Below are 72,089 nucleotides of genomic sequence, written 5' to 3'. Positions count from 1 at the left end.
GGTCCTCATCCACTGATCTCAGGAGACAAAACACCGCGTGGGCACGCCAAGATCGGTCTTCATCCACTGATCTCAGGAGACACAAACACCGCATGGGCACGCCAAGATCGGTCCTCATCCACTGATCTCAGGAGACAAAACACCGCGTGGGCACGCCAAGATCGGTCTTCATCCACTGATCACAATGAAGAAAAGTATTAATATTTCTACTACCCAACGAGAGAACGACAAAATAAAAGACACAAACAACTAAAAGTAATAAAACTAATATTCGGGTTGCCTCCCAAACGAGCGCCATTCTTTATTGTCTTTGGCTAGACATAGCCTATAATTTGCTCAAAACAAGGACATCGGGTCCTCCAAATGCATCGTCTCCACCCGTTCAACTGGAGCCCCTTCATAATACGGCTTAAGACGATGGCCATTCACCACAAATTTTTTCTCTGTCCTTAGACTCTGGATCTCCACTGCACCATAATCAAAGACATTAGTTACCACAAAGGGACCGATCCACCGAGAACGTAACTTACCCGGAAATAACTTCAATTTTGAGTGGTACAGTAGAACTTTTTGCCCACATTCGAACGTCTTCCTAGAGACCTGCTGGTCATGAAAAATCTTGTTTTTCTCCTTATAAATCACAGCATTCTCGTAGGCTTCATTGCGAATCTCCTCCAATTCCTGTAACTGTAGCTTCCTTTGAACTCCGCCCTCTTCGATATCCATGTTGCATTGCTTGACCGCCCAAAATGCTCTATGCTCGAACTCGACAAGGAGGTGACATGGCTTCCCAAATACCAAACGGTAAGGGGACATGCCGATTGGTGTCTTGTACGCCGTTCTATATGCCCACAAGGCATCTTCAAGTCTCACACTCCAGTCCTTCCTATCAGGTCGAACCATTTTCTCCAAAATTGACTTGATCTCCCGGTTCGATGCTTCCGCCTGACCGTTTGTCTGAGGATGGTAGGAAGTGGAGACCTTATGCAAGACACCATACCTCCTGAAAAGCGCAGCAATCGTCTTGTTGCAGAAATGGGTACCCCGATCACTTACAATTGCTCGCGGCATTCCAAAGCGAACAAAGATATTAGACTTGATGAATTCTGCAACTACTTTGGAATCATTAGTACGGGTGGCTTTTGCTTCCACCCATTTTGAGACATAATCCACGGCAAGCAATATATACAAAAAGCCAAAAGATGAAGGAAAATGGCCCATAAAGTCTATACCCCAAACATCAAAAATCTCAACAAAAATCATTGGGGTTTGGGTCATTTGATCCCTTCGAGAAATATTACCTACTCGTTGACACTTATCACATGACTTACAAAATAAGTAGGCATCCTTAAAGAGGGTCGGCCAATAAAATCCACTCTCTAGAACCTTACGAGCAGTCCTCTTTGGTCCAAAGTGACCTCCACATGCAAAAGAGTGACAATAAACTAAAATAGATTGGAATTCATGTTCACTTACACATCGACGAATGATTTGGTCAGCACCACGTTTCTAGAGGTAAGGGTCATCCCAGATGTAAGACTTTGCGTCACTCCTCAATTTGTCCCTTTTTGCCTTAGGCCATCCTGCAGGAAACTTGTCAGTAACTAGAAAATTAACCATATCCGCATACCAAGGCAAAGACAAATTAATAAAAAATAAATGCTCATCGGAAAAAGTTTCTCTCAATGGGATATTATCTTCTACGACTTGCACTCGACTTAAGTGATCTGCTACCAGATTTTCAGCCCTTTTCTTATCCCTGATCTCCAAGTCGAACTCTTGGAGCAGTAGTATCCACCTTATCAGTTGCGGTTTTGCCTCTTTTTTGGTCAACAGATACCGCAGGGCTGCATGATCAGAGAAAATAATAACTTTAGCACCAAGTAAACAGGACCGAAATTTCTCTAAAGCAAAAATTACAGCTAAAAGCTCCTTTTTGGTGGTCGAATAGTTCAACTGAGCTCCGTTCAAGGCTCAAGAGGCGTAGTATATAGCATGGGCTGCCTTCCCCACTCTTTGACCCAGCACCGCGCCCACGGCATAGTCGCTGGCATCGCACATGATCTCGAACGGTAGGTTCCAATCAGGGGGTTGGATAATAGGTGAGGAGGTCAGTAGCTCCTTTAACCTATCAAACGCCCCCTTACATGACTCATCGAATTCGAAGGGTACCTCTTTCTGCAAAAGTTGGAACAGGGGCGCTCCAATCTTGGAGAAGTCCTTTATGAATCTCCTGTAGAAACCTGCGTGACCCAAAAACGAACGCACTTCCCGCACACTCGCGGGGTAAGGTAAAGTAGATATAACATCTATTTTTGCCTTATCAACCTCAATACCCTTAGACGATACCACATGACCCAAAACTATCCCGTGCTCGACCATAAAATGGCATTTTTCCCAATTGAGCACGAGATTAGCTTCTAGGCACCTTATTAGAATTAATTTCAGGTTATCTAGGCAGTTATCAAAACTTTCCCCATACACACTGAAATCATCCATAAAAATCTCAATAATCTTCTCAACATATTCTGAAAAAATACTTACCATACAGCGCTGGAAGGTAGCAGGTGCATTGCATAGCCCAAATGACATCCTCCGGTATGCGAATGTTCCAAACGGGCACGTGAAGGTAGTCTTCTCCTGGTCCTCCGGTGAGATAGCAATCTGGAAATAACCTGAAAATTCATCCAAAAAACAATAATAAGCTCGACCTGCTAATCGCTCTACCATTTGATCAATGAAAGGAAGGGGAAAGTGATCATTTTTCGTGACGGCGTTCAATTTCCTATAATCTATGCACTGCCGCCACCCAGTGGGCTTCCGGACTGGTACGAGCTCACCCTCCTGATTTGACTCTACCGTCACTCCCGCTTTCTTTGGGACCACCTATACTGGACTTACCCAGGGGCTATTTGATATAGCAAAAATTATCCCCACATCCAGTAGTTTTAGGATCTCTTTCTTCACTACCTCCATCATGAGAGGATTCAATCTCCTTTGAGCCTGCCGAATAGGTCTAGCGCCCTCCTCGAGTCGAATCCGATGTGTACATACCGCGGGGCTAATTCCCTTGATATCGGCGATTGTCCATCCTATCGCCTGCTTATGTTCTCTCAAAACTCGAATCAATTTGTCTTCTTGGACTTTTGATAAAGTGGCGGAAATAATCACTGGGAGTGTCTCCCCCTCACCTAAGTACATATACTTTAGGTGTTTTGGCAGCGGTTTCAACTCTAAGGCAGGCGCCTGCACCACAGATGGAAGTAGCCTCTGGTGAGGTTCAGGTATAAAAACGGGTGCGAGGTCATACCTTATCTTTGTGGTTGGCAACGTCTGTAACGCTCCAATCACACATTTGAGCTCTTTACTCAACTCTATCTCAGCGGTCATTTCTGACTCGAAGTGCCTGGTCAAGGCAACTTCCAGCTCATCCCTGCCTCCAATTTCAAAAACTTCACGTACAGCAGAATCAATAGCATTTATAGAGAAAACAGAGCTAGCATGTGATTCTGAAGGATATTTCATAGAGTCGAAAATATTAAAATGAACAACCTCACCATCAAATTCCATAGATAGGGTGCCCTTATTAACATCTATTTTAGTTCGAGCTGTGCTCAAGAAGGGTCTACCTAACAGTAAAGGTGATGGGTCGTGAGAGTGTTCATCATCCATATTAAGCACGTAAAAATCAGCAGGGAAAACCAATTCATTAATTTTCACTAAAACATCCTCAATCAACCCGTCAGGGTATGCATTAGTTCGGTCAGTCAGTTGGATTATTATCCCAGTCTCTTTTAAGGGACCTAAATTCAATGAAGCATATATAGACTTGGGCATCACATTAATTGAGACTCCTAAATCCAACATAGCCTTTCCAATCAAGGAATTGCCTATTCTACAAGGAATAGTGAACATACCTGGGTCCCCGCATTTCGGAGGAAGCTTTCGTTGCAGAATTGCTGACACATTTTCTCCCACTACCACTCTCTCATCTCCCCTCAACCGCATTCGGTTGACACACAGGTCCCTTAAAAATTTTGCGTATCTGGGTACCTGCTTAATCGCATCTAGAAGGGGAATATTGATCTCCACTTTGCGAAAGATCTCTAGAACCTCTTTCTCCTTGTCCTGCTTCCTTGGTTTCTCCAATCTGCTTGGGAAGGGAGGTGGGTTAGATCTAACAGGCATGAGTGGGTCCGGGATTACCTTTGAATTTTTATTGTCACCGCCCTCCTCTTCCAGCTCTTTCTCAATTCGATCTTCGTCCTTGTCCATAGGAATCAACGGGTCAGGTCCTTGAACCTCCTTGCCACTTCTCAAGGTCATGGCGCTCACATTCTTCGGGTTTAATTCGGGTTGAGATGGCAATTTACCTTGGTTTTGGGAATCCAAACGGTGAATTGCTGTGGCCATCTGACTTATCTGATTCCTTATGTCCTGCATTTCGGAGTCCGTCCTTTGCTGATTTTGCGTAATAGTTGCCTCCGTCCTTTGCTGATTTTGCGTCATGGTTGCCATCATTTGTTTCATCATCTCCTCCAAAGATGGACCAGAGCTTGGGGGCGGAGGTGGTCGGGGTTGTACTGCTGCTGGTACCCCGGTTGCTTATTTGGCACGAAATTAGACTGCCTGTTCGGTGCGAAATTGGGCTACTTATTTCCTCCATAACTGAGGTTGGGGTGATCTCTCCACCCGGAGTTGTAAGTGCTTGAGTAAGGGTCATAGGGCCTTCTTGGCGCTGGCGCGTGGCCAGCCATGTTCACCTGTTCTGCAGTTTCTTCCTGAATCATTGGGCACATGTCTGCAGTGTGACCCATACCAGTGCAAACCCCGCACACCTTGGCCTGAGATGCATTCCCTACCACCAATTGCCTAACAACTGAGGTCAACTCATTTAGCTGCTGCTGGATAGAGGATGTCTCTATCTCATTCACCTTGCGTATTGGGACATCCTCTCTCGTACTGAATTGTTGTGAATTTTCTGCCATCCCTTCTATTAATTCCCGTGCTTCCTGAGGGGTTTTGTTCACTAGTGCCCCTCCACTTGCAGCATCAATTATGCTCCTATCTCTGAAGAGGAGCCCCTCATAAAAATACTGTATGAGTAACTGCTCACTTATCTGGTGTTGGGGGCACTTACTACACAACCTCTTGAATCGCTCCCAGTACTCATACAGCGACTCCCCTGGGTACTGCTTGATCCCGCAAATTTCTTTCCTTAAACTTGCAGCCTTGGATGCAGGAAAATATTTTTCCAGAAATTTTTTCTGCAACTGATCCCACGTGGTAATGCTGCCTGGTGGCAGGTAGTACAGCCAGTCCTTCGCAGAGTCTTTCAATGAGAAAGGGAATGCCCGCATTTTTATTTGCTCTTCTGTGATCCCCGGGGGTTTCATACTATTGCACACAACATCAAACTCCTGCAGATGTTTATACGGCTCCTCACCTGGTAAACCATGAAAAGAAGGTAAGAGTTGAATAAGGCCAGATTTTAATTCAAATGGAGTGCTGTTATCCAAATTTGGGACTGTGATGCACAAAGGCTGCTGATTTAAGTTAGGAGCAGCCAACTCCCTCAATGTTCGTGCGTTAGCCATGGCAATCTCCTCTTGCTCAGCGTCACTCAAAGTGTCACCAAACGAATCCGTCGGTTCACTTCCTGGCTCAGGTCTCTGAGATGCAGCACTGGAGTGCTCCTCTCTGAGCTGTCTGGTCTCTTTTCTTGTTCTACGCGCGGTCTTCTCTACCTCAGGGTCAAAAATCAAATCACCTGTACGAGAAGACCTAGGCATACACTAGAAAAATACCAGAAAATTTAGAACAAAAATTGAATTTAAAAAGAAACAAATGATAACGCCAGTTCCCCAGCAGCGGCGCCAAAAATTGACAGGTGCCGAACCTGTGCAATAATAATAATAAAATCCTAACTACCACTAAAAGCAGTCAATAATTAATCCTAGGTACTGGAGCAGGGACTCTAGGTGTGCAATGGGTTACTTGATTCACCCTGTTCCCGAAGAGTTTGCTTAACCCGATATACCAGAATTAATTAGTTGACGAAAATTACTGAATAGTAGACAGTGGCAAGTAGGGTCGTCTCCTCAGGAACTGGGGATATTTGTCTCTTTTTAAATGCCAATTGGTAAGGGGGGATTTCACCAGAATGAAACTAAAATCAATTGAATAATTCAACAGAAATAAATAAGTAATTAACTAGCACAAATATAGCAGGAGTTAAATCAAGAATGAATAAATTCTAGCCAAGGATACAACTACTCAGGCACAGTCCACTTATCCGATCATTGATGCAAGAGAGGTTCACTTAATTTATCAATAGACTAGTTATAGTTGCCGATGAACTCTGACAACCAATTTTTCCTTAAATTATTGATAACCAACGTACGACCATTGATCACCCCTAACCAGAAAATACTCCTAGGTATGACCGTAGGAATTAATTTTTCAATTGCATTAATAACTAGAAAAACCTAGCTCTAATCAATAACACGCTACGAGAGTTATTTAAATTAGATTGCACGTTCCCCTAATGTGTAAACACACCAGTCGCCACTAATATTAATCAATCAAACAATTATGGATTTAATTGACTAAACTGGCACGAGATTAATAAATCATATTGAACACTTGGCCCTTGACATCCAATTAATAAAATAATCCCATGAAAATTCAAGCAAACAAGGTGCAAATACTAATAAATTAAGAAACACGTGTAAACTAATTAGATCTCACAGATTTTCGAGACTGCGCCATTGAGTTAACCCTTGACTAGCTGGAAGGCCTAGCCACGCCGCATAATTAAATCACCACACGAATTAATAGATTGCAAAGACATTGCGTTTTACTCGAAAACAAGGAATAAGAAGTGTTTTTCCCGTTGGGGAATATTGTCGAACACCTGGCGTGTGTCAGAGGCCAGCCAGGAAAAAAAAGAAAGAAAACTAAAAAAAACTCCACTAAAAGCTAGGAGCCCAAAAACCGTAAGAAGGGATCCCCCATTTTTGCTCCTGTACGTCTCTACTTATATCAACAAAAGGAAGTTGACTAAGGCTATATGGTCTCTGGTCCCACCGCAATTGTGAAGCAAGCAAAAGATTTACAAGGAACAAACTTCTCCTCGTATGTTCAAAAGCCCAATTGAAGAAAAGCCTTTGCTTCTTCGTGGGCCCCCCAATTGGCACAAGTCTGCCGAATTCCTTCTTAGCTTTTAAGACTTTGTACGTTCCCTCCTTTTGGTAATTTCCTGCTTCACTCCTGAAATTGATTCCAAATATCAAATATGAGTAAATATCAGCAATTAACGCAATATTTGTCAGGGATAGAAGGGGAAATTAATAATAAAATTACTAACAAATGATACCCTATCACTCCACTTTCATTACAAAATCTAATTTCACTCTCTCTCCTCTCTTCACTCTCTGTTTGGCCGAAAATAGGAAGAAAAATCTAGCCAAAATCCTTACAAAATTACTTCAATCCACTTCCAAATTTCATCATCCATTAGAGGGCTTTGATCCTAGCTTGGAAGAGGGGGCTGTTCATCGATTTTCTTGGAGGAATTTCGGTCAAGATTTCTGCTCTAAAGCTGTCCAACTAAGTTCTTGAGGTAACTCACTTACCCACACTTCAATCTTGCAAAATTATAGCTCAAATGGAGCAAAGGTACCATGGGTTTGCAACCTATGGTAGAATTTGGGTTGATTGGTTGAGTAATTATGTTCTTGCAATTCCATGACATGCTCGAGGGTTTGAGGATGTTTATTGGTGGCTGATGTGATGAATTAACATGTTGTGGTTGCTGATATTGTGCTATGTTACATGCATATAGAATGATTGATGTAATGAAGTTGGAAGAAAGTTAGAAATTTGGAGAAGGTACTGTCTGAAATTTCTGATTTGCTGCCGACTTTCCTGTTTGCTGCTGCCCTGTAATTTCGAAAATTTTCTGGTGCTAATTGAGCTTCCAAATTGGTGTAGATATGTTGTGCTATGTGTATTGCGGTTGTCTACCAAAAATCAACCCAAATGGTTGGTTAAATTTTGAGTTACAAGTAAAGAAGCAAAACTGGAACAAGCTCCAGAATTTTCTGACCAGCAATATTTGTGTAGCTATAACGTTTTGCTCGTTGATCGAAATTGAGTGCCGTTTGCGGCATTTGAAATTAGACTCTTAGAGCTTTAAAATGGTACCAAAATCATTTTCTAGTTCGTCCCGAACGATTCGTGGCGAGTTTTGAAAGTTGGCTGCCTGTTTGTTACTGTTCATCCGAGACTATCCAAAAAATCCATTTTGTTGCTTGATTTTGAACCGCTTATGTCTGAATTTTGGAAATGATTTCTTCTGTATAAATATATCCTTGTGAACCTAGTTTCTAACACCACCAACCGTTTTCAATTTCACTGAGAATCGAGTGAGATACGGCCTAATTAGCGAAGTGCATTAAATCTGGAAAATTTCTGGAAAGGCCAACAGTCTAGGAATTTTAGCGAACTTCAACTTTTTATTTCTTGAGCTAGGAACATTGGAATCGAGTTTCATTTTTTTGTTTGAAACCTGGATTGGAAATTTACATGCATATCAAATTTCAAAGACTGGTTTTGATTCTATGATTTTGACAAAAATTCCAAAGTTATTGGAAAAACTTGGACTGTTTTGACCTATCTTCTATGAATAGTAAACTTTCTTGGAGAAATTGACTTGTTTCTGATTTGATTCTTGGAAAGTAACCTTCTACAAAGTTGTTATGCTTCGAATTAAGTTTTTGACGGTGTAAAATTTTCCATTTTTAGACTTTCCGAACTTCCAGACTGATATTTCCAAGAATGACTCGAAAAGTGAAATTTTCCAATTTGAACCTAAGTGTTCTTTTAAGGGCCTAGGTTACATTTTTACAACTCGTAGAGCATTTCAAACCTATTTTCATGGTGAACTTGAGTTCACCTATCACTTGAGACCTCATTTGAAAGTCGGTTCCTTATGGACTGAAATACTTTGGAAACTGGAATATTGGAGTCAAAATTGACTGTTTCTTTTCTTTACACGAATACTGTATGGCCTGGAATTTGATATACAATGCATTATTGCACACCTTCAGGATCTCAAGAGGACTTCGAGGGAACTCCCGGCGAAGCGTTTTAGAGCTAATTTCTCAAACTTTGATTTTTGATACTTGGTGAGTGTCAAGTGCATGTTTACCTGTACTTCACTTGAGATTTGTTGCCTACATGAACTCTACTTGAACTTGTTGTTACATGAACTATACTGGTTGAGGGAAGTGTGTACTTTACCGCACTTCATCTCCTTTACTTGGATCAATACATGACTTGCGACATGAATTACATGAAATTACTGGATTTTACATGTACATGATCTGAAGTCGAATGCAGAAAAAAATCTCATCGATTAAAACTTGATTTGTTTTGAAAACCTGACCTGTGGGGACGCCCAAACCCAATAGTTAAACCTCGTAATCTCGCCGCCAATTGTGAGGTCTTGGTCGGGAAAACTTGGTGAACCTTGGGAAGTGTTATAGCTTGATCCAAATAAGGGGTCTTGCTAGGTATACTTGTTAAATGATACCACCTACATGCTTGTTTGGTTATGGATCCAAGAGGGTGTCATGGTGGCTGGAGGTAGTAAGTGGAGTTCTACATGGATAACTGTGAAAGTTGACGGAGGGTCAACTACCTAAGCTTGGATCGTGCGTGGATTAGCTCCTGAGAGCTTCCGTATTCTTTTATTGTGATTAAATTCCCTAGTTGCTTAATGTTTCGCAGTTACTTGTTACTCGAGTTATTGCTTTATATTGTGTCTTTACTAGCATGCTTGCATGTTTTTCCCTTGGCCTCATTGAGCGTTAGCTTACCCCAATTTGTCTTCCTTAACAGGTTTGGAAGTGGAAGTTCTGAGGCGCCTTAGTTAGTGACCCCCAAAAATACTTTTTCCCCACAGGGCTCGAGGCCAAAGAAAGCGCTTGTATTGAATTATTAGTGCTTGAAGGGATATCTCATATATAATTTGAATTTGATTCACTTGATAAGTATTTGATGTAATTATTGGAGAACTGAGGACTTTTGTCTTATTCGGAGAATGATACCCTTACTTGAGATTTGTAATGTATCTTATCTCGTTCTAAGTTTGAAAATGTTATTTCGTTTATTCTTGAGGTTGTACTCTATGTTGTTGGATGTGAGTGGTGTATTTTATTTGAGGACTGTAGTGAGTCTCGGCGAGAGTTAGGCAGGCGGCCCGCCGAGCCCTTTGGTTCGCCTTAGGGGGAGGTGGGGTTGTCACACGATTACACCATTCAGAACACAATTCTTCAAGTTCTTCCTTCTCTCTAGAGTTGAAGAAACCTCTCCCTTCTCTCTACAAACTAGTTTTAGTTTTTAGTTTTTAGAATCAAACAAAGGAGCAAGCCTTGTGCAAGTTTCATATCTTGTAAGTTTTCTTACATTCTGTTATTCAATCAAATGGTCGGCTGATCCGTCTGATAGCCTGCCATTTTGTATTTTTTCTTTGAGCAAAGGGATGATCAATCTTTTTCCTTCAAGAATACAAAGGCTGGATGCATTTCTTCTTGAATATCTGGTTTTTCTGACTCCATTTGATGGGTCTTGGAATATCAATTTGAGATCTAGCTAGTTTTGATGGATTTGATTTTTCAGATATTCCTTGTATTTGAGACTGTCTCTTTAATTTGTTGAAGATCCATGTCTCCTCAGTTTGTCCCTTGTATTTGCTGTAAAACCATGTTTCCTCTATATAAGATTCCACCTTGAGGCTTGGGTACTCGATATTAAGTACTTTCAGCTTATCTGGCTGCAAATGTTTGTAGATTATGAAAGAATATATAAATACTTTAGGAATTTTTTCCAGATTATTATTTGTAGATTTTTCTTCTGAATTTTCCCTAGGAATAAGTTTGTTACTAGAAGGGGAATTAAGTTCAGGAGACAAATTAATAAATATTTGTGAAGAATTCTGAATTATATTTTTATTTGACTGGGTTTCAACTTGTTGATTTTCTTGTTTAGAAGAAATAATTTTTGTTTGTGGATCTCTAATAACCTTAGACTTGGTGAGACGTTGAGAAGAAAATTCAGTAGCTTCTTCTTTTTCTGTTTGAAGATTTTTGATAGTTATTGGTTTGACACTAGGTTGAGTTTTAGATAAGACATTTATTGTGGAATATCCTATGCCTAAAGAGTTTCCTATGTCTTTTCTTACATCAAGACTAGTGGTGTTATCAGAATTATTCATTGGTTGACTCAAAACTCGAATGTTAGATCCTTGATTTGATATATTTACTGGGTTTGATAGATCTACGGGAGAATCTGGTAGATCTATAATTTTGTTTTCCAAAACATTTTGCGGATCTGATAGGTTTATAGATCCTAGTATGGAATCATAATTTGAAAAAGGTTTTGGTGAATTTGCTGAGTTAATATGAATTGATTTTGATGGATCTATTGATTCTACTGGGAATTTGTGAGAGGATTCTGGTTCATGAATTGTTTGATGTCCTGGTTTATTCGGAAAATATTGAACAACATTTCAAACACCTAAATACCTTTCTTCATATTACCCAGAAAAATAGCCTGGTTGTCTCTCAAAAGAAAATTAGCCTTTTTCAAACCAAAATTAGGTTTCTTGGGCATCATATCCACCAAGGAACCATTACCCCCATAAATAGATCAATCCAGTTTGCTGATAAATTCCCTGACCAAATTCTTGACAAACAACAACTCCAGAGATTCTTGGGATGTTTAAATTATGTCTTAGACTTCATTCCGAATCTTAGCAATATAGCCAAACCTCTATATGATAGACTAAAAACCTCTCCGCCTTTATGGACGGATATCCTTACAGAAACAATACCTTTATAGGGGTTTGCCCCTATAAACAAGTACAAATATTTTAAATTATATATTAAGTTTTAGTTGAATTAGAGTTCGACCCCTCAAAAGAAATTTTCTAGTTCCACCTATGATATCACCTCATACAATACTCAAATTACTAAATAAGAAAACTATCTGAAACTTTTATGAGCTTGAGCCAGTGATCTAAATTTCATAAGTTTTCTCAAAAACCATCAACAATCAAAAGTTGATTTCTCTTTGCTTTATACAGGCATCATTTTATTATATAAAATTAAAACTTCTATTTTGGAACAACACTATAATAGTAGATTCCAAGTTTTTAAATCCAAACTATTAAGTGAATTGGATAAGTTTTCGGTTCATGAATCAAATTGGTTTAATTTAATTTAAAGATTTTTTTATTCTTTTAATCATTAACTTATATGACCATGAAATTTTAAAAAAATAAAGTAAATTTATGTTGAATCAGTTCAAAAGTCTAATTTTTTTTTATCGGCTTTATCTGATTTGACTAGTTAAATAACTTTTGCATTGAATAATGAATCGGACCAGTTTCATGATTTGATTGGATGAACACAACGGTCCAAACCGGTCTTCCAAACACTTGTGTACTCTTAACTACTGATCAGGCTACCGACCCTCAGTCGTATATATATGTCTCATAACCTAGACATGAATCTCGCAAACTGCAAAGATGCCGAAAAAACTAAAACATCTCAAAGTCCATCCATTTCTCCTCTCCTTCCCACAAATTCTTTGGGTGCTGATTCTACCATCGCAAATTGTCAGTGCACAGAAGAACACAACAATTCCCGTGAATGTGGGAGTGGTTCTAGACATGGACACATGGATTGGAAAGATGGGGTTGAGCTGCATCTCCATGGCTCTTTCAGACTTCTATTCCTCCCACAGTGACTACAAGACTAGGATTGTCCTCAACAACCGGGACTCGAAGAAAGATGTGGTTGGCGCTGCAGCTGCAGGTAATGCTTTCTGTTCTTTCAATCTCCGGCCCAGATTCCAATTTAGCAACATATCGTTGTACAATAAACTTCTCGCAAGCAAACTCGTTTCCAAAACCACTAACTATTTCGTAGATTAGCTCTTCCCCGTTGGCAAGTTTTACCTGGTCAACTATTGGACAAGCCTAATAAGCTGGTTATTGACTTATGGGAAAACTCCAAATGAGATAAAAGGGTCCACCATTTTTCACATCATATATTTAATCAATTTCCATTGCTCCCGATTTCACCAACAACTTTAAATTGAAAGCTAACGCACCTCCTCCATTCTAGGAAACATCATTTGATTATAACGCGCCTCCTCCGTTACAGTTTTCTAGTTTCATTTTTTATTTTTCACATGCAGCGATATAAAAAAGGAGTAAACATAAATCTCCAAATCCCTATTTTCTATCCTCTCAATTCTACGAAAGAAATAAACTCCACCCCTCCCATTTCTCATACACAAATCTGCAACCTCGAGGAACTAATCAGCGAAAAAATATGTCGGAAGAGAATTGCAATAATAAAAATCTCTAGAAACTTTTATCTTGTGAATGGGTTTGTAATTTGCACATAAGATATCTTTTCTCGTTGGAATTTTTTATACAATTTTTTTCAGAAGGTATTCCCAAAACACTCGGGCAAGTTGCCAAGTTACTGTGGCATAGGCTTGTGTATTGACTTTCTGGTGAAGTTGTAGTTCTAATACTCATTTCTTGTTTGAGTTAATGAGTTATTTGTTCTACATTTAGTTAATCATTCTGTTGAGTGTGGGTAAATATCCTTGACAAATTGCCAACATGACAGAATGTTATGCCCGTTACCTGTTCGATAAACTGCGTAAAAGAATAGTTTTAGTAAGCTAAAACGTCGAAAACGAATAATTCTGTCTTGATACCAATCCCACTTTTACGTTCCTTGTTGAAATAAAATTTGACACGTGTAAGTTTGTTATATTACGTATAAATTTTCAGCATATTACACATGCTAACTTGAACTTCATGTCATTGTTGGCCTTGACCATTAAAGGTTTGAAACTAATTTGTTTGACTTTTCTAATCAATGTAACCCTTAAATTACTTTTAGAAAACGTAAGCAGTTAGCTGACTATCGCATTTGATTTTAGGCCCGCCATTGACATCTTATCCTTTATATATATATATATATATATATATATATATATATTAGGCCTGCCATTGAGATCTTGCCTTATGCGGAAAATGATAAATGCTAAGATAACACATGGAATAATAAATTTGGGGCTGGGGTTTTGGTGGGGGGGGGGGGGGGGTGGGTAATATTCGAAATCTCCCGTGAGGCTTTTTTTAATAGCACTTAGCACCCCTGAGGTCTTTACCTCCTTTGATGATTGCAAAATGACTGTATTAACCCTCACTTCATACATAACATACATATAAAATAAATGGAGCTCAAAAAATTAAAGAAAAAGTCACTTTTTTCTATTCCCCTTTCTCCAACTTTCTATCTTGTCTATTTTTTTGGATGGCTATACGATTTTTTTTTAATTATCATAAAGTGAATTTTGTTTATCTTTTTTTTGAGTGATTGTATTAGAGTATGGTCTGATTTCTTTGGCTATTTTGATTTGATTTTTGTAACGATTTAGTACAAGTTAAAGGCTTGGGTCATGGGTTGAGAAGAGCTTGGGAAAAAAAAAGAGTTCATAAAAAATTGATTTTTCATCATATAAAGTTGAATCGGTGCTAATATATTTCTTTATAAGTATCTTTTTTGTTTTTAAATTTATATTTTTAAAAGTTATGGCTTTGTGATGTGGTGGTAGTATTTAAAATTGTTTTTTAGATTGTAGTTTTTAGTAAACAAAGTGGTTTTAAAAGTATTTTTGTTTAACAAAAGGAGCAAAAGGGTAGTTAGAGTTTTTAAAGATTTTGTCATATAAAAAGCAAAAGTAAGGGAGGTAAACGATATTTTTAAAACTTCAGGGGTACTAAGTGATATTAAGAGAAACCTTAGGGGAGGTTTCTAATATTATCCCCAAATTAGGAGTAAAAAGATTATTCCATTCAATGAGCAATTTACATCCAATATTTAAGCAGGTTTTTCCATTTTTTCCGATTCTTTGTAGAAATATTTTCATCCAAGGAATTAGTACATTGCATCAGCAAAATACTAACATGACATTTGGAAAACTGCAATTTGAGGACCAACTACCTTTTCATCCACACGGCTGGTTGACTATACAAAATAGTTTACTATTAGGAAAAATTGTTCGAAATGTCTCACATTTTTTCGAATAAATTTTTTGGTCATTTACTTTTGAAAATGTTATTTTTGCGTCCCTTACAAATTGAAGTTAATAAAATTTAGTCTCAATCTAAGTTTTTGACCACCTTTTAATCTAAAATCACCATGTGATTCCCCATGCAATCATTTTTTATTACAAAAAGTCAGAGCACATTTTTTTAATGGTAATTGAATATGGATTAGATTGATTCCACAATTTTAAGGGAAAAATAGATATGATTCAGGTTAGATTCTGCTATTTTAGGGAAAAATGAATATACAAATGGGATCTAATTTTTTTGGTCCTAAAAAAAAATAAGGATGTGTGGATCACGTAATAGATTCAGGCTAAAAGATGGTCGAAAACTTAGGTTGGGACCAAGTTTTATTGACTTGTTTTTGTTAGAGACGTAAAATTATTATTTTAAAAGTAAAGGATAAAAAAATTCATTTGACGAAATATGAGAGATATTTTAAATGATTTTCCATTAGTATTACTTAATGATTTGATTGAAATAAATTGGTCTAAGAAATATGTTTTGACTTTGCTAAAGACTCCAACAAACATATTTTACTTTCATCACAAGTATAATCTCTAATGAACTTTTTATATTTTCAATCATTTTTTTATTTCACATAAATCACATTCCAAAAAATACTATAATAATTATTCCAAATAATATTTCAAACAATCTAATATCCAAACATACTATTGACTTTACAATAGACAAGTTGCATGCAGGCATGTCTTTGACTTTTTCCCCTTTATTTCTTTCTTTCCGTTCTTCTAGGCAAGTTTTACTATAGTAGTAAGAGAAATTTCTAAAATTATTATGATTTTTAAAAAAATTCTACAAAGGGGGTATTTTGTGTACTGGTTTCTGTTTTTGGGGTGTTCACATTTATCAAATGCGAGCTCCTTGAGCTCGCATTTGATAAATGCGAACTGTCCTTAAATTTTGTAACAGCGAAAGTAAAAAAAAAAATAAAAAAAAATAGGTAACCTCGCATTTCATAAATGCGAGGTACATGACCTCGCATTTCACAAATGCGAGTTATATGTACCTCGCATTATTGTTCTGCGGAAAAGAAAAAAACCAACAAAGAAAAAAGGCAACAAAGCTCAGTCTGAAACCCAATTCAAAAAACCGCTGAAACCAACCTGTCCCATTCCTGCCAAGCTGTCTGGAATCCGTGCATCTCCCCCCTCCCTCCCAATTTGCCATAAGAGGTATGAATTTATCTCTTTTTTTTGTTTGTCAGTTTGTTTGTTGTTACAACATGATTTTTGTTTTGCTGAATTGAGCTGGCTGTTATGTTTTGGCAATTTATGAATCGTTGTTGTTCTTTCGGTTTGAGTCGCATTAGCTTGCCATGGTTAGTCTGACAATTAGTTTGGAAAAGGGAGAAAAAGTTTGGCAAATGGCACTTTCTGCAGTTAGTGCAGAGGAAGTAAGATCCGAGGTCGGATCGAAGTCAATCCAGACAAATCCGACCCCGGATCCATAAGATACGAGCTCGGATCCAAGTAAACCCGGCCGGATCCGAGGGATCGTCTGTGTTCCTGGTGAGACGGATCCGAGGCTTGTGGGATCCGAGGGCTTCAAGAACCGATCCGTGCTCGGATCCTTTGGCAATATGTCTGAAACCGAGGTCTCGGTTCCTCCGTTTCCAGATTTACTCTTCCCCCTTCTCACCGAAACCTTAATTTTCCATTTCATCCATAAAACTTCCAATTTTTCACAATAAAAGCCTTCGCTAAGCTCTTGTGAGCATTAAATAAAGTAATTAGACTTTTAAGGGGAGATTCTATCAAATTTTTGTTTTAAAAAAAGTAATGACAATGTGTAATATATATATATTGCAAAATATATATAATAAAAAGTAATTTTTTCAAAATATATATATCTATTAGGAATAATAAATTACAATTTTTTTCGTTTGATAAAGGGTTAAATGCAAAAAATCCCTATAAACTATTTACCCAGTTACAATTTATCCCCTAAACTATAATAATAGGCATTTTGCCCTCTTGAATGATATGTTTGGAAAAATATACCCCTTTTAATGTATCATATTTGTTAATTTTCTTTTTAAATTCTTCCTTTTTTTCTTTAAACAATTGTTTAAATAAGTAGACTAGATTAGTCAAAATTTGTTTATTTCTTAATTTCGTATTGCTTTATTTTATACAAAAAAATGTATGTGAGTAAAAGATTTTTTCCCAAATGTTGAATTCAATGTCATTTAAGAAATTTAACTTTTCAAATATATAATAACAAAATAGAGAAATTGATTAATCAATTATTAGTAGTATCAATAGGAAAAAAAAATAAACTACTATTGTTGTTCATTCTTATTTTGTATTTCACTACAAATAATAATTGTTAACCTTTCTTTCTTATGTGGTATATAATATGTTGCTTTTATTATAAGTAGTTGAGTAACTACGAATTCTTAATTAGTTTATAGGTACTTAAATGATTGAATTACTAGATTAATAAACTTTACAAAAATTGGTGACCTTCTACATTAATACACTTTACATAGTTTTGTACTACTAATTATAATTTATTTTTTCCAACATAGGGATTGTTTTCTTTGATATGTCTATAGAAAGACCTCTGCGAGTATCTCTTTATTGGGGAGGTAAAATACACTATGAAGATGGGTCAATTTGTTATTTGCCTCGTACTTCCAACCGTACATTCTCATTACGGCATAGAATTGGATATGATGAGTTGGTGGATAGAATTTATGAATACATGGGGGTCGATAGGGGGCTGTTCAAGTTGAATTTATTTCTCCGCCAACCTTGTGGCCGTACTTCTTATAATGTCTCTCCAGTGGTGGATGATGAAACTCTGGAGATAATGTATGATGTCTGGAACGAACTTGTCCCATACATCGCTGAACTTTATATGGAGAAGGAGGAAATAGTCCAAAATCCTCTCGTCAGTAGCACATTCATTCCACCAACTACCAATATTGGGCCGATGATGTCGCTTGTCCATGCATGCATGGATCCAACTAGGTATCGATCCTACTCTAGTACAGTGGTACCAGAGACAGCATCGGTATCACAACGACCACATGGGGATTGTGTTAGGGACGTGGTAGAGCCACGGTTCACGTCAGGCTTAAGGACGGATGTTGAATATGTTGAAGGCCTTGACTCGATTCAAAGTTTTAGAGACCACGTATCGCCGAATCATGTGCCTTCTTATGGCTTCGATTCGACTGCTGGTCCAAGTCATTGTAACACATTGATAGATGATGATTTGGAAAATGATGTAGAAGATGTGGAAGAATCTGAGTCGGTAGATGTGTCAGACAGTGACTCAGATGGCGAAAATGAAAGACGTGTAGTCCACCAGGATCTTGGGAACCAACAGCCCTTTGCTGCATTTGCCAACCTTTCGTATGTTCCACGAGGATTCGAATTCTTTTCTAACCTTGGAAATATAAATGATGACGACCAATTCACTGATGAAAGTGGGTTGGAACGTATTGTGACATTTAGTGAGGATAATAATCACATATGTCTACATATGAGATTTGAGAGCAAACAACAGCTGAGCAGGGCTATTAGAATGTGGTCTATCAATCATAATAGGGAGTTTAGGGTTGTTGAGAGCAAGAGTAATACTTGGGTTGCCAAATGTAAATCTGCATTTGAAAGGAGCACCACCACTGTGGCCAACGTATCGTATCCTCCATGCGACTGGTGTGTCCGAGCAGTGAAAAAAAAGACTCATGGACTGTGGCAAATAACCAAATGGGTCAACGACCATAATTGTGTTGGTGATTTGATGAGTAATAGCAATGCTAGTCTTACATCTTCGGTTATTGCTAGACACATAGTTCGTAGCATTGAAGATGATCCTGGGTTTAAAGTAAAGAATATAGTAAGCCATGTCAAGAAAGTTTTGAAGGTGGATGTGTCCTATAAAAAGGCTTGGTACGGCAGACGCAAAGCTATTGAACTTATATTTGGTTCTTGGGATGCCAATTTTGCTGAACTGCCGAAATATGTTGATGCACTTATGCAGTCAAATCAGGGATCTGTGATCAGGTGGTTGCACCATTCTGATAGTACGGATCGTCTGAAGACATTTAAGTATGTCTTCTGGGCTTTTGGACCGGCTATTGATGCATTTCACACGTGTCGACCGGTTATATGTGTTGATGGCACTCATCTGCGGGGCGAATATAAAGGCAAACTACTTGTTGCAGTTACGCAAGATGCCAACAACCACATTATTCCGCTAGCCTATGCCATTGTCGACGAAGAAACTATTTGTAGTTGGTCTTGGTTCATGGAACAACTAAGATACAATGTGGCCCGTGATCGGTATCCTATTTGTGTCATTTCGGATCGGCATAATGGTATCATCCATGCCATGACACATTATGACTATTGGCAAGAACCTTTGGCCTTTCATAGATTTTGTCTACGACACGTTAGGAGTAACCTAATGAGTCACTTCAAAGGCTTGCACCTTAGAAGGTTATGTTGGGCAATGGGAAAAGCCAGACAATTGCGCAAGTGGCGGGCATTCAAACGAGAATTGAGGAACATGTTTCCAGATGCATGGAGTTATCTGTCTAACATTGGAGCTGAGAAGTGGTGTCTAACACATGACGGTGAGAACCGTTGGGGTATTCTTACAACCAACATTTCCGAAAGTTATAATAATGTACTTAGAGGAGCTCGTCATTTGCCTATCCGGGCTTGTATTGATATGACATTTCATCGGACTGTTGAGTTGTTTAAAACAAGAAGAGAGGATGCTAGACATTGCCGTTATCCATTTCCTCCAAAGATATGGCGGCGGTTTAAGAATTCGGACCTGAAAGCGGGAACCCACAGGGTTGTTGAGTTCGATGGCTCATCGGGGGTGTACAAAATTGTGACTGGTAGACGTGTGGATGGTAAAGGGGGTAATACACAAACGGTAAAGTATTTTGATAAAACATGCTCTTGTGGTAAGTGGCAGTGCTACAGACTTCCCTGTTCGCACGTGATGGCCGTGTGCAGGCACCGAGGTGATAATCCTGGTGCACTTGTAGATCCCCAATTTACAAATAGGCGGTGGGCGGTGCAGTATTCAGGAAAGTTTAGCCCTTTGCCACATCCGGATACTTGGTTCCAACCAGATTGGGAGCTGCGGGCAGATAGTAGTAAATATGTTGCACGTCGTGAGTTCAAGGCTCAGGAGAAGATATCAAATTGACTAAGGAGTTCAAGGCTCGTGACCCATGGCAAGTGGGAGAAGCTTTGGCACGTCTTAAGGGTCAATACCGTGAGCGAGGAAGTTCGAAAAAGCTCACCGTATATGCCGATTCCTTCGAGCATAGGTACCACCTGATTTTCTATCTTTTTGCCTTCAATGTGGTACCAAAACGGAGTGGAAAACGGGAGCTCCGCAACAGTGACCTATACTTCCTCGATAAAATGATGCATGGTATAGGTAATCATATGACTGGAATTCCTCTGCCCAGCATCATTATCAGTTACATGAGGACCACAGCTCGCATGGGGGCCGGTCATACATGTTTCGGGTTCCCCCGGCTCCTCTCCCTCATTTTTGAGAAGCTCAAGGTTCCTCTTGGAACCGAACGAGCAGTGGTGACTCGGTCTGCTGAAGAGGTCAATGCCTCTATACTCAAGGCTTTAGGCATTCCTACGGATTTTGGAGCTGCTCTAGTTCGGGACACAAGAGAAGCTTCGACCTCCACTCAGCCTCCACCTCACACTGAACAACAAGAGCAAGCTCAAGAGACGGAGGCACAGCAGACCCTTCCTCCTCCCACTCCACGACCACCGCCTCCGCCGCGATCCAAGTTGCAAGAGATCCTCAATGCCATCTGCTGCATGGAGACACGTGTGATGGAGCGCATTGACCAGACCGAGCGGATGATGACTGAGCGACTAGACAGGCAGGATCGTCGCCTTCGAGCAATGGAGGATCATTTCCAGATTCACCGCTCACCTACTCCTACCCCTCATCAAGAGGAGGGGCCTAGTGGTACATCTCAGGGAGCTGAGGAGGCAGTAGACCCTCGTTCTGCGCAGTCATGAAGACCTTCCGAGGATTCCATCTTTTATTGCTTTATTTTTCTTTTATTGTGTTCGGTTCAACCTTTGTTGTTTTCTTATTGGAGTTTCTTGTTCTACCTATAAGATAATTAGTACCCTTGATGTTTGGATGGTCGTGAGGATTAAGGGGTTGAAACTGCATCACCACTTACCAAGTGGGAAGTTTTGTTTTCTTGTACCTTCCTCTACAATGAGGACATTGTAGATTTTAAGTGTGGGGGGGGGGATTACATACATTTTGTGGTTATTGTGTCTTGAAATGCATGAATTTGATTGTCTATGGCTTAAACTTTTATTTGGAAATATTGTCTTGAGGTTGTTGGCAGGGAGTTTTGTCCATTTTTATGGGGAACTCTGTCAAAATTTTCCTAAATATATTTTCCAATATTAATGGCCAAAATGTTCACATTTTAAGTGCTCAAACTGTTCCATTGGATAGAATGCTATATGTATTTTGGAAGGTTTAGTCCTTATTTTGTTTGGCAAGAATTATTATGCTTAGAAAGTATATTCGGTTAAATAAGAAAAATTATGCTTACAAATTTGCAAGGTTAATGATATTTCTCATTTTCACTTCATTTTATAAGTAAGTGATTGATATAGTCAAAACAAGGCCAAATTCTTCCTTTAATGATGTTAGAGGGAAAAGAAATCATTTCAAAAAAAAAAAGAGACAGAGAAAAAATATATATATTAATCTTCTACTCCAATGATTCACATACCGAGTAACCGGGGGTTGACATCTACAGACCCATACATTCGCGTAAAAAGGTATCGAAATTAAGAGTATGCTTAGCAATTTTAATAAGTGAAATGTTGAATAACCCAGAATCTTCACATAAAAGTGTCGATTTTCGCGTAAAAAGGCGTTTTCACTATTAAAATAAAATGGAATATGAATAAATCCCTCTCATTAGTTAAGTTTTGCTGCTATAAATGCATAAATGTATATAAATATTTAAACAATAAAAATTATAAATTACAAATAATATTAATTATACATTTATACATAATATTACTATATATTTATAAATTATAATTTATAAATTTTTATAATATTCATTTATAATTTATACATTTATAAATAAATTTATATTACGTATTATATATAATATAATACATTTATACATTTACAGTTTTTTTATCAATACATAAATACATTTATTTATGTACAAGTTTATAAATGTATTATAAATGTCATTTAAGAAATTTAACTTTTCCACTACATGATAGCAAATTAGAGAAATTGATTAATCAATTATTACTAGTATCAATAACAAAATAATAAAATACTATTCTTGTTCATTCTTATTTTTTATTTCACTATAAATAATAATTGCTAACTTTTCTTTTTTATGCGGTATATAATATGTTACTTTTAATATAAGTTGTTGAGTAACTACGAATTCTCAATTAGTTTATAGATACTTAAATTATTGAATTACTAGATTAATACACTTTGCAAAAATTGTTGACGTACTAGATTATTACACTTTACAACATCAGCTACATATATTTTTTAAGAACAAAGAGTTTATGGTAAATTATTAAGAATGAATTTAACAAATAAACAAATTTAAAAAGTAATTTAAAAATTATTACAATTTTTATGCAATTTTCTAGGAATTCGTATTTATCGGATGCAACATAAAGTCCAACCAAAAAGCTTGCTAGATTGGTGTTGATTTATTCCCCCAAATTATTATCAACTATTGATGTCAATATTATGGGATTTTTTTTTTCCTGTTGTGATGAATTTAGAGCCTTAAGCAGTAAAATTTGTAGAAATTTGCATTGCAAATTGTAAATCAAGAATTCATTTACAATTTTCAATGAATTCATAAAGCAAGACAGAATGGCATTACAACTGAAGCAAAAAGAATAATTTTTAGGCAAAATCTAGAATCCTGTTATTGGAAAGCAAACAACATAGGTACATAGTGCATACTTGATCACTAGCAATAATCATAACTGTAAAATTGCAGCTTGCAGCGCCCACCGGACAAGGAGGTTTTGTCGTTTAATGCGAGGTACATGACCTCGCATTTCACAAATGCGAGTTATATGTACCTCGCATTTGTGAAATGCGAGGTCATGTACCTCGCATTTCTGAAATGCGAGGTTACCTATTTTTTTTTTTTTTTTTTTTTTTACTTTTGCTGTTACACAATTTAAGGCAATTCGCATTTACCAAATGCGAGCTCAAGGAGCTCGCATTTGATAAATGCGATCACCCCAAAAACAGAAACCAGTACACAAAATACCCCCTTTGTAGAATTTTTTTAAAAATCATAATAATTTTAGAAATTTCTCATAGTAGTAAAGGGTACTTTAGAGGCTTCAAAACATATGCCTTGGGGTTACAACCGGGGATTCAGGGAATGAAAATGGTTTGTGGTTTTAAATTAGAGCTAAATACACGGTGAACTTTCTTAGGTTTTCTTTAAAGTATCAATTTCAGCATTATACAAAACTCTTCATATATACGACTATATAAGTTGGTTATAGACCAGACAAAAAAAGGCGTTTTAGTTACTTGACCAAATCCATAGACATCAACGACTTTTCACTCATTCAATTTGGGTGACAACGAGTTGAATGGAGTACAAAGGAAAAAATTAACAATTGGAAGATGTATTGTGCTGAAATTGATAGTTCGGGAGCACTTTGCAATCCAAAGAAAGTTCAAGGGGATAATTTGTAATTAATTCTTTGACTACAGTTTGTTCTAATCCATCTATCACATTGTAGAGCTAGGTATTCTACTTGTGATGTTAAGTTTCATTCCTACGAACAAGTAATCGTTCAGAATTTGTTTTGTTTTGTCTTTTATGAGGCCAGGTCCTGCTCTCATTTTTTTGCAGGAATAATAGTCTAACCAACAATTACATGTTGCCTTCAAGTTTTCAGTTCTGGAAATGAGGACCCATGATTAGCACTGTTCTTTATTATACACCAAACCAGGAGCCCAATATGATAATAGACTGAAATAATCTAGATCATCAAGTTGTTCATGCACAAATGGATCATTCTATTTTCAGTTTTGTTATGTTTAATTATCATCACAAATTTAGCAGTTACAGTAGCAAGCTGACACATCTGTTCAAAAGTGAACTAACTAATTAATTGATTGTTCTTGTGCAAAATACAGCTCTAGACCTACTAAAAAATACTGAAGTGCAAGCTATCATGGGGCCGGTGTCATCAACACAAGCAGAATTCATAAATGATCTTGGAGATAAAGCTCGTGTGCCCGTCATCTCATTTTCTACAACAAGCACATTTCTTTCACCACTTAGCAGTCCATACTTCATTCGTGCTACGCAAAATGACTCATCTCAAGTAAAAGCCATCAGTTCAATTGTCAAGGCCTTTGGATGGAGAGAAGTTGTGCCAATCTACGTTGATAATCAGCTTGGGCAAGGGATTTTACCATTCTTGACAGATGCCTTCGATGAGATTAAAGCACGCATCCCTTATCGCAGTGTCATTCCTTCTTTAGCCACGGATGAGCAAATTGTTGCAGAGCTTCACAAGCTAATGACCATCCAGACTAGAGTTTTCATTGTTCATCTGCTGCCCAGTCTTGGCTCTCGGCTTTTTGCTAAAGCAAAACAACTTGGAATGATGGGTGCAGGGTATGCTTGGATATGCACTGATGCCTTAACAGATGAGCTTAATTCAATTGATCCTTCTATCATTGACACCATGCAAGGAGTACTAGGTGTGAGGCCACATGTTCCTAATACTGCAGAGCTTCAAAGCTTCATTAAAAGATGGAAGTTGAAGTTTCAACAAAGCAATCCAGACATCGTCAATCCTCAATTGAATGTTTTTGGGCTATGGGCATATGATTCAGCGACAGCACTCGCAATGGCAATAGAGGAAGCAGGAGTTTCAAACATTGGCTTTGATCAAATGTCAGATATCTCAGGGAACTCTACAGACCTTGAAAGTTTTGGTGTCTCTAGAAATGGTCCTAAGCTTTTGCAGGCAATCTTAGGCACAGCATTTCAAGGCCTAAGTGGAGACTTCAATATAGTTGACGGACAACTTGAATCTCCAGTTTATGACATAGTAAACGTCATTGGTAATGGTGTAAAAGAAATTGGCGTCTGGACTGCAGATAAAGGAATTGTTAGGCAGATAAACCCTATAACTATAAAGAAACTGGGAACTATATTGTGGCCAGGTGACACTGCAACTCCTCCTAAGGGCTGGGCAATTCCAAAAAATGGGAAGAAGTTGAGGATCGGTGTACCAGTGAATGCTCGATTTAGTCAACTTGTAAAGGTTACAAGAAACTCCCAGACAAATACAACCATGGTCGAAGGATATTGCATTGATATATTTGATGCAGTAATGGCTTTGTTACCATATGCTATCCCTTACGAGTATGTTCCTTTTGCAACATCAGATGGTATGAGTGCTGGAAATTACGATGACTTGGCGTACCAAGTCTATTTAGGGGTAATGTCTCTCTCCCTCTTATACTAGTAATACATTTTTATTTCAGGCAACATAGAGATATCCATTTTGGTTGAACATAGACAACTACTTTTAAGAAGTTTTTTCTACAAACAAACCACATAGTCTTGTATGCTTACTCACTCTAGTTTACAGACATATTAAATATGGATGTCAATTTTCAATTTATGATGCTGCTGCTAAAGAAACAACAATGGTGAAAGACATCTATCAAAATTTACAACCTTTTGAAGTTTCGTCAACCTTTTCCACAAGAGCCACACACTGAACCATGCAAAGCATCATATAATAACATATCACGTTTGCTAATAGTTATAGCTTGTCTGCTAAGTTCATGAAAGGCCAGAGTCCTGAATTGTACTTCATGTTCCTCTACTAGAATTTTGATGCAGTCGCTGGAGACATAGCAATCACAGCAAACAGGTCGCTGTATGTTGACTTTTCTTTGGCATATACTGAGTCTGGGATAGCGATGATTGTTCCCACAGACAACCAAAGTAGAAATACATGGATATTTTTGAAGCCACTAACTTGGGATCTTTGGCTGACAAGTTTTTTAGCTTTTATCGCTATTGGTCTTCTTATTTGGGTTCTTGAACATAGAATAAATGATGAATTCAAGGGACCGCCTTTGCATCAAATTGGCATGATCCTCTGGTTCTCCTTCTCTACCTTGGTTTTTGCACATAGTAAGTTTTCATCCTTCTCCACATTTTTTTTTTCACATAGTAGCATGTAATATTCTACTATGAAGAGGATGTATCACTTTCCTTCTTCCCTGTATTTTGGTAGTTTTGGTTTGTAATAATATTCATGCCCTATTGTCTTTACTTGGTAACTCCACATCTTTTAGAAAAAAAAATTCATGAAATTGTAGGGAAATCAACGTGTTTCTAAACTTACAAAATCATGTAATCTTGACTTTTGTGTTGGGTGTTTACTGAAATTTCTTCTGTTGTTTATTTATCTGTTTTTCATAGAGGAGAAAATAGTAAGTAATTTGGCCAGGTTCGTGCTGGTCATCTGGTTCCTAGTTGTGTTTGTACTTACCCAGAGCTATACAGCCAGCCTTACAACAAGGTTAACAGTACAACAACTCCAACCAACTATAAGAAGTGTAGATGAGCTCATCAAGACCAGGGCGTATGTTGGTTACCAAAATGTTTCGTATCTTTCAAAAAATCTGCTTCAAATGGGATTTGATGAGTCTAGACTTGTAGCTTACCACTCTCCAGAGGAATTAAATGATCTTTTTACCAAAGGGAGCAGAAATGGGGGCATTGCTGCTGTTTTTGATGGGATTCCATATATGAAGCTTATACTTGGTACATATTGCTCTAAATATACCATGGTTCAAGCAAAATATAAGACTGACGGTTTCGGATTTGTAAGCCACATGCTTTCACTCTTGCCTACTGATCTTAGTCTATTTTCTTTTCCTACAAGTTTCACTCACTGCTTGTTTCCTGAATTTCATGACTAACAGGCATTTCCAATTGGATCTCCTCTTGCACCTGACGTTTCAAGAGCGATCCTGAATGTTACACAGGGCAGTCAAATTCTTGAAATTGAGAAAAAATGGCATTTGGAAACATCCAGCTGCCAAGACTACAGCGCATCTTCCACTCCTGGCAGCTTGGACATAGGGAGCTTTCGCGGCCTATTTTTAATCATGGGAATAACAGCTATTTCAGCTTTCATAATCCATTGGACAATGTTCTTATATGAGCATTGGAATGTCGTAACTAATTATAATTCTTCAACGTGGGACAAAATCATTGGTTTGTCAAGATGCTTTGACTGCAAAGATGTCATCAGCCATACATTCAGGAAACCTGATATGCGAGTTGCAAAAACAACCACAGGTGGTGATAAGGAAGTTTCATGCTGTTCACATTGTCCAGGAAGTCCAGTAACAATTTCTTTGCAAGCCTCTCCAGATACAAATCCAAGCTTTTCAAGTCGCATGGAGCATAATTTAACCATTTCCGAACAGCATGAAATTCCTTCTTATGAGAGTGAAAGTCCAAATCAAGAAGGTAACACACATCAATAGATAATGCGGGCCATTGAGCTTACTGGTCAAGGATGAAGATTGGGAACAAGGCGTCTCATGCGGATCCATTCATAATGCAAGATTTATCCTAGGTTTACATATTGGTCGCATTGTATAAAACTTTCTTTGTTAAAGTGGTCCTTCATATTTGATTAAGCTATATGTGGTTATGTAATGTTCCTTTTCTCCTCCTTCCTGTTTCATTTTCTTTTGTTTTTCAAGTCCATTTTCTATTCCATTCATCCCTCCCTCCGTCCTACTAGCTTTCCACCGAACCCTGCTAGTTCTCGCAACCTACTATGTATGTAAAAGCCAAGCCCTATAGCCAATTAGCTTACAAATTTGTATGAGCCTAGAAGGTGACCATAAGTTACTCAAGTCCGTTAATATCTTGATGGGGTGTTGAAAAAAAAGAATATTTGTGGGGGTTAATTCAATAATTATTTGAGAATTGATTGACTATTCTCAACTTAAAGACTTGCTTGATGGAGGATTTGATTTATACTCTTCAGCACTTGTCACCTTTCTTATTATTGTGTTCGAAAATTGGGCAGAGCAAGAAAACCATAGAGCCAGTTTTTGTTCATCTTTTCTAGCTGTGTAGAATTGATTATTAATAACTTTTTGTATCAAGCATTTCCATCTGTTGATTTGCTGAATTCTTGGTTTAGGAGTTGGTCTTGATTATTTTTATAAGGGTAAAATACACTTTACTGCCATGTGGATTAGTGATTTTTCACATAACACTCTATAGTTTCGAAAGTTATATCTAGTCCGTTCATAATTTAGACTAAAACGTCAAAATGACGGAAATGATTCTCTATAACGGAACCCATAAAAATGTTAAAATTATCTTTGTTTGAAAATTCAAATGGTTGAAACAACCAAAATATATAAATATATTATGCATGACACTTTAACCCCATATGGTTTTGTATTTTATCATATAACCTCTTTATGGTTTTATAATTTACTATATAACCCCTTTATGGTTTAATGTTTTTCCATAACCCTCTTATGATTTTCAAAATATATGCATAATCTCTCATGGTTAATAAATAATTTTTAACTTCATATAGGGATACTTTTGACATTGGAAAAATCATCAATTTAGTCCTCAAACTATTTCACTAAAGCCGATTTAGTCCCTTAACATTTTATCGCATGCATTAAGTCCTTTAACTAAAATTCTTATGCCAATTGAGGACCTATACGGTGTCGCCACCCAAAACATATGTTTCTGCACCCAAACCAACGGCGAGACAGGGGCTTTTTTGGAAGTAAAAAATACGATTTTTCTACGGGAAGCAAGATTTTCTACGGGAGTTTGAGGACTAAATCCAGCCACAACTACCATTGCACTTGATGACCCAAGCTTGCAATCAACTGATCCACCACCAGTACTGAAACCGAGCTCCCCAGTCACAACCACTTCTATTCTCAAAGATCCAATCTTGAAATCAAAATGGTATCACCGTGCATGGGTGGCAAGTGGATGCACGACTGTGCTAGTTTCTCTAGCCAAGTCGGTCACTGGTGCAGCTGATTCGGGAATTTGGCTACAGCCCATTTTAGCAGGGCTAGTCGGCTACGTGCTGGCAGACCTTGGCTCTGGAGTCTACCATACCACTGGGGCATTGATAACTATGGCGATGAAAACACCCCGGTTTTTGGTAGTCAAATTGAAGCATTTCAAGGCCATCACAAACGGCTGTGGATCATCACAAGGCACCAATTTGCTAACAACTTGCATGCTCTAGCTCGAGCTGTTAGTTTCACAGTTCTCCCTATAGACCTTATCTTCAATGATCCTGTGCTGCATGGTTTTGTTGGTGTCTGCTTAGGCTGCATCATGTTTAGCCAGCAGTTCCATGCCTGGGCTTACAGTACAAAGAGCAAGCTTCACCCACTGGTGGTGGAACTGCAAGATGCTGGAGTGCTGGTATCTAGATCAATGCACGGAGCTCATCACCGTCCTTTATATGACAGCAATTACTGCATCGTAAGTGGCGTTTGGAACGAGCTTTTGGATACATATAAGGTTTTTGAAGCCCTTGAAATGATCTTGTTCTTCAAGCTGGGAGTAAGACCACGGTCCTGGAGTGAACCTAGTTCCAACTGGACAGAAGAGACAGATACCTCATCTCTAATTGCAGAGTCATAATTAAATTTTTATTATTACTTATTCTTTTCTGCATGCTTTGGATGAAAGCATTCTCACAGCAAAATGGCTGCTGTTGATGGATCCTTCTCCACTGGAAAGTAATTATTGATTAACCAGAAAAAATTAATCAACCACAATTCAATTCTCTTGAAAGACCATCGCCCTCCCACCCCCCCACCCCCCTTCGCGGGGCCTTCTTTGGAAAAAATAAAAAACTTTTCCAGCTGCATCAAACATCCTGCAATGGTATCTTGCTTCTCGTAGAAAATCATACTTTTTACTTCCAAAAAAACCCTGCCTCGCCATTGGTTTGGGTACAGAAACATATGTTTTGGGTGGCGACACCGTATAGGTCCTCAATTAGCACAAGAATTTTAGTTAAAGGACTTAATGCATGCAATAAAATATTAAGGGACCAAATCGGCTTTAGTGAAATAGTTTGAGGACTAAATTGATGATTTTCCCTTTGACATTTCAATGGATTCTGTTATGGAATACAAATTTCGTCATTTTAACACTTTAATCTAAACTATGAGAAAGTTACATTTAACTTTTGAAAACATAGAGAGGTTACGTGAAAAATCACAAAACCAAAGGTGGTAAGCTGTATTTTACCCTTTTATAAATGATGGCAGCATCAACGGTTACTAAAATCACAAGCACATTTTTTTACAGTAGTCTTGTTATAACCAACAAGAAGCAGTTGCCAGAGCATCTTCTAGAGTTTACACGGACTGCATTGCTAAAATTTTTATTAGCCTTGTCTGCTTCACATGATATTCAGCATCCATCATATTCCCAAATCACTCACCTTTAGTCTCACTTGTCACCCATCATTGTTCTGCTCCATCACCAACCTTTGCATGACCCCTGGATACTGAAGGCATCCTTGGGGTGATTTCTAGTTCCAATGAGGTGGAGATGATGGCCTCTATTCATGTTTTTTCCTTCATCTTCTTTTGTAACATCATTTAATTCTATTTCCAGTTTGATCCTTGTATGGTGATGCAACCAATAAAGTATTTCCAGCTTAAAAACAACCAAAAAAATCAAGGATATTATAGGAACTACAACCAGGTCCAAAGAAAAACAAAAAAATTTCTCTCAAATAGGGGTGAGAAACAATTTTCCATTAACTTGGGTAGCAAAATAGAATTGGTCAATTTCTCCTAAAATTAAAACCCATTGCAACACTTTGTTATTCTTATCCAATTAAAAACAAAATCCTACAATTAATAGCCATTCTCCTCAGAATATCCTACCTTACAATAAGAAGAAGTAACTTTCAGTTCAAACACATTAGAAAATCAGGGTTTTTTTTTCAATTAACATTTAAATTTTTATTTTCTCACATTATGAAGAATTTCATTTTGCTTGGGATATTTGTGGTTTTAGTACTATTTGAGACATTAATGTTGTGAAATAAGCATATTTGTATGTAATTAGCCATGATATTTCGAGAACTAAAGTCTCTTTCTTTCTCAAATATGAACCCACTTTTTTGCATTCTAAATTAGCTACTACTCAAAGCTGATTACAGGCAACGAGAACAAGTTTTATTTAGGAAATACAATCTAGGAATCCATTTATGCAACTTAGATCCAAGCAAATGGCTAATAAAGTTACATTGCAATTGAGGGATGGTTTAGCATATTACAGATTAAGTAGCCTCAATAACTAAAGTCAGTATTGTTAGACCCGGATCAAACTCCAAGCTGGTTTGTAGCACAAAATCGCTTCTTTTTTTTTTTTTTTTTTAGTGTAAGCGGGAGGACTCGAACCCGAGACCTCTTGCTTTCACTCCCTCCCCCTGTACCACCCAACCCAACCCTCCCCCCCGCACAAAATCGCTTTGGTCAAAAATCAGTAAAAATAGTCAAAAATCGGCTAAACCAGTGACCCAATTCGACTGGTTGACTTGGTTCTCAAACTTTTCTTTCTTGTTTTTCCAATAAATAATTTGAGTTACCTAAATTGTAACAGTTTCATTTATTAATAGGTGTGTGAAAATACCATCCACTTAGTGTAAATACTAAAATCACTCACTTTCCTGAATGATCTCTAAATCAAGACGTTTCATCCCTATCATCTTATTAATTTAACATAAGTGATTCCAACTTGCATTAATTTGTTTTAATTTAGTTTTTCAAGTAGTTTTAGAAAATGGACATATTTTAGTCATAAATTTACATTTTTATATATAATTATTAGGTGTATATTTGATTACAAGTCTAATATTTTTGGAACATTTTGTATGATTGACCGAATTTAACTAAGAACTTAATTTGAATATTTCTAAAACTTATAAATTATAAGGAAAAATCGTTTAAAACGTCCTTCACATTTTGTAAAATGACTTTTTTCAGCCATCACTTTTAAAAGTATAATTTTACGTCCCTTATAAATTTACATTAATCAAATGTGGTCCATGCCTAGGTTTCCGACTAGTTTTTGGTCGGAATTCAACACGTGGCTTACATGTGATCATTTTTAGGAAAAAAATTATCAAATCAGAATTTACATTATTCTATTTATAATCCCTCACATTTCACAAAATGAATTGTTTCGTTCCTCACATTTCATAAAATGAATTTTTTCATCCACCATTGACCATGTGGATGAATAATTTTTTTTAAATTCATGTATATATCTATTTGATTTCACATGAATAGTACAAATAGCATGTAATATATTTCTATTATGCAAGGATGAATCCAATTATTTATTGATAAATTAGCTCTAGCATAAAAGCCAACTCTTTCTTATTTTGTCGACAGTCAAGTTACGACCGTTGACTATTTTTCTAATCAGGAAACAAACCTAAGTACGACCATAGAAGTTTAATTTTTTGATTGCATAAATAATTAGAAAAGCCTAATTCTAATCAATCAACACGCTATAGGGTCTCTTTAAGTTACATTAATCATTCCCCTAACACAAACCTAGTTATACCAGTTGCTACCAGAATTAAAGCAATGTAACAATTACGGATTAAATCGCTTCAATTACCAATCGACTATCAAGTCAATTCAAATACTGGGCCCTTTGATATTCGAATAACATAGTAATCATAAATATTAAAACCAAAGAACGAACTAATACCAACAAATAAAAGAAACAGTGTAATTGATTCAATCTCACAGTTTGTAGAATAAAGTTTTCAAGCTATCCTTAGGCTAGAAAGATAATTTAACTACGCATCATCGAGGGAAATCGGCAAGACTCCATTGATAATAATTGCCTCTGGTTTTTTTTTTTTCAAAAATGAACGAAAGACGAAGGAATAGGGATGGCAACGGAGCGGGGTTGGGGCGGGGGAGGAGTCCCCCGCCCCATTGCCTATTAATTCCCCCCGACCCCCGCCCCGTCCCCCGCCCCGCTTCCCCCGCGGGGGCACCCACGGGGTTAATAAAATTTTATTATAGTTAAATTTTAATAAATAATCAAGTACTAAAATATCAACACATCATCAAGTTATTATTCATTGTAATTTTACAATTGAAACTCATAAAAACAATCAAACAAAAGTTATTTGAATACAATCCAACATGATGAAATAAATACAACTAAAATAATTAAGTTTTTATTTTTGGTACAAATACAATCACTAATTCATTATTGTGTTTGTGCTTTTTTTTTTGAGAAAAAAGTGTTATTCTATTAAGTGTAATTAGAAATTTAGTATAAATGTATTAATAAATTTAGTATAACTAATTAATAAATTCTATTAGTAGACATGTCTAATTATTCGTATAATTGATAATATCAATTATATTACATACACTAATATACATTATATAATACATCTAACTAATAATATCATTATCATAAGTTTATAACTAATTAAATTACATATTATATATAATTATATATATTTATTTATATATATATAATTTTTTTTGCGGGTGTCGGGGCGGGGGTATACTTCCCCGCCCCCCGCTCCGTTTCTAAACTGGGGGAAAAAATTTCCCCCCGCCCCAATTCCCACCCCGAGAGCCCCCCGCGGGGCGGTTGCCCGCAGGCACCCACCCCCATTGCCATTCCTACGAAGGAAAAGGAAAACAAGTGACGACTGTATGCTAATGCTCCCAAAGAGTCACCACGCGAAATTGTTGCTAGCCAACTCCTAATCAAACGGTCCGTCTTTTGCTTTTGCTTTTTGTTTCCTATTCGGTATTAAGACAACATGTTTCCTAAATAGAAAAAAAGTAACTACTAAAGATAATATTCCAGGTTCCCTAATTCAATACTAGAACTAATAATGAAAATTAAAGTTTTCAAAATCTTCCTCCAAAAACTGCCCTAAGTTCGACTTGAACTTGGAAATAGGTCCCAAATGCGTCACCATCAAATTAACTCTTGGAATGCTGGAAAATTGCTCATTTTTTATCATGTCTCACATAATTCCCTACAATTAGCACAGTTAACCAAATATCAGTAGAATCCGACAATTAAAACAATATTTGACAAGAGTAAAGGGGAAATGAATCATAAAAGTTAATAACAAATTTCAACATATCAATTCGCCTCACACCTAGTCCATGCTTGTCCTCAAGCATGAGAACAACAATTCAGTAAATAAACTCAAACAATGGTCATCACTCAAACTATCTATTGCCAAGATACAATTAACTCACGTCAAGCCTTAGTGGCTAAGTTCCAAAACATATTCCCCGGTTAGTTTCTAAAATCAAAGACTCATCCGACTCATGGCTAACTAATCCAAGAAGTTAGAATATTAAACCGGTATTTACTAATAAACGATTCAACTTCTAACCAAAATCTCAACATTAAACCCATGGATCAGCAGGTACATTTCCCATTCTTCACAACTCTCATTTTCATTTTTTTTTCTTTTTTATTCAGTGTGACGTGGGTTTAGTCCTTAACCATTCAAATCTTTTGACACGAACTCCGACATCTACTAAATGAATAAGCCCGGTTACTCAACTTGTCATTGCCTTAGGACCACATTCTCATAGACATCGCCAATTTTTGACGTGAAAGTCGATATTTTTTGGTGAAGACTTCCGGTTACTAAGTGACGACACTAGCGGAGTACAACCAAATAACAAAAAGCACCAAAAAATAAACAATAAAATAAATAAATAAAGAAAAGTTTAGAAACCTGTTTTATTTCCCAAACATGGAGAATTGAAGTTAACAGTCGACCAATTCACATAGTAAATGCCAGAAAATATTCACACTGCCTAAACAAGTCAGCTACGAACTGCAAAAGTCATAAAATTTTCAACATTCACCAAAAAGATAAACTCCGACTTCTCACATCAAACTCAACTCATAAGAAAACTTAGCAATAGAAAAGTTTGAGTCATCTAACCATTATTGATCACAAACAACCATAAAACTGTCCAACAATGACAAAAAGAAGATGAAAACATCTAAAATGAACAATACCTACTATACTATCATCCCCCACACCTAATCATTACATTGTCCCCAATGTAATAAGAAAGAGCAAAAAGAAAGAGAAGGGGCAACGAGACTTCCCTGAACAACGTGGGGAAGGATTATGGCCAACTATAGAATAGGCGGAAATGGCAACGTAAAACCCACGCGGTGGAATTAGACCGCAAAATTCTGGGACATATGAAGCGCAAGATTGGACATCCACTCATCCAGATGATTAACTTGGGCATAGAGGTGGTGCCACTCAATATCCCAAGATGACGGTGGAGGAGGTTTCGAAGGTAGACCGTCCAAGCTCGTCCTCAGCTATCCCCGAAGTGGAGGAGGGACCAGTATGCCTGGAAGGATGGCAAACGAGTGCACGAGTGGACCCCGGCGGGGTAAACTATTATATGTTATTAACCTGCTTCACCACGCCCATTTTTTCTAGGCAAATCACATCCAAAGGATCCGTTTAACAAGTTACATGCAAATCCTGGTCAAATAAATCAAGAACACCCAAGTGAACTGCCAAATGAGTGATATACGAGCCAAGGATTAGAGGTTTGTTTTCTCTTAGTCAAGACCGTTTTAAATTGAGAAGCCAATCAACACCCAAATTAATTTTGATGTTATTTTGCATACACCAAATGAAAAAGAACTCAGGTTTGGGAAAGGTCCCCAAACTATCCCTCCTACCCTAGTAACTGTAAGTTAGCAAACGCTGAACATAACGAGCACTCGGGTCCTTGAAATAAGAGCTCTTGGACTGACTAGAATCATAACGAGCCCCGTCGATAGACACATCCTTCAAAATTTCATATGGAAGGAGAAAAAGGGCTCTATATAATCATAGGCACTCTTGACATACTCCCTAGAAGTGGCATATTCGTTATCAATGAACCCAAAATCCAAGTTGAACTGGGTAATGGAGAAGTTAAACTGCTGACCCATAAGTCTAAACCTAATCATATCGAGAGTGGTGATAGAATATCCCGTGGAGAGGTCAAATTCGAACGTGGCATAAAACTCCCCAACTAACTCCACAAAGGCAGGACATCGAATCATAGCGTAGGCATGCTACCCTATGGCTGTGAACATCCTCTCAACGTTATTCCTAATGCCTGAGGCAGTCATAGTAAGAGAGTCAAGATATTTGCACGGATAATCCGCCGTTCACAACAAGTAGAACACCATTGCTTGTCAGTGGTTCTGGTGAAATTCAAATGACCCCAAAATGCGAAGGTGAGGAAAGATGGACACCCTTGTCTCTACCTAAGCGTGCCCGTTTACCTGAAGAGGAGGGATTGTGTGAAGGATCACTAGCGGGAATAGAGGGCTATGGTGTGGTGGTGGCCTTGGGCTTTGTGATTTTGGTTTTAGAGGCTGACCTTTTCTTAGCCATTAGGACAGTCAAACAAGCCCAAAATGAAAGTATGAGAAATAACTAATAGCTGAGAGTGTGCCAAAAGCCTGAATTTAGTAGCAACACCCACTAGCAACTACAACAGTCAAAACAAAGCTTGCAATGACAACCTCTAAGTAAATGACAAAACGAGCACCAAAAATGGCACACAACAATGATGAATGAAGTCACAATAAGCAAGAACACCAACCCAAATTAACAATTTACTCCTAGAAGTCACCTACTCAAACATCAGAATTAATCTGACAATAATGCAGCCAATATGAAATTGCAATGGAGAATTTGGACAAAATATCAAAAATCGAATTAATCAGGGATAAAAGTTATCAGGCACTAGTCCAAGTTCAACAATGAACAAAAATGCTGTAAAACCCACGTTCTTTTGGCACCTGTTTTTATTATTTTATTTTCCCAATTAATTAAAAAGGTAAAATTACTATAGGTAAAAGAAAAAAATAAAATAAAATAACTATAGGATGGGATAAGGGTTCCTAATAAACTAAAACTCTTATCTAAACCACATACTAGTAGGTGGTGCTAGGGTTTAGGATTTTATTAAAACCCTAGAAAGAAAAATAACACCATCATTACCTTTCTTTCATCTGTCTCCCTAGAACAAGAGTCGTCAGAGAGTAGAGAAGGAGAAGCAGGCGACATCGTCAATCGATCAGACTACTAGGCACCTAAACCTGTAAGTCCCGAGTTCATGCAAACTTCTCTTTTAAATTCTAGTAGTTGCATTAATTGTCCTAGAGATTTTACGGATACGTATTGTTGTTATATATATGTAGATATATAGGTTTCTATAAGAGATTTAGGAGGATTCATATTTGGATTTGTAAAAGTAGGGTGTCAAATTTTAATCCTTGGATGAATAGGTTGCCCAAATCTGTTGAAGAGAAGAGCAAAAAAAAAAGAAGAGAAGAGCAGGCTAGGCATTGCAGAAGCAACGCCACAGGAAAAAAAAAAAAGAAAATAGGTGCCGCCATTACTGGCGGCAGAGAAAGGAATTGCAAAGGTTGGCCAAATGACCGAAAAGAAATTTTTAAAAAAAAATTGAAAGATGATGTCGCAAAAGTCATGGTTGGCCTTTTTGGCCAACCAATGAAAACAAAGGGCCAGCAAGATGGTTGGCCAAAAATGGGTCCAACCCGAGGAAGAAAAGTGGCAAATTAAATTTGGACCAAACTATAATATAAAATTTAGTAAATGTTTAATAAATAAATTTTCAAATATAACTAGTCCATTTTTATAGTTTATCGTGAGTACTAAAATTCAGGACCCAATTTAAAATAATTGTTAGAATTGAAGGGTTAGTCATGTAAAATTATACTTAATTAATTACGTCTAAGATACTTAAATGGAAATATAAAACATCTTAATCTAGCCTTATTAAGTTAAATTATACAATGTAAAATAAGTTCTAGATTGTCAAATGAAAAGCTCAAAATAATAATAATAATAATTCTAACAGTAACACTAATAATAATAATAATAATAGTAAATAATAATTAATAAAACAATGATAGTAAGAATAACAACAATATGGACATGAAGGAAATAAATTAAGGATATAAACGAAAATAAAAATATAAATACGAGTGGAACAAACTAAGACAATAACTATAATAAGTCAATATATATATATATACATATGCACACGTATATATAAATAATAATAACAACTACACACGCATAAAGGTAGAAATGAAGGGAAATGTAATAGTAACTAATTGACAAATGTATAAGTGGTAATAAAATAAAGTAGTGACGACAAGGATGATAATAATAATAATGAATAATTATAAATTATAAATATGCATAGTAAGATAATAGGCAAGATAATAAACATGACAATGAATAATTATTTTCTTTCAAATTAGGAAACTTTACAAAAATGAGAACTTTCTAAAAATAGAAACTTTCCAAATTAGGAAACTTTCTAAAAATAGAAATCATTCAATTTAGGGAAAATACTGTTAGGGTTCATATAATGGTCTAAACATGAATCTTCGACTTACTCAGAGTTTGTATATTTATGCATTTATAGAAAATAAAAACTAATTAGAAAACCTATGCATTTGATAGGTACGGCACCAGTTTAAAAGATCTAAAGTAGTTTCACTCGAACAGCCAAACAAAGGTAGGTGGTACTTACCCTTTTGAGATTTCAAAGGTGCAGCATGAAATTTTTGTTTTCCATCCTATTTTGTTGTGTGATTCGGAATGTATTTGATTAAATGTTTTACTTGGATATTTATGAAAGTTATATTTTCCTATACAAAATGGACCATGTGACTTATTTGAAATGTTTTGATAAGTTATTATATACCAAACGAGCTGAATCTTTTATGAAATCAAAGATCTATGTATGTGACATGTGGAATGAATTTTTGACAAGTAAAACTCAAAACAATTATGGAATAGATGGTAGGGACTATAGCCCTGTCTAATTGTCATGGTAGCCTAGTTTGGCCGATTAACAAGGTCATGGAACCTGGTATAGAGTCCAGCCGATTGACAAGGTCATGGTAGTCTGGTATAAAGTCCGGTCGATTGACCCATGTATGAAAAGAAACCAATCAGTAATCATGAAATCTATTGATCGCCCACCTAAAAGAGGTTTAATCTCTAGGTTGAGTACTCAGTAGCCGGTCATCACATGTACTTGTTATGAGCTGATCTGATATGAGACTTATGAATTGATATGGAATGATTTATGAACTGATATGAAGAGACTTGTGAATTGATATGAAATGATTTATAGCTTTATGATTTTTCATGTACAGTTATCAATACGATGTTTTTAAATTGTTTGCTACTCGTTACTACTAAATATTTTATAAACAACATTTCTTTCATGGTTGTGGGCGTGAACGATGTGCAAATTATTTGATTTATATCTATATATGAATGTATAAAGTTATGAGTGCATAGTCTAACAGAGGGGTAGATATTATCTACTGAGCGATTTGTCACTCAACCCACTTTTACCATCCTTGCAAATTCTGAAAAGTATGAATTGGTTTACGTAGAAGACCCTGAGGATGACTTTTATTAGTTTTAAATGAATAGAAGTAGGTAGGCTAGGTACTTCTAGTTGTTAGTTTATTTACATCCATTTTCTGTTATTTCAATCCGAGAATAATTGTACGAACTTATTGGATATTCGTAAACTACCTTTTATAGACATTTATACCACACTTTATTTAGTTATATTATTTCGTACTTTTAAAGTTTAGTCTAGTTAAATATACTTTGTATTCTTGGGCGGGACTTGAGAATACGGCGGATGTCACGTGACAGGCCCATGCAAGCTCGGGATCTGACATTTTTAGTGGTATCAGAGCTTAGATTCGAAATAATACTATTAGATAGAACAGTGTAAGAAATGAAGGGTAGTAATTAGTAAGTTAGGCGTGAGAAGATCTGTATGCCTTAGAAAAGAGAAATCAGGACTGATAGTGTTCCATTTGGCATTGTAGGAGATGGCTGAACCGATACATGGGTAGCATCAGGATTGCGACTATCCAGTTTATTTGACGGGATGCGATGTGGTCCGTCTTAGAAGGAGACAAAGATTCTATAAGGATAGGTTCTTTGAGGAGTTAGAGAGTCACGGACGGATCTTGGAAGGCTTATGCATTGGCTGACCGAGTAGCTAATCAAACGCACGAGATCTCGACATTGATAGTGTCGAGGGAACACATGAGATAGAACATGGAAAGTTGGCGTGGGGAGGCTCTCTGTCTGTGAGAAGAGGTCAATAAGTTGAAAGTGGAAATGGAAGTGTAGAAGAGACTAGTAGATATGTATAATGAAGAATTTGAAGAAGTAACTTCCCTACTCCAGAATCGAGATGCAGAGAACGACACTTTAGCGGTGAAGTATGAAGAGAGGAGGCAACGCGTGATGAACTGGATCGATGACCACCAACCCCTTGTACCCCAAATGCCTGGGTGGAATCATCTGTGGTCTGATAGTGACGCGGAGCTAGAGGACAACCCCGGGGAGGACCTTGAGAACATGCCCGTGAAAAATCATGAGGAGGAAAATGGTGTTGAGGACCAGGACGGTGTTGGGGAGGGTGTAGGAGATGGAGCAATTGTGGATACAGACCCACCAGCGGATGAGTAATAGAGTTGGTCTAAGAGAAATTCCATTTAACGATTCAATCATTTTATTAGTGTTAGGGAATATTATGACAAGAATATTAATAGGTTGATTAGTGATTATTCGCATAGATTAGTTTTCTATCCAATCGTAAGTTATAATTAGACAGTTTGGACACTAGATTCGTTAGATATCTTTTTTGAATAAGTTAGAATATTGACTTCGATGTGTAAGGATTCGATCGTTCTTCTCATTTTGAGTTAGCAAATAAAACCTCTAAATTAAAGTTTTATTATTATTATTATTATTATTATTATTATTTATTCACCAATTTTATTTTGGGGATAGTATGCGTAAATTATGCAAGTAGATAACTTTAGTTGGATCATCTTAAAGGTAGATATTCATATATATATATATATATATATGTATAATAATAATAAATAAGAATAAATTACTTACTCTAGTATGGAACTTGTTGGTTTGATTTAGGAAATGGCACCAAACACTAGGCGTGGCAGAAATCCCAACGGCAGCCCTAATGGTGAGAACGACCACAGTAATCACAACCAAGAAGCACATCCAGGAAATAATAATCAAAATATGGGTTATCAGGGGATCAAGTGGGCCTCAACCCTACATAATGTTACCCGTAGAATTAGTGACTGCACTAACCAAGGTAGCCCAAGCATTACAAGCCCAAACACAATTAGCACAGATTCAGACTGTTCAAACCCATAATTATGGACAAGAGGAAACTCAATCATATTATGAGAAGATGAAAATGGTTTATGTCCCTACCTTTGATGGAACTCCTGACCCAGATTTGACAGAAAAGTGGTTAGACGAAATAGAAAATAATTTTGCACTTTTGCAAGTGGCGGAGGAGATGAAACACCTAATCATCAAACCCTTTTTGGTAGGAGAAGCCAATAAGTGGTGGGCAACTCTAGAGCCTACCGTCGCCCCACCAGTAAGTTGGACAAAATTTAGAGAAGAATTCTTGAAATATTTTTTCCCACCTACCATGAGAATGCAGAAAATAGATCAATTTGAAAATTTGAAACAAACATTATGGATATCTGTGGTGCGGTATTTGAATAAGTTCACGGTGCTAGAAAGGTTTGTGTCGTCGACAATGGCGGATGTTGAGTTGAAGAAATATAAGTTTATACGGGGATTGTCGAATAGGATTCAAATTAGGGTGAACACCGCTTACACCTCTACGTTTAATGACGTGTTAGACGCCAGCGTTAAAGCTGAAGCTGATTGCAAGAGATTAGATAAAGATGGTAGGAATAAAATGGCTAAACTAGAAAATGAACTTGCAATGTCAGGAGCACTAAAATCCGGAGGAAGGTTCCGCTTAATTAAGAAAAGTCGTGGGTCACCACTGAAGATAACTGGACTAAATACCTTCCCTGTGTGCAAAACTTGCGGGAAGATCCATCGGGGAAAATGTCGACTTAAGACGACTTTCCCTCCGTGCAAAACTTATGGGAAGATACATCGAGGGGAATGCCGAATTGGAACAGGAGCTTGTTTTGAATGTGGACAGCAGGGGCATAGGGTTATGAATTGTCCAAATAGAAAGGTGGAAGGAGATAAGAGTGGCAATCTCACTGATAAGAAGCCAAAGGTTAACGCGAGGGTGCGTGCCATGACTGACGTTGAGGCGGAGGTGTCAGGCGACGTGGTCACAGGTCCTCTTCTAATTAATTCTGTGCCTGCATACGTGCTATTTGATTGTGGAACTAGTCATTCTTTTGTTGCTAAAAAATTTGCAAATTACTTATGCATATTTCATGAATGGATGGATCATTCCTACCGTGTGGCTGCTCCAAAAAATAGAATCCTAGTGTCTCATACTAGATATCCAAATTGTAGTATGGAATTGGAGGATAGGAGATTACGAGTGGATCTAGTACAAATAAATATGAGTGATTTTGATGTTATCATAGGAATGGATAGACTAACTAGACATTTTGCACAAATCGATTGTAGGAAGAAGAGGGTATTATTCATAAAATCGGACGAGAAGGATTTCTCATACCAAGGAAATGTTAGGAATAGGAAAATTCATAAGTTACCTTTTCTATTTGCCATGCAGACGTATAGGGCAATAAGAAAAGGATGTGAGGTATATTTGGCTTATGTTGTAGATATGGAGAAAGAGGAGACGCCTTTAGAAAAGATTCCAGTGGTGAAGGACTTTCCTGACGTATTTCCGGAAGACCTTCCCAGTCTATCTTCGGATTGGGAAATAGAGTTTGAAATAAATATTATACCTGAGGCGAATCCCATATCTAAAGCACCCTATAGAATGACGCCTGCAGAGTCAAAGGAATTCAAGGAGCAATTACAGGAATTATTGGATAAGAAATTCATTAGATCTCATGTTTCTCTTTGGGGTGTGCCAGTACTATTTGTAAAGAAGAAAGATGGTAGTTTGAGATTGTGTATCGATTATAGGGAGCTGAATAGGACCACAATAAAGAACAAGTACCTCTTTCCAAGGATAGATGATCTTTTTGATCAATTGAAGGGAGTTAAAGTATTTTCTAAGATAAATTTGAGATCGGGATATCATCAATTGAAGATTAAAGTCAATGACATCCAGAAAAGTGCATTTCATAAGAGGTACGGGCACTATAAATTTTTTATAATGCCTTTTGGATTGACCAATGCTCCAGCAGCCTTTATGGATTTTGATGAATCGGGTATTCAAATCGCAACTAAATCTTTTTGTGGTTGTCTTTATTGATAACATTTTAGCGTATTCTTTAAATGAAGAAAGTCATGCTGCCCATCTTAGGAAAATCCTAAAGATACTAAGAAAAGAGAAACTATACACTAAGTTTAGTAAATGTGAATTTTGTTTGAAGAGTGTGGCATTTTTAGGACATGTGATATCAGGTCAAGGGATGTCTGTTGACCCAAAGAAGGTGGAGGCAATTGTCGATTAGCCACGGCCCACTAATGTAACCGAAGTGATGAGTTTCTTGGGGTTGACCGGCTATTATCGAAAATTTGTGGAAGGATTCTCCACCATTGCTATGCCTCTTACTAGGTTGGCTCAAAAGAGAGCAAAGTTTGAATGGACAAATAAGTGTGAAACAAGTTTTCAGAAGTTAAAAGAAAAACTAGTGTCAGCCTCAATACTTACCCTACCCTCTGGGACGGAAGGATTTGTGATTTATAATGATGCCTCTAAAAATGGTCTAGGGTGCGTTTTGATGCAAAATGGGAGAGTGATTGTTTATGCTTTCCGCCAACTGAAACCTTACAAGCAGAATTATCGAACGCATGATTTGGAATTGGCAGCAGTGGTATTTGCATTGAAAATATGGAGGCATTACTTATATGATGTGCAATGTGAGATTTTTACCGATCACAAGAGTCTCAAGTATCTATTCACTCAAAGGGAATTGAACATGAGACAAAAGAGGTGATTAGAATTAATTAAGGACTATGATCTGACAATCAATTACCATCCGGGCAAGGCAAATAAGGTAGTAGACGCCCTCAGTACAAGGTCAAAGGTATTAAAAGAATCCACGGCAAAGGATCAGATGAAAAACTTTGAAGTGGAAATGGTGGACTCCACGGCTCAAATGCTAGCTGCCCTAGTGGTCGCACCTACTTTAATAAATAGGATTAAGGAGACGCAGTATTCTGATGACAGGTTTGCAATGATTAAGGAAAAACTTATAGTGGAACCTTTTGATGGGTTCGAATTGAAAGATGATGGGAGTTTGTGGAAATATGGTAAATTATGTGTGCCAAGGGATGAAGGATTGAAACAGGAATTGCTAAAAGAGACACACAATTCGAGATTTTCGATTCATCCTGGGGGAACTAAAATATACCGAGATTTGAAAAGAAATTATTGGTGGAATGGGATGAAACAAGAAAGATATAGCCGAATATGTGGCGAAGTGTCTGGTATGCCAATAAGTAAAAGCTGAGCACCAAAGATCTGTCGACTTATTGCAACCCCTAGAGATTTCCCAATGGAAGTGGGAACATGTGATAATGAATTTCGTCATAGGATTGCCTCGGAGAATCAGGAATAATGATACCATTTGGGTGATAGTCGATCCGACTCGATCGGCTAACCAAATCTGCCCACTTTCTACCAATATCGAATAGAGTAACAATGGAGAGGTTGGTAGAGATGTAATAAAGAAAATTGTATGTTTTCACGGTGTTCCAGTGAGTATAGTGTCTGATCAAGACCCGAAATTCACGTCTAGATTTTGGTCGACCTATCAAGAAGTTATGGGGACTGATCTGCGATTAAGTACCGCCTTCCATCCTTAGATGAATGACTAGTCGGAAAGAACCATACAGACTCTGGAAGACGTGCTTCGAGCCTGTGCTCTAGACTTCACGGATAGTTGGAATAGGTTGGTGAAACTAATGGAGTTCTCGTACAATAATAGTTATCATAACAGTATAGGTATGGCACCGTTTGAAACGTTATATAGGTGCAAGTGTAGATCCCCCTTATATTGGGATGAAATAGATGAGAAACTGATCACTGGCCCTGATTTGGTAGAATGAACTTTGGAGAAAATTAAAATTATTCGGGAAAGATTAAAAGTAGCTCAGGACCGAAACAAGAGTTGGACAGATTCCAAAAGGAAACCTTTAGAGTTTCAACCGGGAGAAAATGTGTATTTGAAAGTATCCCCTACCAAGGGAGTGATGAAATTTGGAAGAAATGGCAAGTTAAATCCAAGGTATGCAGGACCTTATGAAATATTGGATAGAGTTGGACCTCTAGTGTATCGACTGGCTCTCTCACCTGCTTTGTCAAGGATACATAATGTTTTTCATGTCTCCCAACTGAGGAAGTTATGTATCAGACCCTTGCCATATTTTGGAAGATCAACTCATCGAGGTGAGGGAGAATTTATCAGTGGAGGAAGTTCCTTTAAGAATTGTGGATCGGAAGGACCAAGTTCTAAAGAGAAAGACCATACTCTACGTGAATGTGCAATGGACGAACCATACACCAAGAGAGGCAATGCGGGAATTAGAGGAGGACATGCGGAATAGATACCTATATCTTTTTTATCAAGGTACGTAAGTTTCGAGAACGAAACTTTTGGTAAAGGGGGCAGAATGTAAAACTCACGTTTTTTTGGCACCTATTTTTATTATTTTATTTTCCCAATTAATTAAAAAGGTAAAATTACTATAGGTAAAAGAAAAAAAAATAAAATAACTATAGGATGGGATAAGGGTTTCTAATAAACTAAAACTCTTATCTAAACCACCTACTAGTGGGTGGTGCTAGGGTTTAGGATTTTATTGAAACCCTAGAAAGAAAAATAACACCATCTTTACCTTTCTTTAATCTGCCTCTCTAGAGCAAGAGTCGTTAGAAAGTAGAGAAAGAAAAGCAGGCAACACCGTTAATCGATCAGACAACTAGACACCTAAACCTGTAAGTCCTGAGTTCACGTAAAACTTCTCTTTTAAGTTCTAGTAGTTGCATTAATTGTCCTAGAGATTTTATGGATAGGTATTGTTGTTATATATGTGTAGATATATAGGTTTCTATAAGAGATTTAGGAGGATTCATACTTGGATTAGTAGAAATAAGGTGTTATATTTTAATCTTTGGATGAATAGATTGCCCAAATCTGTTGAAGAGATAAGAAAACAAAAAGAAGAGAAGAGCAGCAGCAACTACCGCTGCTTTGTTTTGGCTAGCTGTTGCAGAAACAACGCAATAGGCAAAAAAAAAAAGTGGAGGCTGCCATCACTGGCGGCAGAGAAAAGAATTGCAAAGGTTAGCCGACCGAAAAGAAATTTAAAAAAAAAAATTGAAAGATGATGTCGCCAGCACTTGCTGGCGACAATAGGCAAAAGTCATGGTTGGCCTTTTTGGCCAACCAATGAAACAAAGGGTCGCCAGACTTGCTGGCGACCATGGTCAAAGGGTCCAACCCAAGGAAGAAAAGTGACATTAAATTTGGACGAAACTATAATATAAAATTTAGTAAATGTTTAATAAATAAATTTTTAAATATAACCAGTCCATTTTTATAGTTTATCGTGACTATTAAAATTTAGGACCCAATTTAAAATAATTGTTAAAATTGCAGGGTTAGTCATGAAAAGTTATACTTAATTAATTACGTCTAAGATATTTAAATGGAAATATAAAACATTTTAATCTAACCTTATTAAGTTAAATTAGACAATGTAAAATAAGTTCTAGATTGTTAAACGAAAAGCTCAAAATCATAATAATAATAATTCTAGCAGTAACACTAATAACAATAATAATAACAATAATAATAATAATAATAATAATAGTAAATAATAATTAATAAAACAATGATAGTAAGAATAATAACAATATGGACATGGAGGAAATAAATTAAGGATATAAACGAAAATATAAATATAAATACGAGTGGAACAAACTAAGACAATAACTATAATAAGTCAATATATATATATATATATATACATATGCACATGTATATATAAATAATAATAACACCTACACATGCATAAAGGTAAAAATGAAGGGAAATGTAATAATAACTAATTGACAAATGTATAAGTGGTAATAAAATAAAGTAGCGACGACAAGAATGATAATAATAATAATGAATAATTATAAATTATAAATATGTATAGTAAAATAATAGGCAAGATAATAAACATGACAATAAATAATTATTTTCTTTCAAATTAGGAAACTTTACAAAAAGGAGAACTTTCTAAAAATAGAAACTTTCCAAATTAGGAAACTTTCTAAAAATAGAAATCATCCAATTTAGGGAAAATGCTATTAGGGTTCATATAATGGTCTAGACATGAATCTTTGACTTACTCAGAGTTTGTATATTTATGCATTTATAGAAAATAACAACTAAATAGAAAACCTATGCATTTGATAGGTACGGCACCAATTTAAAAGATATAAAGTAGTTTCACTTGAGCAGCCAAACAAAGGTAGGTGGTACTTACCCTTCTGAGATTTCAAAGGTGCAACATGAAATTTTTGTTTTCCATCCTATTTTGTTGTGTTGACTCGGAATGTATTTGATTAAATGCTTTATTTGGATATTTATGAAAGTTATATTTTCCTATACAAAATGGACCATGTGACTTATTTGAAATGTTTTGATAAGTTATTATATACCAAACGAGTTGAATCTTTTATGAAATCAAAGATCTATGTATGTGACATGTGAAATGAATTTTTGACAAGTAAAACTCAAAACAATCATGGAATAGACGGTAGGGACTATAGTCCTATCTAATTGTTTTGGTAGGTTGGTATAGAGTCCGGCCGATTGACAAAATCATGGTAGCCTAGTATAGAGTTTGGCCAATTTACAAGGTCATCGTAGCCTGGTATAAAGTCCGGTCGATTAACCAATGTATGAAAAGAGACCAATCGGTAGTCATGAAACCTATTGGTTGCCCACCTAGAAGAGGTTTAATCTCTTCAGTTGTCGGTCATCACATGTACTTGTTATGAGCTGATTTGATATGAGACTTATGAATTGATATGGAATGATTTATGAACTAATATGAAGAGACTTGTGAATTGATATGAAATGACTTACGACTTTATGATTTTTCATGTACAGTTATCAATACGATGTTTTTAAATTGCTTGCTACTCGTTACTACTGAATGTTTTATAAACAACATTTCTTTCATGGTTGTGGGCGTGAACGATGTGCAAATTATTTGATTTATATCTATATATGAATCTATAAAGTTATGAGTGCATGGTCCAACAAAGAGGTAGATATTACCTACTAAGCGATTTGTCGCTCAACCTACTTTTACCATCCTTGCAAATTTTGAAAAGTATGAATTGGTTTACGTAGAAGACCCTGAGGATGACTTTTATTAGTTTTAAATGAATAAAAGTAGGTAGGCTAGCTACTTCTAGTTGTTAGTTTATTTACATTCATTTTCTGTTATTTCAATCCGAGAATAATTGTACGAACTTATTGGATGTTCGTAGACTACCTTTTATAGACATTTGTACCACACTTTATTTAGTTATATTATTTCGTACTTTTAAAGTTTAGTCTAGTTAAATGTGTTTTGTATTTTTGGGCGGGACTTGGGAATACGGCGGATGTCACGTGACGGGTGCGTGCGGGCTCGGGGCGTGACAAATGCATCCAACAAAGTACTAAACCGGCTTGCCGGTTAGCCATAATAGTGTGATTTATAATTGACCCAAAGCAAAATTTTTCAACAAATAATCAAATTCACCCCAAGATAAAGGAACAACCAGATCCCAACAATTTTTTTCCAAACAAATATAGAACTTCCCCAAACAACGAACTACACAGAAGAATTACAGTCTCATTGATTCAACCAAAAAAATATGCAAATCACCAGTGCACAACCCCGATTCACCAACATAAAAATAGCTAATACCCAATAATGTACCCAAAAGTGTGTACCGATTCAATATTTGCTAAACTCTTATTGTACCAAGTTAAAGTAACCAGGTTCAGAGCTCCATCAATGGTCAGTAGGATACTTAGATGGATCAATTAAAGTTATCAAGTTGTTAATGGCCCAGACAGCATCAGCAATTTAAAATAATGATTGAGGTCACAAATACCTACCCTGCACTTCAAATTATGAATGGAATCAAGGCAAAACATGCACTGATGACGGTCTGCGGATGGTGAATGAAACTGGAAAGCCAACGGCGATGGTTGTTGAAGATGACAATGGTAGCAAGGGAAATACAGCAGCGACAATGACAACAACGGCTTCGATTTCCAGCGAATGGCATTTGAGCAGCGGCGGACAGCGGTGCAAACTGCAGATGTTGAAGATCGGCGTGAGTGGTAATGACTTGGAGCAGTTGTCAATGGTGGAGCAACGGCAGTGATGCGGCAAAGGTGGCTCGAGGGCAGCGGTAAAGCGGCGGCGGATATGCACAAAGCTGAGGCGAAATCAGTGGTGTGCTCGATGGCGATGGTGACGCAGGTGACTCGATGGTAGCGGTGGCGACTAGGTTGTGGTTTGGGAGGGGGGAAGAGAAAGGAGGAGAAAGAAAGAAGAATAAGAAAAGAAAGAAAGAAAAAGAAAAGAGAAAGAAAGAGGAAAGAAGAAAAAGAAACAAAAAGAAGAGAAAGAAAAAAAAAATTTGTTAGTTTTTTTTCCTGCCTTTGGTGGAATAAGATGTGGGCACGTCTTGTGGGTCAAGAGTCTTCTGATATTGAGGTTGAGTAATTTCTCATTAGCACGTGCCCTCAAGGCACGGGTACGTCTTGCGCCTTGTCATCCGTTGAAATTTTTTAAATTAGAACATGAGCTTTTCGTTAACAAGACGTGGGCACGTCTTGTTGGTCAAGAGTCTTGTGATCGTGGAGTTAGTTAATTTCACATTAGTACATGCTCTCAAGACGCGGGCATCTCTTATTGGGTGGATGTATGCTAATCATCAGAAATGAAAATTAAACCTACCAAACTATGTTAAATCTAAGATAAACATAATGAAACACATAATAAAAGTGAACAATAAATAGAAAAAGAATGAACATGAGTAAAAGGAATGACTTGATAATGTTTAGGATTAAATGTCTTCTTTCTTTTCAATTTTTGAATAAAAGGAAATGACTATGAGTGAAAAACTAACAATTTTTTTAAATTCCCATATATATCTATTGAATTTCACCTGAATAGTACGTTCATGCGAAATCAAATAGAGATATATTACATATTATTCGTATTATTCAGATGAAATCAAATAGATATATACATGAGTTTTAAAAAAGTTATTCATATACATGGTCAATGAGGGATTAAAAAAATTATTTTGTAAAATGTGAAGGATGAAACAATTCATTTTATGAAATGTGAGGGGCAAAAAAATTTATCTTGTGAAATGTGAGGGATTATAGATTGGATTGTATAAATTTTGATTTGAAAATTTTGCTCTTCAAAAATGATCACATGTAAGGCATGTGGTGGATTCCAACCAAAAACTAGTAAAAAACCTAGATAGGGACCAAATTTGACTAATATGAATTTGTAAGAAATATAAAAGTACACTTTTAAAAGTGAAGGACGAAAAAAGTCATTTTGTACAATGTGAGTAGAGGTGGCAAAATGGGCGGGATTTGCTTAGGTTCGAAATGGAACCGAATCATATGTGTTTGGGTCTAACCTTACCCATATGTGTTTTGGGACTAACTTGGGTGGGATCACTTTGAGATGGATTTAGATTGATCCCGCCCAATACCTAAATCTATTTTCTATATTTTTTTCCTTTAATTCTTTTTTATTTTTTATATAACTTTAATAATTTTATTTATTAAATTTCTTTTGATTTTATTGTGAATTTATATTTTCCTGAATTCATTTACACTCTAGAACGATCAACAGTTACTTTTAAAAGACATAACATTTTGGTAAGAATGAACATATCTTCTCCGTAGATTAAACCAAAAATTGGATTTAACAAATAAATGAAAAGATAGATATACAGCCGTATTCCAATTTTACCCATAATGTTGTCTGACACAAGGACTAGAAACAAGATTTTTTAACACCAAATTCATTCATACTGACATTCTTAAAATTTCCAAAATTTGATACAAAAGAAATTCACATTAAATGCTGAATAAAGCTAGCACAGAAATGAAGAAGCTGATTAAAAATTGATAACAGGGTTGCATATAGAAATCTATGTAGATAGTTCAATAATTAGTATAAAATCAACATAGAGGGTGCTAACAGTTGTTAGTAAAGCATTGATTCTTGTCGACACCAAAATTTTACCAATTCATTTTATTTTTATTGTTATCTTTATTTTTTTAAAATTGTTTAAATGAAATCATTTTTACTTAATTGGTTTTCTTTTGTAGGAAAGTGAAGAAAGGAAAAGAAAGAAAATGGAAGTGAAAAAATCAGATTTTTGCAAAAAAAAAGAAAAATCAAAGATGAATTTTTGGATAAATGGGTACTCAAGTATTTGGGCCCAATGGGTACTCAAGTAATTTTTTGAGAAGATATTTGGGCCCAATAGGTACTCAAGTATTTCCTAACATTTCTCATCAAATAATGGGTACAATTGGAATGCATCTCATTTTAAACCCAATATCAAATTACAATATCCATCCTGTCCAAAGTTCTTTTGGGTACGGGTAGCCCATTGGGACTTGGGACAAATTGCTACCTCTAAATGTGAGGGACGTTGTGAATGATTTTCCAAAAATATAAAATAATTATGACATCGTACTGACATCAGCGGGTTTTTGAGAATGGTCTACCAATCCGACCAGACCCCTGATCCAGTAGTTTAGCCGAATCGCTATCCGATCCGAGTTTAACAACATTGATCAAAGTAGTTGTCTATCCGAATCGCTATGTATTGTAATCTCATCTTGGCACTCTATTACTTCAATAGAAATTTTTATTAAGTATTTCACTATCTATGATAAGTGACTAATTTACGTAATAATTATATGATATTTTATATTATTTTTAGTCACTTTTGTTATATTATTGGAAGAAAATGAATTATTTTGGCTATAATTGGTGAATAAATGTTTTTAAGTGATTAAATGAGGTTTTTATCACTTTTTACTTGGATTTTGTGTATTTTGACAGTTTTGACACATTTTCGTATTTCGGCTATAACTTGAGCTACAATGATCGGATTGGGATGATTCTTGAACCCATTTGAAGATAAGAGATAGATCTACAACTTTGGTGAAGACATCTGAATCCAGTTTGAAGGTTTTCCAGGTCAAAAAGCCGAAGTACAGAGTCAATTGCTATTGGTCGAAACTGGAACAAGGCATGGAGCAGGCAAGGGTATTTCAGTCATATCTCAGCCTACACAGATCCAAATGAGGTGATTCTTGATGCATTGGAAAGATAACTCAAAAGGCTACAACTTTCGTGTTTTAGACATGAGCTGGTTCAGCCTCTAACATCAAGAAAAGATCGGTTGAAGTTGAGCCAAAAAAAAAAACAGAGCAAGTGATCCACACTCGGATCCACTATTCATCCGAACCCTCGGTTGTTTCTGGGTTAGTGGAACCGAGCTCGGATCCATACGGATCCGAGGCACTGTAGCAGCTCGGATCACTGTAGCAGCCCAAAATTACTGTAGCAATCCGGCCTGAATTTGGCCGGATTTGTGGCCGGATTCCTGGCCGGATTGTGGTCAGAGAAGGCTGCTTTTTACGCGGAAAACTCAATTTCACCTCCACCAACTCACATGTGATGCTACACATGTGAGAAACATTCCCAGCTGTAAAAGGGAGATGTAATCCTCATTTCTTGACCACCTTTCATCATAAACGAGCCAAATTCATTGCAAAAAAGGAGATTGGAGAGTCCATAGCAGAAAAGAAGAGGGAGAGACATACGGGAGAAACTTGGTCTGCAACAATGTAGTTCTTTCATCTTCTTAGTAGTAGGTTAGTTTAGTTTAACTAGTAGTTCATCCATTCTTGTTTATTAGCTAGGCAAAGATAAAATGGAGGATGAAGAAGGCAAGGAAGAAAGTTCATGTGACAAGGGTTGTATTCCTTCCAAACTCTTTATCTTTTGTATTTGATTCCAAGTTTAGTTAATATACAAGTTCTGGATTTTGTGTTCATTATGTGTTTCTAAAGTTTAAGCCTTGGGTTTGGTTGAACTTTCTATAATTGTTAGTGTTTATTATTTGGTTATTTGGCTGCTATGATTTGAGCAAGTTATTTAGCACTTTGGCTCTTTAAATCATGATTAATCTGGTACCATTGATTGTGATTATCTAAGGTGTTGTTTCTGCAATGAAAATTGAGATGTAACACTGGTTCAAGAAGTGCTAAACATAGGGAGTACACTCACGAAAGTAGAGGTGCACTTATGTGGTTTTAGTGATTCATTTCATGTAATTTCACTGAAGAAATGAACTTGTAGCTAATTTCATAACCATGAGAATAGGTATGGATTAGTTATGAGTATAGTTGATTCACTACGAAAGTAGGTTTCACATGTTTAAGGAAATTACACCATAACTAGCCTAGATAGTAGTATCCAATGAACCAATTATAGCACTTGCATTAGTAGTTAGGGATACCACAACCTAAGGAGCTTTCATTTGTTATTTTGTATAATTTCAGTATGTTTAATTTGTTATAATTCATTGATAGTCTAAATAATAGAGAAGTTTTAGTAGTACCGGTAATTGCAATCTTCCTTGTGGGATCGACCCTTAATACCCTATACTCGCTCACGATTCGTATACTTGCGATAAATCGCGTGTGGGGTATTTAGGAGTTTATAAATGTAAAACTTGATTAGGATGAGCTTAATTGTATATGTATACTCCGCACACGTCAAGTTTTTGGCGCCGCTGCCGGGGAAGATTTGGCAATATCGGTGTGAAGAGCAACTTTATTAGTTTAGACATAATATTAGTTATAATGCGAATGTTACTTTCTGTTATTTTTGTATTTTATGTGTATGTGTTTCATTACCTATTTTTCTTACTAATTTTGCTTTTGAGGTTGTTTAAAAGCAATTTTAGGTAATGAGAAGGGTAGGTCAATTTGGAGGACAATGCTTGAGAAGTGGAAGATTGGCAATGGATGGTTACCAAGTGCAAAGCTCCTTCAATAGAGGTAACCAAGAATTTACTGAATATATGTCTTTTGAAGATGGTTTAAGGTGCTTAAAGGCAAAATTTGATGTAATTAAGTTACAAGTTCAAATGGACACCATGATGCATGAAATTGAGCAGAGAAGGAATGTTAATACTTTTAATTCTTAACATGTGATTTGTGACTTGTGTGGAGGTTATCATGCTACTAATACATGTATGCAAGCACAAAATGTGGATTATTATGATGAATTAGAGCATTACAATCCTTGTTTTAATCAATATAGTGCTAATTGGAGCAATTCTCCTGCTTATGGTTGGGATGATCAATGTACTTATAGTGATTATTCATGTTTTTATGATCACCAACCTAAAAGTGTCCAATATGAATCAAAACCATCTTGGGAGTTGGCAATAGAGAAGTTAGCTAATACACCTCTGCTTTGGGAGTTAGAAAGTGAACCATTAGCTAATGATTCTAATGCTTTTTGGGAGCTAGCTGTAGAAAATTATTCTAATCAATTTGATTCAGCAATAGAAAAGCTAGCAAATGCAACTTCCGACCGTTTTGATAGGATTGAGGAAAGAATAGATGAATTAGCTTCTCACTTTGGTCGAATACATGAGCAATTGAGTGCATTGTGTGAAGTTATTTCCTCTAATAATGTACAAAATGATCCTAGCATGAATGGTGGGAATGTTGTATGTGAAAATGGGTTGCATTTTGATGAAAATGATGAATCTCAAAAGTGTTTTAATGAGCAAATATCCATTTCACATGATAATATCTTTGGAACTAACTTTGAACCTCAAGAGGTGAGTTTTAATGGCTCAATTTTCACCCCTCTTGAGGAGTGTATAAAAAGTACAGGTTTTAAAGATATTCCTGCTCAAGATACTCTCATGGCATTCCCTTTGGTAAATTCTCAAGTGGTGCATATTCAAGGTAATATCTATGAACCACTTGGGATAGGTAAGTCACTTCCATTTCTCACATCATTAGATCATGTGGCTTTTGCTATAAAGTCACCTTTTAATGATCCACCACGGCCTAAAATGGTGGATTATTCGTTAACTAAGCCTCCTTGAAAAATGAGGTGAAATAGTCAAGCTATTGACTTTAAAGAAGCGCTTATTGGGAGGCAACCCAATGCTTGTTTAAGTTGGTGTTATTTTGGAGTGATTTTATGTTTAAAGTATAAGTTTGAGTAATTTTGTTGTTTTTCATTTGTAGGTTTTGAAAAAGTGACCAAATGAGGTGAAAAGGCGAAGTTTGATCAAAGATCTCAATACCTCAAATTCAGTAATTATGGTTTTTGATGCATTAAAGAGGTTTAGAATGCATGTTTAGATCATTTTACATGTGCGTGAATGGTTTATTTTGACATAGAAATGATCTAGGGTGTATTTTGAAGAATTGAGGTCAAACTGAAAATTGCAAAAATTCTGCAATAAGTGCAGATTCAACGAATCCGAGCTCGGATCCATATGGATCCGAGGCCTCGGATCCACTTCTGCAATCAAAATTTTTTTTCGAAGCTACTGCCCAGTATCCGGCCGACAATCCGGCCGGATATCCAGCCGGAAACTGGCCGGATTCTGTCCAGTTTTGCGCAAAAAGAGGAATCCGCGCACGGATTCCCCATTTTCTTTTTCCTCTCTTCTTCAACTTACACACGCACTCACACCTAAAACACACACTACTCACTAAACTCACTCTTTTCACCATCCAATCTTCAAACCAAGTATACCAAAACACTCCTTTTTCACTTGAGAGATGATTTCATAGCTAAAAATTCTTCAAAAACAAGTCTAAATTCGGATTTGAGCTTAGCAAGAACAAGGGTTTCAAATTTTTGAACTATCCATTTGAGGCCGAATTGGAGTGAAATTTTTGGGGGTTTCTTCACCATTTGCATCCATAATCATCAACCAACAAGTTTGAGGTAACAAATCTTCACCAAATGTTGTCATTTGAATTTTGCCATTTTTTATTTTTTTTATTTTTGGGCAATTTCGAATTTTTTTCATTTTGTGAACTTTGGTGCTTTATATTGTGCTTATTGAGCTTATTGATGATTATTGGTGATGTTTAACTCATGAGTTTGTGATTATTTGGTGAATTTTTGCTAATTTTATGCTTAATTTGGCTTGGTGACCAATTTGCATATTAAGTGGCCAATGTAGCATTTTAATTAGCTTTGTGGGGGTTTATGATATTCATGTGAGTAATTTAGATTACCTAATGAAAGAAAAAGGGGCTTGGTTGAATGATTTCTTGAATTCTTAGGTAATTCTAAAAGAAGAGGTGAATTGAAAATGACCTTAATTGATGAAATTCATAAATGCACTTATAATCCTTGTGGTTCAATGGTTTTTAGTATTTCATGAATTCTCAAGAAGGTCATTTATATTTTGGCTTGGTGTGTTTGCCTCCATTTTGAAATTACTTTTGTACTTTTAAGGGGACTTGATCATTGATGATAAAATGTATAAATGGAACTTACTTTGTTCATAATGGTGGGCTTATTTTGTGAAATTAGCATCCCTTTGCTTTGGATACTAATGCATATATTTGATTAGCAAGGATTAGCTCATTTCATGTTTTTATCCCTTGAACATTGTATGGTTCCACATGCTTGATCATCTTTCCTTTTTCCTTGACTTGCATGATTTCTTTTTGTTGATTGCAACCTTTTATTTTTAAGAAATTTAATTGTTTTGATTTTATCTTTTTCAGGGTGCAATAAGTGAACTCTCTATTCTTTCTCAAATAAGGTTGGAAATTCATCATTTGGCCATGGATTTGGATTGCGCAAGTTCATATGAGTATTTTCTTTTACTCTTTATTTATTTTCCTTTTCTCACATTGAGGACAATGTGAAATTTAAGTGTGGAGGAGGAAAATATTGAACTTGTATTTACTTGCTAGGTGATGATATTTTGTGGATATAAATGCTTAGAAATGTTGGAATTATGTTTGAATTATTTGCCATGTGGATAATTGCTTGAAATTGGGTTTGTTGGCAGGGAGTTTTCATCCATTTATAAGGGAAACTCTGTCAAAATTTTTCTAAAATCTTTTCCAATATTTCACTATGGCCCAAAAGTTCTTCAAATTCTTGCATTTTCATTCAAAAAGGGCTAATTGTTCCAACCTTATTCTTCCAATTGTTGAAATGTTATATGTATTTTGGAAGGTTTAGTCCTCATTTAACTCAGAAATAGTTATTATGCAATTAGGATTTTTGCATTTTAGAAAGTATATTGGGTAAAGTGAGGAAAATTATGCCTATAATTTTACATGTTGAATGAGATTTCTTCTCTTTACTTAATTTTATAAGTAAGTGATTGATATAGTTGATAAAAGGTTATACTCCTCCTTTGATTATTCTTATATATTTTCTAAGAGGGAATATCTATTTATTGTCCTTTATTTCTGAAAAAGAAGAAAAAAAGAAAAAAAAAGAAAAAAGAAAAGAAAGTAAATAAAAATTGTTCTACTCCAATGATTCTTGTACCAAGTAACCGGGGGTTGGCATTTACAAATGTCGACATTCGCGTAAAAAGGTACTTGAATTAAGAGTATGCATAGCAACTTGAATAAGTGAAATGTTGAGTAACCGGGGATCTTCACCTAAAAGTGTCGATTTTCGCGTAAAAAGGCATTTTCACTATTTAAGTAAAATTAGTATGAATAAATCCCTCTTAGTTATAGAATTTTGAGAAAAAGATGATTATAAGGAGGAGAAAGGCTATAAATCGACTATGTGATTTGCTTATTTGTAAAATTAGGTTAGGGTGAGAGATTAAATTTAACTTGTTGAATTTAGGGCATAATTATGTTTCCTTTACTTGATATTATGAGTATTTAGTGTAATTTGAACAATTGCATAATGATTATTTTCCAAGTCTTGAGGAATTAAATTGGATAAAGTGCATATATTGTTTCACCTCTTGAATCATTGTAGTTGATTATGTGTGGATTGCTTGAGGACAAGCAATGATTTAAGTGTGGGGGAGTTTGATAAGTGACTAATTTACGTAATAATTATATGATATTTTATATTATTTTTAGTCACTTTTGTTATATTATTGGAAGAAAATGAATTATTTTGGCTATAATTGGTGAATAAATGTTTTTAAGTGATTAAATGAGGTTTTTATCACTTTTTACTTGGATTTTGTGTATTTTGACAGTTTTGACACATTTTCATATTTCGGCTATAACTTGAGCTACAATGATCGGATTGGGATGATTCTTGAACCCATTTGAAGATAAGAGATAGATCTACAACTTTGGTGAAGACATCTGAATCCAGTTTGAAGGTTTTCCAGGTCAAAAAGCCGAAGTACAGAGTCAATTGCTATTGGTCGAAACTGGAACAAGGCATGGAGCAGGCAAGGGTATTTCAGTCATATCTCAGCCTACACAGATCCAAATGAGGTGATTCTTGATGCATTGGAAAGATAACTCAAAAGGCTACAACTTTCGTGTTTTAGACATGAGCTGGTTCAGCCTCTAACATCAAGAAAAGATCGGTTGAAGTTGAGCCAAAAAAAAAAAACAGAGCAAGTGATCCACACTCGGATCCACTATTCATCCGAACCCTCGGCTGTTTCTGGGTTAGTGGAACCGAGCTCGGATCCATACGGATCCGAGGCACTGTAGCAGCTCGGATCACTGTAGCAGCCCAGATTTACTGTAGCAATCCGGCCTGAATTTGGCCGGATTTGTGGCCGGATTCCTGGCCGGATTGTGGTCAGAGAAGGCTGCTTTTTACGCGGAAAACTCAATTTCATCTCCACCAACTCACATGTGATGCTACACATGTGAGAAACATTCCCAGCTGTAAAAGGGAGATGTAATCCTCATTTCTTGACCACCTTTCATCATAAAAGAGCCAAATTCATTGCAAAAAAGGAGATTGGAGAGTCCATAGCAGAAAAGAAGAGGGAGAGACATACGGGAGAAACTTGATCTGCAACAATGTAGTTCTTTCATCTTCTTAGTAGTAGGTTAGTTTAGTTTAACTAGTAGTTCATCCATTCTTGTTTATTAGCTAGGCAAAGATGAAAATGGAGGATGAAGAAGGCAAGAAAGAAAGCTCATGTGACAAGGGTTGTATTCCTTCCAAACTCTTTATCTTTTGTATTTGATTCCAAGTTTAGTTAATATACAAGTTCTGGATTTTGTGTTCATTATGTGTTTCTAAAGTTTAAGCCTTGGGTTTGGTTGAACTTTCTATAATTGTTAGTGTTTATTATTTGGTTATTTGGCTGCTATGATTTGAGCAAGTTATTTAGCACTTTGGCTCTTTAAATCATGATTAATCTGGTACCATTGATTGTGATTATCTAAGGTGTTGTTTCTGCAATGAAAATTGAGATGTAACACTGGTTCAAGAAGTGCTAAACATAGGGAGTACACTCACGAAAGTAGAGGTGCACTTATGTGGTTTTAGTGATTCATTTCATGTAATTTCACTGAAGAAATGAACTTGTAGCTAATTTCATAACCATGAGAATAGGTATGGATTAGTTATGAGTATAGTTGATTCACTACGAAAGTAGGTTTCACATGTTTAAGGAAATTACACCATAACTAGCCTAGATAGTAGTATCCAATGAACCAATTATAGCACTTGCATGAGTAGTTAGGGATACCACAACCTAAGGAGCTTTCATTTGTTATTTTGTATAATTTCAGTAGGTTTAATTTGTTATAATTCATTGATAGTCTAAATAATAGAGAAGTTTTAGTAGCACCGGTAATTGCAATCTTCCTTGTGGGATCGACCCTTAATACCCTATACTCGCTCACGATTCGTATACTTGCGATAAATCGCGTGTGGGGTATTTAGGAGTTTATAAATGTAAAACTTGATTAGGATGAGCTTAATTGTATATGTATACTCCGCACACGTCAATCTAAGATCCCTTTTTTATTAATTTTCAGAATGTGGTTCATTTTCTATTTTATGTTGTTTGCTATCAGCACTCATGGTACTCTGGATCAACTTTTCTCTTTTTAAACAGAATAACATGTTATATGATATGGACTAAATATGTGACAATAATACCATTGATAATATATAGTGGTTCCCTCTACCGTCGAAACAACTTGGAGATTCCACGAAGAACCTCTTAATAGTGTTGGTAAGACGGCTTCGGTCAAAGGATGCTCAACAACTATTAAGAGGTAGGAAAAGGAACAATATGGCATTCATCATTAGGTGTGAAAGAGGTGAACAAGTCACTGAGCTCATAATCCAACATACAAGAAACACAAAGTTCTCCATCGCGCATGATTGGCTACCCATTTGTGATTTTTAGTAAGAGAAAAATTTAAGGGGCATGGAAAATTAAATAGAGATTGAGTTTATCTCATAACCATGAACCATGAAATCACATGTATGTTCATCCTTATTGTCCTGATCCTACTCGAGTATATTTGTTAATCATCATAAAGATGGCTACAGAAGCTGTCTTCGAAAAAGAATCCATATTTTTAAGCAATTGCTCAAACAATTTATGATGCAAAGATAAACAAATAAACAAAGATTGTTTAGCTAGGCATACAATAATTCGGCCAGTGTTGGAAGAAAACAGTCAAGAAGAGTTTGCTTATGATATTGACTATCATTGACATACTAAATCAGGCCTAATAATCCTAAAAGTTTTCATATTATTGTTTAGCTGCTTTTTTTTAATCAAATTTAGTTTCAGATAGTTTTCTTATTTAGTAATTTGAGTATTGTATCAGGTGATATCATAGGTGGAACTAGAAAAATTCTTTTGAGGGGCGAACTCTAATTCAACTAAAACTTAATATATAATATAAAATATTTGTATTTGTTTATTTAAATTTATACATAATCTTTTTCAAAATTTCAACTTTTCAAAGAAGAAAAGCTTGATTTTTCAGAACTTTTGGGGGGGGGGTTGGGCTCCCCGCTACCCTCTAATTATGCCTAACGGTGATATCTTATTGTGTTGGTTTCTTATTCATCCTTATAAGTAATGTATCATGTTATTGTGTTCAGTTAAAAAAGAATGAAAAATTGTGAATCTTGTTCTTATAATATTATTATTATTATATTAGTGATATTATTCCTTTACTCCCAAACACATTTTTTTATGTGTGTAAATTAACTTTCTTACATATTTGGTTGCGTTAATGTTGATCTCCATAATTTTCGAGTTAATTTTTAGAGCTATATCCGAGTATGGTAGCAACAAAAATTCGCTACACTTGTTTTTTACTCATCTATGTTTAGTTATTCTTATAAAAAGCTACTCTCATTCGAGCGCCTTGATATAGCTGCAGAGTCAAAAGTTGATTGCTATTAATTTCAGCTTATCAATCACGACTTCACCATGCAAGACAGCAGAAAAAAGAGATTTCTTAAGAAACCTGACTTTCACACTTTTTGACGATTACTGGATGTCAAGGTTTACTTGATAGGGGATTTGGGACAATTCAATCAAGTCTGACTGGTGTATTTCTTACAGACTAGTTTTTTAGCCTCACGCTACACGTAAGAATGCCTAGGAAGGTTACAGTCGTGGACTGTGTATTTCTATCTAATGCATAAACAACTTCAAAACTTGGCAAGGTTCCAATCGAGTTCCTTCTCTCCGCCTCAGGTGATCTTCCAGATCGAAGAGTTTTTGAGACAGATGGGCAGGGCTAGTGTGTTCTCTGGAGCCTCCTTCGCAGGCGATCGGGACTGCCCGTGGGCAAATCTGGGTGGTTCTCCAAGGCGGGTTAGGGGTGCCACACTTGCCTCCTGGACGAAGCCGCTGACGGGATGGCTGAAGCTTAACACTGATGCTAGTGTCCTTGATAGCAGGGCAGCTGGAGGCGGAGCCTTGCAAGACCATTGTGGGCGGGTGATCTTTGCCTACTATAAGGAGTTTCGAGAGCTGGAGGTCTTGGAGGCGGAGGCACAGTCCCTTCTGGTTGGTCTAAGAATGTGTGCAGAACGTGAGGTGAGATCGTTCACTGCCGAATCAGATTCACAGGTGCTTGTCCAGCTGGTGGGCTCAGGGGCCGTCTCTAAGTGGCCCCTGTGCAGGGTATTGCGTGAGATTAGGCACCTTCTCAGCCAGATGCAGGCATCCCTTCTTCATGTGTATCGGGAGGCCAACTCAGTCGCGGATACCTTGGCTTCCTTACACTTGGGGGGTCAGCGGTGCTATGATTCAATCTCGGAACTACCGCCCAGGGCCAGAGGGGAGGCACGTCTCGACTGTTACGGGGTCCCTCGTCTACGACTAGTGAAGGATCGGACTTGAGTTCATGGTTTTCCCTTTCAAGGGTAGTTACATCTTTTATAGTTTTCTTCTTTGTAATGCTTTCTTTTTCTAATAAAAGGCAGGGCTGGCTACCCTCCCCTCTGGGTTTTGCCAAAAAAAAAAAAAAACTTCAAAACTAAAAATAATCGAAATTAGCCAACCAAAACATAGAAAAACGAATTATATTAACAGTCGTAATAATTGAAATACTCTGGGTATGCCTCCTTTCTTCTAAACATGGATTTTAACATTTCAAAGCTAGAAATACGGATAGCTCAAAATCCAATTCAAAATTGCCTAATAGTCAAAACATCTGGATGGAATTCTTATGTTCTAGACAAATATGATAGCCTTTATAAATAACTAAAGACAGCCCTGATATAAATTTTACAGATATCCCAATATAAATATAAGGAAGTTCAAAAGCTTCAACTAATATGGTCACATGTCGAGCTTTTAACGACCCGAACTATTTGCAAACGTGCTCGTGTTCGATTCGTTCGAGTTCGAAGAATGCTTGATCTCGAATCGAATTCAAATATAATATTAGACTCATTTAATAATCGAGTCAAACATGAACCTATTTGGTAATTATTTGAATAGTTCATCGATACATATATAAATATAAATATATTTAATATTATTAAATATATATTATATTTTACTACAATAGTAATTATATATCAATTTAGCATTATTTATTTTTTAAAAATCAATAAATACTATTAAGCTTATTCTAAATAATGTATTGTTTATTAAAAATACAATTAGATCATCTTCAAAATCAAATTCGAGTTTGAGTTTGAGCTCGAATTCGGCTCATATAGTTTAACAAACCGAACTCGACCTAGAAATCGAATATTTATACAAATAAACAAATTATATTCGAACAATATTTGTAATTCGTTAATATTCGAATCGCACTTGAACCCTGCTCGTATAACGTACAAACAAAGCTTGAGCACCAAGTATTCAACTCGATTTGGTTCGTTAAAAGTTCTAGCCATATGATATTCTAAGTACAATGCCATAAAAGGACAATATGATATATTGTCCAATTTTGATTCATCATATATACGCGTTCATATGGTCTTAACGTTTTAGGCTGGAGGAAGCATCAATCACAGCTACTTTAATAGTAGGGAGCCAAGGGAAAATACAGAACATTAGTATCATGTGCTCACTTATGATAAGAAGAGCATGTGGCAGTTCATTTGTTTACCAGAAACACGAAATTTTAATCAACATGCATGCAGGAAAATTCATTGCGATAAACAAGTAGTACAAGGGAAAGAGAACTTGGTAATAGGAACTCACGACTTCAATTTCAATTTCAAACAGTCCAAGAGGTATATAGCTGCACAAATATCTTAAGTAAACCTTAACTGTCGTTACATTGAAGTTCATTATAGAGATACATGTTAGTGAAGTTAGTGAGAATTTACTTCCTGCCAAGAAATTGACCTATTCGAGATTCCAATTGGACAGATTTGGGTAGTGTGATGGTCTTGTTTTTGAAACAACCTCAACAAATGCCAAGCTCCAAGCATGGAGTAGTTGCACAAACTCGTCCAATGTTAAAATTTCGTCTGTACATCAAAAAACTAAGATAAGCAATTTAATTAAACAAAAAAAAAGTTCAAACTATAGTAGGTTATTGGATTAGTTGTTTTTTAGGGTATTTTTGAAATATTTTACTGAACAGTGTATATGAAAAACTTTTACTATAAATGTTATTTGAAATATTTGATATTGTATGGATAAGATGTTTTTTGAGTTGTTTTTGTTTGTAGATTACTGTAGTATTATATTTGAAAAACTTGTTTTTGAAAAATAAGCCAATCCAAACGGAACCCATTAGGAACACCAAAAAACACTTAAAGATATTCCCACATATCCCTGGCATTCAAACAAATAAAATGTCAAGTTTTGGAACTCAATAGAAGCAAAATTAAATGCCTTAGAAAATAAATAAAGTTCTAAACTAACTAAGAGAACAGGGGAAAGGTTTAATACTAAGTCCAAATTATAATCCTAATTGATACTAAATTCTCCGTACGAATCCTGCATATTTGCCAAGTTAATGTTCTAGTAAACGAAATCAAGTGAAAACTGATTCACAAGGAAAGAGTATAAATGATTTACAACCAAATATCAAGCTCAAATCAGTAAACCAATAAAGTAACATAATATAATATCTCCAAGAAAAGGAAGTAACAGTAGATGAGATGTTGCAATAGTTTACCTTTCACATAAACTTGCTTTCTTTTGTAACTCCCATGTGTTGTTAAAAATACATACCACATTAAAGCAATAAGCAAAATCAAGTTAAAATGACTGCTATGATTGAAAAGAATTTGTAATATATTTATTTGCTATTTGCCATCTTTGGTGCTTGACGTTGGTTTTCCGCAATGGCGTTGATTTGACATCCAACTTTGCCGTGGTAGATTTTATTTGAAACAACAAATACTGGGCATATAACCGCAGTTTGAATTAGTATGTGCTCAACTTAACTACTGGGCATATAGAGAAAAGAAGCCAAATTCAAATTCAAAGCAAGTTATGCATGCCAAAGAAGAAAAAGAAGAAGTCTGTCTTGAAGGGGAAAGAAAGAGACAAAGGGCGGGGGCCCGGGCGGAGGAGCGGAGGGAGGAAAAAGCTGGGGTAGTTAAAATGTGGCCAAAAATAGAAAGAGAGTGGGGGGGGCGGAGGTAATTCTCTATTTATATAGGACAGATTCGGACACTTGTTGATGCAAGATACAAAAATCATTACTCTAATGAAGTCAAAAAAATAACAAAAGATCCCCTTCCTGATATGGAGGCATGCCTAACCTAGCTAGTCTCCTTTCCCCTCCACTGAAAGCTGCCTATATCTGTTTTTGAGCAACATATCTGGGGCTTGACTTTTAAGTAGACCTGAGAACACATATGCATTGGAACATAAGTTCAACTTATAGGGTCCGTTTGGTTGGAAGTAAAATGTTTTTCTTGAAAAAATATTTTTCGTGGAAATAATTTTTCGGGAAAATTATTTTCCTTTCATCATTTTTAGGTGTTTGGTTAGCCCATTGAAAATAGTTTAACTTTTGAAATATTTTCACTTTTATCTCTATCTTTACTTTCTACACATTATAACCACATACTTCTTCCCATGCAAAATAAAAAAAATTTATCTCATTGTTTAACTTTAAAAAAATCTCGGAGAAATCTATATATGAATAAAAAATATCTCCTTAAGCAATAAACAAATTGATGGCCATGCAATGTTAAATATCAATTACATGCAATGTTTATTGTAATATATATCTTGCACTCTCACTGCTAAAAGTTTCTCTAAAAAAGAATGTCTCTATTATACATAATTGATTACTAGCATAGGATGAGCAGGATGAGGTCTTTTTTTGATTTTGAACACACTAGGGGGGAGGGTTGGGTTGAGTGGTATAGGGGGAGGGAGTGTAAGTGATAAGGGTTTATTTTACGTATTTTTAAGTGCATTTTATTAGTTAATTTGGTTTGATTATTTAGTTTTATAACTAAAATAACTAAGATTTTGGTAAAAAACTACATTTTATATTAAAGTGTCTAAACATTGCATTTTATGGATTTTTATGGTAAAAACTTCATATTTTGTAGGTTTAATGATTCAATCATCAAATGAAGTGTATTGAGAAGATATTTGGAGGATTGAAGATGGATTAAAGTGGTGAAAATAAAATATGAAGTGTAAAAGAAGAAATGCAATTTGAATCAAAAAATATCAGCTTTGACAACTCAGACACATTTTTTGTATTTTGACTATATCTGGAGCTATACATATTGGATTGAGATGATCTTTATACCATTTTGAAGCTAAGAGATAGATCTACATTTGGTATGAAGACATCAAAGTCCAATTCAGCCGTTTTCATAGTCCAAAAGTTGAAATACCGAAATTCAACTCAGCTGTCCAAAGTGGAAAACAGAGCTCCGACCAGTTTATAGTATTTCGATCATATCTCAGGCTACAAAGCTCCGATTTGGATGAGTTTTAGAGCATTGGAAAGCTAACTCAAAGGGCTACAACTTTGGTGTTTTGCACAAAATCCAGTTCGGCCGGCATCATGGAGAAAATTGCATTTGCAGTAAGGCCAAAGTGAAAACGCGAGTGCACAAAACGCGAGTTGTAGCTGCGTTTTGTATAGGCGCGTTTTCTGGCCGAAATTCTGCAATTTGCTCAGTCAATTCTCTTGTGTTCAGACTACTTTCCACCTATAAGTTGCAAGAGAATTCGGTGCACATGCTTCAGAAGACAAAAGGGCAATAAAGGTGGCTTATTTTCAAATAAAAAACATTTGTTATTGACTATCTTAACAATTTCAGATTTGGGAATCAAGTGTAGAAAGTTTAACCAGTGGAAAATGAGCTTTGGAGTAGTTTATATGCAAAGACATTTGAGGAGGTCTGAGAAGATCATACGGGAGAAGCATGAAGAGTGCAGAAATGTAGTTCTTCCATTTCCTTAGTGTAGGATAGTTTAGCTAGTGTAGTTCATCCACTCTTGTATATTGCTAGACTAGGATTAAGATAGAGATGAAGAAGGCAAGGTGATGAGCTCAAGTGACATGGGTTACATTCCTTTCCAACTCTTTATCTTTTGTACTTGATTCCAAATTTAGTTAATATGCAAGTTCTGGATTTTGTGTTTAATATGTGTTTCTAAAGTTTATGCCTTGGGTTTGGTTGAACTTTCTATAATTGTTAGTGTTTATTATTTGGTTATTTGATTGCTATGATTTGAGCAAGTTATTTAGCACTTTGGCTCTTTAAATCATGATTAATCTGGTACCATTAATTGTGATTATCTAAGGTGTTATTTCTGCAATGAAAATTGAGATTTAACATTAGTTCAAGAAGTGCTAAACATAGGGAGTACACTCACGAAAGTAGAGGTGCACCTATGTGGTTTTTAGTGATTCATTTCATGTAATTTTACTGAAGAAATGAACTTGTAGCTAATTTCATAACCATGAGAATAGGTATGGATTAGTTACAAGAATAATTGATTCACTACGAAAGTGGGATTCAAATGCATAAGGAAATTACACCATAACTAGCCTAGATGTAGTATTCAATGATCCATATATAGCACTTGCATGAGTAGTTAGGGATACCACAACCTAAAGAGCTTTTATTTGTTATTTTGTATAATTTCAGTAGGTTAAATTTGTTATAATTCATCGATAGTCTAAATAATAAAAAAAATTTTCGTAATACCGGTAATTGTTCACTCTTCCCTGTGGGATCGACCCGATATATACCCTAAACTACTAGTTGACCTGTATACTTGCAGTGAACGGGTGTAATTCGGTTTTTTTTAACTTGTACGTATGTAAAATACCCGTCAAGTTTTTGGGGCCGTTGCCGGGGAAGATTTGGCAATATCGGTGTGAAGAGCACTTTATTAGTTTAGACATATTATTAGTTATAGTGTGAATGTTATTTTCTGTTATTTTAGTGTTTTATGTGTGTATGTGTTTTATCACTTATTCTTCTTACTAATCTTGCTTTTAAGTTGTTTAAAAGCAATTTTGGGTAATGAGAAGGGTGGGTCAATTTGAAGGACAATGCTTGAGAAGTGGAAGATTGGCAATGGATGGTTACCAAGTGCAAAGCTTCTTCAACAGAGGTAACCAAGAATTTACTGAATGTATGTCTTTTGAAGATGGTTTAAGGTGCTTAAAGGCTAAATTTGATGTTATGATGTTACAAGTTCAAATGGACACAACTATGCAAAAAAATGATCAAGAGTGGAATATTAATGTTTTTAATTCTTATCATGTGATTTGTGACTTGTGTGGAGGTTATCATGCTACTAGCACATGTATACAAGCACAAAATGTGGATTATTATGATGAATTAGAGCATTACAATCCTTGTTTTGATCGATATAGTGCTAATTGGAGCAATTCTCCTGCTTATGGTTGGGATGATCAGTGTATTTATAGTGATAATTCATATTTTTATGATTACCAACTTGAAAGTGTCCAATATGAATCAAAACCATCTTGGGAGTTGGCAATAGAGAAGTTAGCTAATGCACCTCTACCTTGGGAGCTAGAAAGTGAACCATTAGTTAATGATTCTAATGCATCTTGGGAGCTAGCTGTAGAAAATTTTTCTAATCAATTTGATTCAGCAATAGAAAGCTAGCAAATGCAACTTCCGACCGTTTTGATAGGATTGAGGAAAGAATAGATGAATTAGCTTCTCACTTTGGTAGAATACATGAGCAATTGAATGCATTGTGTGAAGTTATTTCCTCTAATAATGTGCAAAATGATCCTAGCATGAATGGTGGGAATGTTGTATGTGAAAATGGGTTGCATTTAAATGAAAATGATGAATCGCAATTGTGTTTCAATGACCAAATATCCATTTCACATGATAATATCTTTGGAACTAACTTTGAACCTCAAGAGGTGAGTTTTAATGACTCATTTTTCACCCCTCTTGAGGAGTACATTGAAAGTATAGGTTCTAAAGATATTCCTGCCCAAGATACTCTCATGACATTTCATTTGGTAAGTTCTCAAGTGGTGCATATTCAAGATAATATCTATGAAACACTTGGAATAGGTAAGTCACTTCTATTTCTCATATCATTAGAACATGTGACTTTTACTATAAAGTCACCTTTTAATGATCCACCACGACCTAAAATGGTGGATTATTCTTTAACCAAGTCTCCTTGAAAAATGAGGTTCAATAGTCGAGCTAACGACTATAAACAAAAGCGCTTATTGGGAGGCAACCCAATGTTTTGGCTATTTATGTTATTTTGGTGTGATTGTATGTTTAAAGTATGTGTTTGAGTTATTTTGTTATTTTTGATTTGTAGGTATTGGAAATGGAAGCAAAAATAACCAAATGAGGTTAAAAGGCGAAGTTTGATCAAGGAACTTAACCCCTCGATTTGAGTAATTGTTGTTTTTGATTTGTTAGAAGGGGTTAAAATGCATATTTTGATCATTTTACATGTGCATATATTGAGTATTTTAGCAAACAAATGATCTATGATGCATTTTGGAAAATTGGGGTATCATTTATAATTATTCATAAGTTAAATTTCTGCTAAATTTTGCAGCAGAAAACGCGTTTTTCTAAAAAACGCGCCAATGAATCGAGTTTACAATTCTGCGCCCATACTGAAGAAAACGCGCCTTCAAAACGCGACAGGAAGTCGTGTTTTCTACCAAGTCGCGTTTTCCAGCCTGATCAAAAATCGAAAACGCGCCTTCAGAAACGCGACATCAAGTCGCGTTTTTAAGCATAGCCGCGTTTTCGATCCTGCAAGATATGTGAAGAAACGTGACTTCACAAAACGCAACTTGAGGCGCGTTTTGATGAGCCACGTTTTCTGAGCACGTTTTTTTTTTTTTTTAAATGCTGCTTCCTTGATTCTCTTTTTCTTCTTTTCCTCATATATTTTGTTGTACCTTGAGTTGCTTATTGTGTATTTTTTATAAGTACATCACGAAAACAAGGGCTTGAAGTTACGGATCCCCATTTTGTTTTCTTAAGTCTTTGTTATCACTTTTGTTTCTCATTTTCCATTTTTAGGTTTATATCACTAATGGTTACCCAATGAAACTCATGAAGCGATGAAGACAGGCGAACAACGTACCTTGAAGCTTCATATTCAATCACATCATAGGGGAGTATTACTTTCTTTATCTTGATTTTCCTTTTTACACATTGAGGACAATGTGCATGTTAAGTGTGGGGGGAAGAATTGAGATTATATACATTGTATGTGATTGACTTGTTGGTTGCAAATATTGGACTTGTGTTAGAATTCAAAATTTTTCTACAATCTTGTCCAAAATTGCAAACTTGCCCCAAAAAGTTTCAATTTTTTTTCGATTTTATCCAAAGGGGTAACAAGTTTCATACCATTAGTAGTTCAAATTTCTTCTACATTTGAGATAAATATATGTGATTTGGAAATTTCTTTTCTCATTTAACTTGGAAATGACTATTATGTGATTATAATTTTTGCATTTGTAGGAAAGTATATCTTTTAAAGTGGAGAAAATTATGCCTATATTTTTTTTTGCATATTTGATGAAATTTCTTCGCTTTATTTGATTTTATAAGTTAAGTGATAAATATGGTCAATAATTGCAATACTCTTCTCATGATTATGCTTTCAAGGGAATGTTATTATCTTTACTAAAAAAAATAAAAAAAAATGATGAAAAATGAAAAAATGAAGAAAAAAAGAAGAAAAAAAAAGAGAAAAGAAAATAAATAAAATTGTTCTACTCCAATGATTCTCGTACCGAGTAACCGGGGGTTGGCATCTACAAATGTCGACATTCGCGTAAAAAGGTACTTGAATTAAGAGTATGCAAAGCAACTTGAGTATGTAAGTGTTGAGTAACCGGTGATCTTCATCTAAAAATGTCGATTCTCGCGTAAAAAGATACTTTCACAACTTAAGTAATATTTAGCTATATTATATAAATAAATCCCTTTTTAAGTTAAATAAGAAGATGATCATGGATTTAGGAAGCATTTCATTGACCATATGAGTTACTTGCATATGAAATTGGGTAAGGATGAGAAATTGACTTGAATTTGTTATAATGGTGGTATAATTGGCTCTCCTTTACTTGATATTATGAGTACTTGAGGATTAATGAAAGATTGCATAATTGTTATTTACCTTGTTTTGAGAAAATGAAGTTGATGGTGCATATATGTTTATTTTCAAAACTTTGAATCATTGTTGGTATGTATTTCTTATTGCTTGAGGACAAGCAATGGTTCAAGTGTGGGGGTATTTGATAAGGGTTTATTTTACGTATTTTTAAGTGCATTTTATTAGTTAATTTGGTTTGATTATTTAGTTTTATAACTAAAATAACTAAGATTTTGGTAAAAAACTACATTTTATATTAAAGTGGCTAAACATTGCATTTTATGGATTTTTATGGTAAAAACTTCATATTTTGTAGGTTTAATGATTCAATCATCAAATGAAGTGTATTGAGAAGATATTTGGAGGATTGAAGATGGATTAAAGTGGTGAAAATAAAATATGAAGTGTAAAAGAAGAAATGCAATTTGAATCAAAAAATATCAGCTTTGACAACTCAGACACATTTTTTGTATTTTGACTATATCTCGAGCTATACATATTGGATTGAGATGATCTTTATACCATTTTGAAGCTAAGAGATAGATCTACATTT

General features: G+C 36.0%; 3 protein-coding genes and 1 pseudogene across 3 annotated transcripts; 3 read left to right on the top strand and 1 right to left on the bottom strand.

The window, feature by feature from the left end:
- Window positions 1-1,974: 1,974 nt before the first annotated feature.
- On the bottom strand, window positions 1,975-4,509 carry LOC140012751 (uncharacterized). The gene is made up of 2 exons (XM_072061046.1): window positions 2,902-4,509; window positions 1,975-2,664 (listed from the first exon to the last, which is right to left on the bottom strand). The coding sequence occupies exons 1-2, from the start codon at window positions 4,507-4,509 to the stop codon at window positions 1,975-1,977; spliced, it is 2,298 nt and encodes a 765-aa protein (XP_071917147.1).
- An 8,034-nt stretch (window positions 4,510-12,543) lies between these two features.
- On the top strand, window positions 12,544-27,817 carry LOC113704723 (glutamate receptor 2.3-like). The gene is made up of 5 exons (XM_027226597.2): window positions 12,544-12,884; window positions 24,425-25,743; window positions 26,141-26,450; window positions 26,742-27,148; window positions 27,248-27,817. The coding sequence occupies exons 1-5, from the start codon at window positions 12,596-12,598 to the stop codon at window positions 27,815-27,817; spliced, it is 2,895 nt and encodes a 964-aa protein (XP_027082398.1). The 5' UTR covers window positions 12,544-12,595.
- Window positions 27,818-27,820: 3 nt separating this feature from the next.
- On the top strand, window positions 27,821-30,056 carry LOC113704722 (fatty acid desaturase 4, chloroplastic-like; annotated as a pseudogene).
- An 11,516-nt stretch (window positions 30,057-41,572) lies between these two features.
- Window positions 41,573-44,381, top strand: LOC113704721 (uncharacterized). Its single transcript, XM_027226596.1, has 2 exons — window positions 41,573-43,649; window positions 44,155-44,381. The coding sequence occupies exons 1-2, from the start codon at window positions 41,573-41,575 to the stop codon at window positions 44,379-44,381; spliced, it is 2,304 nt and encodes a 767-aa protein (XP_027082397.1).
- The last annotated feature ends 27,708 nt before the right edge of the window (window positions 44,382-72,089 follow it).

The sequence above is a fragment of the Coffea arabica genome, chromosome 8e, assembly GCF_036785885.1.
Source record: "Coffea arabica cultivar ET-39 chromosome 8e, Coffea Arabica ET-39 HiFi, whole genome shotgun sequence".
Lineage (NCBI taxonomy): Eukaryota > Viridiplantae > Streptophyta > Magnoliopsida > Gentianales > Rubiaceae > Coffea > Coffea arabica.
This window is presented reverse-complemented; position numbering and strand designations above follow the sequence as displayed.

Bases quoted from the DNA above. Each gene is read 5' to 3' on its own strand.
- LOC140012751 (XM_072061046.1), bottom strand. From the start codon at position 4,509: ATGACGCAAAATCAGCAAAGGACGGAGGCAACTATTACGCAAAATCAG. The intron at 2,665-2,901 runs GTAAGTCCAGTA...GGTTATTTCCAG, and splicing joins CTATATCAAATAGCCCCTGG to ATTGCTATCTCACCGGAGGA.
- LOC113704721 (XM_027226596.1), top strand. From the start codon at position 41,573: ATGTTACCCGTAGAATTAGTGACTGCACTAACCAAGGTAGCCCAAGCA. The intron at 43,650-44,154 runs GTATTCAAATCG...AAAATGGTCTAG, and splicing joins TATGGATTTTGATGAATCGG to GGTGCGTTTTGATGCAAAAT.
- LOC113704723 (XM_027226597.2), top strand. From the start codon at position 12,596: ATGCCGAAAAAACTAAAACATCTCAAAGTCCATCCATTTCTCCTCTCC. The intron at 25,744-26,140 runs GTAATGTCTCTC...TTCCTCTACTAG, and splicing joins CGTACCAAGTCTATTTAGGG to AATTTTGATGCAGTCGCTGG. The intron at 27,149-27,247 runs GTAAGCCACATG...CATGACTAACAG, and splicing joins AGACTGACGGTTTCGGATTT to GCATTTCCAATTGGATCTCC.